The sequence below is a fragment of the Dromiciops gliroides genome, chromosome 1, assembly GCF_019393635.1.
Source record: "Dromiciops gliroides isolate mDroGli1 chromosome 1, mDroGli1.pri, whole genome shotgun sequence".
Classification (NCBI taxonomy): domain Eukaryota; kingdom Metazoa; phylum Chordata; class Mammalia; order Microbiotheria; family Microbiotheriidae; genus Dromiciops; species Dromiciops gliroides.
The window spans coordinates 617,941,656-618,013,744 of NC_057861.1; the positions used below are offsets into that span (position 1 = coordinate 617,941,656).

Sequence of the window (72,089 nt, forward strand, 5' to 3'; positions counted from 1 at the left end):
ACTGTTGGTGATACTTTACTTTGGTCCAGACATTCTGGAAGCAATTTAAAACTAATCCACTGAAATTACTCAACTGTGTATACCCTTTGATCCAACGATAGAACTGCTAGGCTTATACCCCAAAGAGATCAAAGAAAGAGGGAAAAGACCCATATGTTCAAAAATATTCATAACAGCTCTTTTTGTAATAGCAAAGACCTGGAAACTAAGGGAATGCTCCTGAACTAAGGGGCTAAATAAATGATAGTATATAGATATAATGGAATACTATTGTGCCATAAGAAACCATGAAAGAGACAATTTCAGAGAAACCTGAGAATATTTGAGTGAACTTAGCAGAAGCTATAGAATTTATGCAGTGACAATAGCATTTTAAAGACAACCAACTTTGAAAGACTTAAGAATTCTGATGAATTCAATGACCAACCATGATTTCCAAAAGACTCGTAATGAGATATACACCCACCTCCTGACAGAGTATAGATGAACTGATGGGGAAGAATGAGACTTATGTTTTTTTTGGACAGGGCCACTGAGGATATTTGTCTAACCTGATCATGAGCATTTGTTCCACTGGTTTTATTTTTGGTTTTTTGTTTTCCAGAAGGAGTGGGGAGGGAAAAGGGAAAGAACATAAATCACTTATTAATTGGGGAAAAAATCCAAATGTCTTAAAAGACCATTTGCAGAAATTTGAGAAAACAGCTCTCATTTGAGTGACCAGATTTCTGCTGATGAGTTTTTTTGCACTTAGCTAAGCTAAGTAATGAGCACAACACCCAACCACTACCAAAAGTCTTTCTACCTTGGTAAGTCTTGCCAGAGCTTGAGTTCCAACTGGCATTACTTGGAAGAACCCAGAGGCAGTGGAATGAAGTACATAGATCACTAAACATACATTAAATCCCTATACAAATTTGAGTTATGATGACAGTGATGATGACGTTGACGATGACGATGCATTGAAATAGGGTTTTAATGGAGAAATAATATTGTCATTCAGTCTTTTCTCAGGCGTGTCCAATTCTTCATGAGTTTGGAGGTTTTCTTGACAAAAATATTGGAGTGGTTTGCCATTTCCTTCTCCAGCTCATTTTACAGATGAGGAAAGTGAAGCAAACAGGTTTAAGTGACTTTTCTAGGGTTACACAGCTAATAAGTGTCTGAAGCCAGATTTGAACTCAAGAAGATGAGTCTTCCTGACTTCAGGCCCCTGCACTATTCACTCTGCTACCTAGCTGCCCCGATAAATAATAACAGCCAATAATCATGTAGAGCTTTTACTTTTTTTGGTCAATTTTGTCAATCTGATGGGTGTGAGGTGAACCCTCAGAACTGCTTTAATTTGCATTTCTCTAATTGTATATTGGAGCACATTTTCATCTCACTGCTAATAGTTTAGATTTCTTGGGCTCCAAGGTCATTCCCATATGTCATCATTATCTCACAACAACCTTAGGACATAGAGTTATGCAAATATTATTAACTCAGCTTTACAGGTTGGAGAAACTGAGACTCAGAGAGATCTGTTGACAACTCAATTGATATCACATCTGGCCAAACCAGGACTCACACTCAAGCTTTCTCTAAATCCATTGTTCCTTCCACTCTATCATGAAAGTGGGGAGAATAGGAAGAAGGAAGTTAATGGTGATACTGATGATTTCAAAGATCCATACCATTTTCTCTATCCTACCTTTAATTCTAAATATAGAATAAAAATGGTACCCATTACATATTGTGTCCTTGGGCCCCTACTACCACAGCACCAGGACTCTCCTTTCTGCTGAATCAAGATCACCATGGAATCATGGGATTCTCATTACCCTTCTTCCTTATGTTTCTATGGTCTGCTTTAGCTTCCATATAAGCAACTCAGTCCAGGCTGTAACAAACATTGCTCTACCTTACCACTGAGGCCTTGGATTTTAAGCTAAGCCATTGTAATGGAAAAACATACACACTTTCATTTGGCTATCCAATTGACTCTTAATCCTTTCATTATATTAGCAAGAATACCATTCTTTAAAAGTCCTTGATCCACCCTTGATAATTAGGTGCTCCCCTTTAGCAATAGGCATACAGCACAGTTCTTCTTGTCTCCCTGATCCAGCTAAATTTAACAACAGTTGATGCTTTCCTGGCCTATTAGAACCAAGGCAGCTTTCTTCCTTGTCAAACCATAGGCTGGATTGTGTTGCTGAACCTTTGTCCTCCTCCCATTTATTTGGATGTGCCTTCATGGGGACTATAGGAGGTAACTGTCAGGAAGTCTTGTGTTCCTCCATAATTCAGGAAACTAAGAACTGCAGGGGAGGTTCCGTAATAATATTCCAATTTGATTTTGCAAAAGCCATGATGAAGGACTTTGTTGGTGTCTTCATATATTTATGAGCCCTAGTTTTGACAGCAGGTGAATTAAGAGGAAATGAATCTTAGTCTCTCTCTCTCCCTCTCTTCTCCCTTTTTTTTTAAATCTCTGGGAGGTTGGAAATGTAGGCGCTGTGCCGTATGAGGCTGTAATTGCAAATCTCAGCTGGCTGGCGGGTTTGCAGCAAAAACCCAAACCAGCAAGTGGGCTTTCATCTGAGTGCTCATTCAAACCCATACAACACTTATCAAAATTAGAGCCCAAAGTTCAGTAGTATGGCACTTGTGTCTCAGCCAACAACAGCTGGTTTCTTTTTCTGATCTCCTTTGTAGAGGACTCTCTTATACACTTTCTGTGTTAGACTCATAATAAGATAGGAATTTCTACTAGCCCGAAAATATAATGGATGATGTTTAATTCATTGGGAAAGACTCAGTCTCCTGAGTCTCTGGACACTGTTTTGGCATAGTGGAAATCATGCTAGATTCGCTGCTCAAAGTCCTAGATTTTTACTAGCTATATAACTTAGGGTAGTTCCTTTAACTAATCAGTTCTCCCAATCAGGAATTCAAACCAAAATATTCTGACAACAAATCTCTCTACTTCAACACAGAGAATGCCAAGAATCCAGGCTGTTTGGATCCTCTACAGATTTATACTACTTGGTCCCACAGCTTGGTCCTTTTATTAATCTTTTGTTGACTCATTATCAAATTGCCTAGAGCAACTTACTTGTTTAGGCAATGCCCAGGATTAACTTGTGTATGTCCTCAGAACTCTCTTGGGATAGGGTAGATGAAAACAGCCTGGAAGAAGTTATTAATGGGTGTACAAGTAACAGAATAGGTGGATTAGGTCCAGACACAGAAGCTAAAATGCGCTACTTAGAAAAAATTCTTGATTGGGCAAGCAGTTGATGAATACCCAAAGATGCAAGCCAAGGTTAGGTCAAGATGGGATGGGACACAGATGGGAAAAGAGTCCAAGACTCCTGTACAAAATATGCAATCTAGGAGAAGAGTGAGGGGGAAGTGGTCTTAGGGACACCCAAAGCTAAGTAGAAGATGGAGCAAATGGAGGCATTCATGACCACCAGCAAGTCAGACTGGAACCAGACAAGTTATAGGGAAAGTGAAGAGGGATGAGATCAGGGTCAGAGGCAACAGCTGGGATCTCTCCCAGAAAAACAAAATGCTGTCAATTTAAAAAAAGAGGCAGCTCAGGGATGTCTGAAAAGGTTTATACTGGAGTGGCTTGTCCATCTCAGGGACTCAGAAGCTAAATAATAGCTTCTTCTTCAACCCAAGAATCCCTTTAGTTTAATTTGAGTGAGAGGAGGAGGGAGAAGATGCCAGATCTCAAGATAGTTACTACATCCCTTGAGACCTTAGGGCTCTTTCTCTTCAGTTGTCTCCCTGATTTTGAGTCAGGAACCAGTAAGAGAACCATGGCCAGGTCTGGGGTCTCAGTACTCTCTCTCTCAGTATTCCTTTCAGGAGCATAGTGAACAAAGTACTGGATCTGGAGTCAAGAACACTCGAGTTCAAATCCATCCTCAGACATTTACTAGCTGTGTGGTTCTAGACAACAACAACAACAACAGCAACAACATCTATAAAATGGGAATAATAATAGCACCTGCCTCCTAAGGTAAGGATCAAATGAGATAGAATATATAAAGTGATTTACAAACCTTAAAGTGACATATAGATATTAGCTACTAGGATAGGCAAAGAAGGGACCTTTGTTGGGTGAGATGCTTGTGATGGGAGGTCTCCACTCTCATATATTATCAGGTATTGTAACTATTTGTGTATACACTTTGATGATTTAAAAGCAGACATTGTCTTACCCAGTCTGTTTACTCACTAGCCATGTGGCCCTGGGAAAGTCATTTAACCTCTCTTGGCCTCAGTTTTCTCATCTATGAAATGGGAATAATAAAGGCACCAACCTTTCAAGGTTGTTGGGAGGATCAAATGAAATAATATTTATTAAGCTCTTCACAAACCTTAGAGTTCTATATAAAGGACATTATTTTGGTAATTATTATTATTTTTGTATCCCCAGGAATGTCCAATACAAGACAAGTGTGATAAAGCAGAGAAACTCATAAATGGAAGGAGAAGGCCTGGATTCTAATCCTTCCTATCTGTGTGATGATTGGTGACTCGTTTTACTCCTCAGTACCTTGGGTCCCTTCTCTGCAAAATGGGAATAATAATATTTATACTCCTGGCAAGTCAACTCAAGTTAATTTAACCTACCTCTTAGGGTTTTGTGAGGAAATCATATCTTAAAATGCTACATAAACATGAGCTACCATAGGTAGATTCATAGAACCAGAATGCCCCTTTGAACTTTACCTTTTATGATGCTGTATTATCCTATATCCTATAGTAGGAACTCAATAATTCTATGTTGAATGTGTAAGGGGCTAAAATTCTAACTAGTCTGTCTAAAATATCTACTGAGTGGTTGCCAATAAATTATAAGCTTTAGCAAGAGTTAGACTTTTAAGCATTTATTAAGGAGAATAAGAATTTGGTGAAGAGAGAGAAAGGGGCCTAGATGCCTACATCTATCTATCTATCTCAGGGAGCCTGCATTTTTGCTCCACTCTCCACAGGAGTCCTGATGAAAGAGAGAGAACTATCCCTTCTTTATCCCACAAACCTCTTGTGAAAACTGGAAATGTCCTGTCCCCACACACACAGCTCCAAGATAATTGGCTGATAGCTTTGATAGACAGTACCCATGAGCAAATGTCACTTCCTGATGCCAAAGAACTGACCACATCGGCTTGCCCTCAGACACCTTCTCCTCATGGCGGAGCTCTCCTACAGTAACACTCCAGCAGGGGGCGTCACTCCAATCGTTACAGTCCTCTTGTGCTTCAAGTGAAGAAACATGGTTTCCTCACATGAAGCAATACATTACAGATGCTTATGACTAACTAAGTAAAGGGAATGAAAAGAGAGAAAAAGAAATTGAGTGACGCATTGACAAAGGCTAAAGGGGGCACTCCCCTATTAGCAGGTGGACATCACAAGCAGAAAAACTAGAGGGGGCACTCCCCTTTAGTAAATGGACATTATAAACAGTGTATACAGTATGGAAAAGAAAAACAGGGAAATGTCCATTTAAGTCTTTGGAAGTCTTTTCTTGGATGATTCTTGAGATGTCCTCTGGGTGTAGTCGTGGAATGGAAATCTTTTCAGGGGTTGATGTGTGGATGCTGGTAATCAGCCAGCAAAATTTTCTGAAAAATTGAGCTTAACACAACTTTAAAATAGCTTTATCAATAATCAAATCAAACAATGAGAGTTCTTAAAAACATGTCTAAGGGAACTCAGAATCTTAGTTGTTACACATGAAACATATAATAAAACAAAAATTTAAACATTCTCTAAAACTTATTACTACACATAAATGTATGATCAATGACTGCAGGATAGGCTTTCTAAGAAGCTTGGGGGACATAATTTCCTTAAAATTAGCTTGCCATGAACTGTTTCAGACTGGTTGAAGGTCTTGTGAGACGTGATATTTTGTACAATTTACTTTGAGTTTTGCTATGGTGTTGTTTTCCTTCCTTTATCTAAACACTGCAGGGACCTCAACATTTCTATCTTCCCATATGGAAAAGTAGAGATCCTTTAACTCCCCCTACTTCCTTTGACAGCCTTGCCTTGAGAATGGTTTCCTGTTAGAGTTGTTACAACATTGATAGAGGGACTACCATGCTAGGCTTCCTGTGCCAATGCCAAAGGTTGGGATTGTTGACATCAACCCTTATTTCTGCTTCTAGATTCCTCACTTTAAATAGGTTCCCTTCTTAATTAACCTCCCAAATATGACTCATATGAAGGCCCAAGGTAGGCCAAACCGAAGGATTAATTCCTGACCCATCAAGGAGCCTATAAGAGGCATCTTTCTAGTTGAGGCAGGAGTTGCCTTGATTTAAAGATTTCTTTGTTGTTGGTGTCTCACCTCAGCTTGCTGGGTTCCTGACCTACCATTTTGTTTGATGGCAGAGTTCTCCTTAACTGTCTCATCTTGACCTTTGATATCTGGTTATTCTCTAGTTCTTGGCTGCATAAGTAGTCATTAAACCAAAGTTTCTCTTTGTATCCTTGACTGCTGATTGCCTTCCTAGTAGATCTTTGATGGTTAATTCTATCTTAGCTTTATCCAGACTGTTCCCTCGCTGGACTCCTCCTTATGTACTACACCTAACCTTGTCTTGTTTCTCTTGGCCCTGTCTTCTTACCTTATCTCCATACTCTATCACAACTCTCAGACTCAGAATAACAGGGGTTCCTTTTTCTCATGCCAGGCTTGCAGCTTGATTCAGTAGTGTGACAATAGAAGAGTGGGCCAATCCTTGGCATTACTAAGGCTTATCATCTCCCTTCCTGAGCTGCGAAGAGCTAATCACTGCATGAGCCAAGCAAACAAGGTAGTAATGGGGTTGCTTGCCATCAGTCAATCAGTCAATATGCATTTGTTATTGAGTTTACTTATCATTACTGTGCTGTGAGAGCAACCATGAAACTGGAAGCAGAAAGGAAGCTGTGAAAGGAGCGGAGATCCCAGAAGAATATGATCATAACACTGTTAATAACAGTAATCATAACTTTCATTTGTACACTGATCTACAGTTATAAAGTACTTTACACAGCATCTAAGGAAGGCCAGCGTTATTGTCTATGACGGCTACTGGGTGTTCCCCTCTGACTTTCTAGTGGCCATTTTAGACTGTTGTTTTCTTTAGACAGAAGTTTAGACTGTTGAATTAATAAGTATGTTAAAGGTCACCTGATCCAAATCCTTCATTTTAGAGATAAGGAATCTGAGGTTGGGAGAGAAGCTAAGTGACTTGTCCAGTCAAGCAGAGAGAAGGGTGGAAAAAGAAGGAAAGCTGACAGAAGGCAAGAATAATTGTTGTAACTTTCACTTATGTAATAATAAAAATATTAATTAATATAGTGGTATTACTATACATATAGAGGTAGCCCTATAATACATAATGCCTATTTTATGTGCATTATATTTTATTGTATATTATATATTCTACATATAATAATATTTATAATATGTATTATATATTGTTGTTATGAGTTGTTTCAGTTATATCCAACTCTCCATGACCCCATTTGGGACTTTCTTGGCAAAGATATTGGAGTGTTTTGCCATTTTCCTCTCCAGTTCATTTTACAGATGAGAAACTAGGGCAAACAGGGTTAAGTGACTTGCCCAGGGTCACATAGCTAGTAAGTATCTGAGGCTGAATTTGAATTCAGGTCCTCCTAACTCCAGGGTTGGCACTCTATTCACTGTACCACCTAGTTGCCCTGTATTATACATTAAACACATACATATATAATATTACATATTATGTTGTATATTATACATATATGTGTATTATATAATATAGACATATAGAGATATAGGTGGCACAATGGATAATGGACATTGAATCAGAAAGACCCAGGTTCATATTTGGCCTTAGACACTGAGTAGCTTTGTGACCCTGGGCAAGTCATTTAACCTCTGTCTACCTCAGTTTCCTTATCTGTAAAACAAGGATAATAATAACACCCACTTCCCAGGGTTATAGTGAGGCTCAAATGAGATAATATGTTTAAACACTTTGTTAACCTTAAAGTGTTATGAAAATGATAAAGTAGACTCTCTAATGTCATAAAAAGAATCTAGGTCTTCTTAGCTTAGAAACTTGCTGAAGAGTTCCCAGGATGGAAAGGCATATGATAAAATCAGTAACCTGATGATATATGGACCTCTGTCTACCTCGGTGATGCATACCAAGTGAGCTACACTCTACCACAGTCCTCCTCTGAAGCCAAGTGTGGTGTGAAGGTGGCCTTGGGTTTCCATAGACAATGCCTATAGAATTCCAGCTTTGGAACAGCTGGGAAGGTTTTGAATGTGGTCCCAATGATGGCCTATATGTCTGTTGTCCAAGAAACAGTCTCACTATGTTCAGGAAAGCTCATCTCCAGGTTATGGAGGGATTGTAATCTGTGTCAAGAGAGGAACTACCTAGAACCATAGACATCTAATGTTGGTGCCCAAGGAAAATAAGCACAATTGGGTGAAATAACCCCTCAAAGCAGTGTTATAATTTACAATGTAAGAAATAATTAAGATAAATTCAGTTCAACAGGAGGGGAGAATTAGTTGTTGTAGTGGCTCACAGATGGGTATTATGAAGAATGATTGTAAAGTGATAGTTTCCTATTTCAATGAATTATTCTTGCTACAAAGGTGATAAGTTCATCTAAGCCCTAAAATCCTACTTATTGAAGAAATTCATGGATGAAATTTTTGTACCCTTTAAATTTTGATGCCTTGGCACAAAACCCTGCTTACCTTACCCTAGTTACAGACTGAACATTTCAGAGCCATGACTTTTTAAAGTGTGTCTGTATACATTTGTGTCTGTATATAAAAACACAAAAAAACAGGCAGACAGGAGAACAAATAAAGCCCAAGGTCACACAGCTGAGATGGCAATACAGGCCTTCTGACTTCTGTTGATTTTTTTACACCACCATGCTTCAGAAAAAATGTCAGAAAAATTAATCAAAAGACACGAGTGACACAGAAACTAAACGTTTATTCTAGATCTGAGTAGTGTATATGGTTTAGCATAGAAGGAATTTCTTACAGATAAATCTCCAGGAGAACATCCACAGGGAGAAAAACTACCCAAGTCAATGTTTGCATAAATGCTCATGTAAACAAGCTATTTCTATAAAGTTTCACTGAGTTTTCCATTTGGGGAGGGGGGCGGGGCAATGAGAGTTAAGTGACTTGCCCAGGGTCACACAGCTAGTAAGTGTCAAGTGTCTGAGGCTGGATTTGAACTCAGGTCCTCCTGAATCCAGGGCCTGTGCTTTATCCACTGTGCTACCTAGCTGCCCCCGGAGTTTTCCATTTAAAAAATAATGAAAATAAGTTAAGGGCTTTATAGAATTCAGAGATAGTCAACCTCTGGGGGATCAGTTCCTCAATTATAACATGGGGGCAGAGATAGACTAGATTATACCTAAGGAATCTAGCAGATCTATCATTCTATGGTTCTAGTCTTCTATGGTTCCAGTAGATTCAGTTCCTCAAGATCAGTGATTTCATTGATGATGGTGGTGGTGGTGGTAATTATATCACCTATGCAGATCTTAACCCCTTGACATCTTGGTAGAGGGTTTTCTTGAATTGATATAGGAAAACATACCCAGTGGATGACATTCTAATGTTGGGTATCTCCAACTTTAACCAGCTTAATTCATAGAGAACAGATATACAGTCCCCATCATAGTCCTGGTCCAAAGCCTTCCTAACTTGGTGCAACACCCTAGTCACCTTGCCTTAGTTATGGACCGAACATTATAGAATCATAAACTATTAAACTATGTATGTATACGTTTGTGTCAGTGTATAAATACACGCATGAGAGACAGACAGAAGGAAAGACAGAGCCCAAGGCAGCATCTACTAGAATTTATGCTTCTCTGATATGATTTTCAAGAGCACAGGGTCCCCTCTCCATTATAAGGAGACACTGGAGGCCAACCAGTTGAGATTAGTGCTGTGATAGTAAGCTCCTACTCTAAGTTAGGTAGCAGGGCCAGATGTTTGGTTGGGGTACTCCATTACCAAGCTGGAATCCCTTCATAGGATTCATAGTGCAATGAGGATGGTGAAGAGACTGGAAAATGTGTCATACAAGGAAGAGTTCAAGGAACAGAGAGGGTTTACTCTGGAGAAGACTTAAAGACAATATGATTGCTGTCTTTACTGTCTGGAGGGTTGTCTTGTAGAAGAAGAATTATACTCGTTTTGTTTGGCACCAGAGGACAGAATTAAGATGAACAGGTAGACGTTACTGGGAAGCAGATTTTTGCTTTAATATAAGGAAAGACTTCCTAACAATGAGAGTGTTGTTGTATAAGGAAAGTAATAATATCTAGCTATTATTATACATTTATATCACACTTTGAAGTTTGCAAAGTATCTTACAAATAGTATCTCATTTCATCCTCATAACAACCCTGGAAGGTAGTTACTATTATTATCCCCATCCATTAGGTGAGGAAACTAAGACACAAGTTAAATAACTTTCCCAGGGTCACTCAGCTAGGAAGAACCCAGGTCTTCCTGACTCCGGGTCCAACACTCTCTATCCACAGGACATATATAATAATATCACTTTACAAAGTAATTTGTATATTTATTTAAATGGAAGTTACTAGTTCTATTTTTTACTGTCTTCCAGCTATGAACTCAGGGTCTCCTGACTCCAGGTCCAGCATTTTACCTGGTGTACCACCTAGCTCCCTCTAGTTTTCCTCTCAATGGAATTTTTAAAATCATTAGAGATTTTGGAGAGGATTCTATTACTTTATCTCTTCAATTTAACTCAACAAATAATTATTAAACCCCTAATATGTGTGTGGGGTAAGTGGTAGGGAGACAAAGACAAAAACAAAACACTTCCTGCCCTCAGAGAGTTAACATTCTACTGGGACAGGGCAGAGAAGCAGGAAACAACGTATACACAATAAGTGTAATACAAAGTAATTAGGGAAGGAAGTGACTTCTTTCTAACTAACTACGGATTAAAACTAACTACTAGGGGGTAGAGGAGATCAGGGAAGGCTTCTTAGAGGAGATAACCCCTGAAATGAGACCCCCAAAATGGCAAGGGTTCTGAAAGATGAAGATGAGAAGGAAGAACATCACAAGCATGGGGGACAGCACATGTGAATGTATGGAAGTGGGAAATGGAATAATTTCGAAGCCAGTTTGACTAATATGTAGAGTATTTGATGGGAGGCAATATGAAATTATCTTGGAAAAGTAGCAGTAGCCAGATTGTGGAAGGCCTCTGGTGCAAGACTGAAAGTGAGAGTATTTAGGGTACAAATAGAGGGGATTTTCTTGCCAAGGAAAAGGAATACCTGTCCCTTAGAGAGTGGAAAATACAAGGAAAATGAAGATATAGTCATCTTGAAGTATACAACAAGAAGGGTATGAGAGTCCCCAAAAGATATTTTACGTTTTCTGAGTAAAATAGGAAGCAGACACATTTGCTGAGAGTTGGGCTAGGGATGACACTGGAATGTATGAGTTAAAATTGGAAGGTTTAAAACACCCGCTATGGGGAATGAAAATGAAAAGATTAGCAGGCAGCAATGAAGATCCAATCAAGATCAGATATCAATTTATAGTTGACCCAGTCATGATGACTATGCTTTCCTTCGTCAGTACTTAGCAGTTCAGAAGTACAAGTGGAAAAGGTTAATGGTGGGCATTAGCCAGGGTTGGGTATTGGCAGAGCGTGGGTGGTTGAAAGATAAGAAGAAAAAGAAGGTAAAAGGTATAAGGGGCTAAAATTCTAGCTAGACCATCTAAAATCTAATGAGTGGTTGCCAATAAATTATAAGCTTTAGCAAGAATATTTAAGTGTTTAAGTATTTATTAAAGAGCATTGGGATCAGAGAGAAAGGTAAACATCTAACTATTTCTACTACATTTTTTTTTTGGTGAGGCAATTGGGGTTAAGTGACTTGCCCAGGGTCACACAGCTAGTAAGTGTCTGAGGTCGGATTTGAACTCAGGTTGTTCTAAATCCAGGGTCGGTGCTTTATCCACTGTGCCACCTAGCTGCCCCAACTATTTCTAAGAGACCCTATCATCTGACCCACCATGGCGAGGTCAGAAACCAAAAAGGGCCAGAACTCCTCTGCCAGCGTCTGCTTCCTACTTCATGTCCTCCTCCCAGAAATGGGAGGCTCCTCAAGTTGATTGGCAGGTAACCTTGATAGACAGTACCCACGAGCAAATGTCACTTCCTAACACCAAAGAAAAGCTGCATGGCCTTGCCCTCAGAGGCCTTCTCCAGACATTGTGATGTTTGTGGCAAAGTTATAAAAAATTCTCTCTAATTATAACTCTATTATTTTTCAATGTCTTCAATCAAAATCTCTAAGGTTTCAATTCTACAATTACTGAAAAACTCAAGTGTTTTTATAGTTTCATAAACCACAGAACAAGTATAAAACCTGCTACTCTACAGGCAATTGAAGAATAACAATTTATACCATGATATATCAAGTCAAAACTGAATCAAAATTATGTAACTGGTACTTTTTCATAACAAATCAAAAGTGCAGTACAGGGCTTAGCCTACAGTTCATCACATTGGTTTAAAAAACAAAAATCCATGCCTAAACTATTAAAAGGGCTGTTCTCTTCCTCCTCAATATGACTTATTTTTAAAGCAACCTAAGGATTTAAAACATCAGTCCCCTATGACAGAAATAGTCATACCGATCAAGAATTAAAATGACAAAGTTTAGAGTGATAAGAATGAATACAAACAACCATGGAAAGGACAGAACATTTGTGTTGGATATTTAACATGAAAAGATTCAAGCAAGTTCTGAAGTTTTTCAAATAAAAAGGTGTCCTATCCCATGGTTTAGGGATATATGTTGCATTTTCTCCACCACAAATGTAAGGGGGTAAAGAGGTTTTTAAAATATTGCCAATATTAAGTTCTTTGGTACCTACTATTAATTGGAAAACAGCAACATTTACAGATGTATAGTAGATCAATTCTCAAACACTAGTTATGATCCAGCTCAGGTTGTTGTGGTTCTTTTATCTGAGAAATAGCTTTTCAGAAGAAATACCTGCCCTATGCTAACAACAAGAAGAATGATGGCTTCTCCAACAGACCAATAGGCCACTCTGGTATTTAGATCCTCTGCCCAGCTGCGTCCTTGAGCTTCTCTTAGTCGGAAATGAGCCTGGTAGTTGGTGACAGACTTCAAAGCTTCATGAATTGAAACACAAGAAGCTTCCATCTGTGTAAGAGCACTGATTCTCACTGGGAAACAGTGATGGATCTTCTCCAACTTGAAAATCAAAGTACACAGTTTTGTGTGTGAAAGTAGAGAACTCATTGCTGAAACAAAATTTGTATGTTCCATTTCTGGATGCAGTGAAGGTAAAACTATCATACTGTTTCTTCATTTCTCTGTATAACACCATACCATCAGGATCTTCCAACCAGCAATCTACAACATAATGACCACCAGTAGTCACCTGGAACTTGAGGGTGTACTTGTTGCCCTGGGTGATGTCCTCGTAGAAGCACTGCTTACTTCTACATTTCTGTGAAATATGTACCCTTCCATGGCAAAAGAAGTGGAGTCTTGAACTATGATGATGATTGTCATTTTTATTCAGCTTAAGTTTGTCAGCTGGATTCTCTTCTTTAACTGTTTGAATTGCTGGATTTAATCCAGTTGATTCAATCAGTTTTATCTGCTAAATCCATTATCTTAACACATTCTTCCCTTTGTTTCTTCTAGGAGGTATAGTTGAAATGGTTAATTATAGGTTAAAAAGATGAGTGAGTCCAAAGCAAGGACAATGGACCATAGGGACAGGAAGGACTGGAATAACTGGAGGTCACAGTGAGGATGAAGACTCTTTAGAGAGAGTGAGGCAGAGGAAGAGATAGGAGGATAGGAGGCTATGATCAAAGAATTGAACTTCTTCAGAGTTCAGAATCATGGAGGTGATACATTATGGGTGATCGTGAGATCTGAAGTGTTATATAATCCCTGTGAATGACTGAGGTGAAGTGAAAATGTGTCTAATGAAAATGAGGAGGCTGATGAACTAGAAGGACACTGTTCCAAAGTATATCATAATGTACACTGAATACCTAAGTAAAAAGGCAGGTATTGGGGCAGCCAGGTGGCGCAGTGGATAGAGCACCGGCCCTGGAGTCAGGAGTACCTGAGTTCAAATCCAGCCTCAGACACTTAACACTTACTAGCTGTGTGATCCTGGGCAAGTCACTTAACCCCAATTGCCTCACTTAAAAAAACAAACAAACAGACAAACAAAACAAAACAAAAAAAGGCAGGTATTGGGTAGAAAAGACAATTATGAGCCAAGTGCTGAACTCCTTGGGAAAGGAGAGAGAATGACTTGCTAGATTATATTATATTAGAATGGCTGCTAAATTATACCAACAAGGATTTAGATCAATCAATCAACAAGCATTTATTAAGCACCTATGATATGCAATGCTCCAGGGAGGCATGGGGGTGAAATTCTCGACTCTCAAGGAGATTACAGTCTATCAGGGAAGACAATATGTACACATATAAGTCTATATAGAATAAATAGCAGTTAATACAACATAGAGAGAAAGGACACTGGTATTTGGGAGGAGTTATGAAAAGCTTCATTGGTGCATGAATTGTGTCTTGATAGACATGAGGTAAAGAGGGAATGCCTCCCAGGCATGGAAAATGGCCAATACAAAAACATAGAGAAAGGAGATGAAGAGCCATGTATGAAGAATAGTAAGAAGATCAGTTTGGCTAGACTATAAATTTCAGAGAGGTGAGTAAGTCTCTACTGAGTCTGGAAAGATGGGTTAGGACTAGGTTATGAAGGAAGAATTTCTAATTTATTCTAGAGGCAATAGGTAACTCATAGCTTGTTGTTGTTTGTCCTTCTTTCTGGAAGAGCACCATGACATTGGGGTGATGTCATGACTTGCAGTGAATAGGATTTAAGCGAGGGAGGGTTTTGCAAGGTCACCAACCTCACTCTCTCCTCCAGAGTCATCTGTGTCCAGTGGCTAGATAGATAGATAGATAGATAGATAGATAGATAGATAGATAGATAGATAGATAGATAGAGATATATGAGGATGACTGGGGATGACTCCAGATGTTTAAGTCAATTGGGGTTAAGTGACTTGCCCAGGGTCACATAGCCAGTAAGTGTCTGAGGTCAGATTTGAACTCAGGCACTCCCAACTTCAGGGCCAGTGCTCTATCCACTGTGCCACCTAGTTGCTCCAACTCATAGCTTATTGATTTGGAGAGTGACATAATTAGATAAGCAATTAAAGAAAATCACTTTGACAGCTGTGTGGAGGATGGACTGGGATGCATTTGTGAGAGGGAGATACATGAGGCATAGAGACCAATTTGGAAGATATCACAGTAGCCTAGGTAAAAGTTGATGAGTGTCTGGACCAAGATGGTGGCTACTTGAGTAGAGAGAAGAGGTGAGATGCAAGAGATGGTGTGGTGATATAAAGGACAAGATTTTTCAGCTGATTATACATATGTAAGGTGAGAGATGCTGAGAAGTCAAAGATAATACCAAGGTTATGAACCTGGGAGACTAGAAAATGATGGTCCCTTTGATTATGAGAGTTTGGAAGAGGGGTGGGTTGGGGAGAATATAAATTCTGATTTGACTACATTGAGTTTGAGATGTTTCCAGGACACCCAGTTTTAACATCCAACCATTAGGCAATTGTGATATGGAAATGAAGGTCAAGGGAGATACTAGTTGTGGAAATAGAGATCTGTGAGTGATTTACCTGCAGATGATAATTAAACATAATGGGAGATGTTGAAAAGACAGACAGACAGACACAGAAACAGAGAGACATACAGAGAGAGACAGACACAGAGACACACACACAGAGACAGAGAGGGAGAGAGGGACAGAGAAAGACAGAGAGACAAAGAATGCAGATAGAGAAGAGAAAAGGGACTAGTACAGAGCTTTGGGGAATACCAATAAATGTGGATCAGTTGATATTGACAGCTGAAATGAATCTCAAAGGAGAAGAGGTTGTTAAATGATGTTGGCAGCAGAAGGATGTAGATGTGGCAGTGAGAAGTAAAGAGTACACTAATTCTTCCAACTGGTCCAATGAGTCAGGGGGGAACAATCAACACTGGAGAGTGGCCAGAGATGCAGTCTTCTAAAGAAATGCAGGTTTCCATAAATGTAAGAAGATGGAAAGTATGAAAAGAAGACATGTAGGATGAAAGGAATTTGTTAGTGATGGAGCAGGGGTTCCGGAGAGCAGAAAAGGAAAGGGAATGGGAAGAGTAGAGTTAAACTAAATCAGGATGAGAGTATGGGGAGAGGAAGCAGACAAATATGGTTTCACTTGAAGGCAAAGATTGATAGAAGGAGCAATTTGATTCAATCCAACAACTATTAAATTAAATTTTAAAACCTGTTACGTGTAAGTCTTGGCAGGCCAAGTTCTTCCTTCATGCTTGAGTAATGTTAAAAAACCCTAGAATAAGATTTCCAGGGTGCTGGGTGGATCCCTTGTGGGGGATATATTGGGGAACATAAACAAGAGTTGCAAAGAATTAGAAGGGTTGTGATCTCCATTGATGGAGGAGGACTCACATCTGTGAGATTCCCAGATCATTAAATCATTGAAGTACATACAAGGCTTGTTAAATATTAGCTGATGGGGATACAAAGAAATACAGCTCTTGCTTTCAAAGAACTTCCAATCCAAGAGCAATTTGGAACTATGCCCAAAAGGCTTTAAAACTGTGCATACCCTTTGACCCAGCAGTACCACTATTAGGTCTATATCCCAAGGAGATCATAAAAAAGGGAAAAGGACTCACATGTACAAAAATATTTATAGCTGCTCTTTTTGTGGTGGCAAAGAATTGGAAATTGAGGGGATGTCCATCAATTGGGGTATGGCTAAACAAGTTGTGATATATGAATAATGGAATATATTATTGTGCTGTAAGGAATGATAAGCGAGTGGATTTCAGAAAAACCTGCAAAGATTTACATAAATTGATGCTGAATGAAATGAGCAGGACCAGGAGACATTGTACATAGTATCAACAGCATTGTGTGATCAACTGTGATAGACTTGGCTCTTCTCAGCAATACGATGATCTAAGATAATTCCAAAGGACTCATGATGAAAAATGCTCTCCACATCCTGAAAGAAAAAAAGAGAGCTGTGGAATCAGGATGCAGGTTGAACCATAATGTTTCTACACAGTTTTTCTCTTAAAGCAACCTAAGATTGCATTTGCTTTATTTGCGACTGCCATGTCACATCATGACTCCTCTTAAGGATGCTAGAACCCCAAAATCCATTGCAGACAAATTTCTATCAACTTACATTTCCAGCCCCTCACCACCCTACCCATGTGAAGTTGATTTTTAAAAAAATCTTAGTGTAGGATTTTACATTAAGCTCTATCAAATGTCATCTTACCCATTGAGATCTTTTGGGGATGCAGACTAGTATTCTGTGTATAAGCTATACTCCCAGCTTTGTGGCATCTGCATATTTGACAAGTATGCTATGTATACTTTCTTCCAAGTCATTGATAATAATGATAAACAATGAAGATCTAATGACAAATCCCTGGGACTCTCCAGTAGAAACATTCCTCTAAGGTAATATTAACCCATTAATGATTACTATTTAGGTCCTGTCATTCAACCACCTTTTCCAAATCCACTTACCTGTACTGTTATCTAGCCCGCATCTCTCTGCCTTGGCCACTTGAACAAAAATGGTAACATGGACATTTCAAAAAACAAGACAGAATCTTGACCATATCTCTCATGTAATCCTTAGTGACTTAATGGACACACCTTAGTATCTTAAAATATTAAAAGGTGTATCAAGCAAAAGATATTTTGTGGTTCCAGAGGGCAGAAGCAGAAATTCCAAGGACATAGAAGTGAGCTAAATATAAGAGAACATTTTCCAGCCCTTAGAGGAACAACAAAGGAAGGGGTTGTCTTATAGGAAAGGCCTGCTGCTGGGGGTTCTTATGAAAATGCTTGAGACCATCTGTTAGGGATATGGGGAAAGTGAGAAAAGATCCAAGGAGGTACAGGTACTAAAGATAAACCTACATCACAATTTTGTCTTGGGTCTGACCTTGGTGATGCTGGTGCAAAGAGCTTCACAAGAATGTATAACGGGAGAACTCTGCACAATCTCCATTTCTTCTCCCTGTTCACAAAATGCTTGCTTTGGTCAGGTGCATAATTCCAATGCTTCACAGAATCATAGAGTTAGAGTTGGAAGAGCACTGTGCCTGGCACATAGTAGGCACTTAAAAATGTTTATTGACTTACTGATGTAGAGACCTTCCAAACCAATATTATCAAACTCAAACAGAAAAGGGATCCCTGCCACAACATACTGACTTAGAAAAACACAAATGAGCATTATCTGTGTGTTATTATATTTTTATTTATTTTGTTAAACATTTCCCAGTTAGATTTTTTGTTTGATTTTTTTTTGTTGTTGTTTGTTTTTTGCGGGGCAATGGGGGTTAAGTGACTTGCCCAGGGTCACACAACTAGTAAGTGTTAAGTGTCTGAGGCCGGATTTGAACTCAGGTACTCCTGAATCCAGAGCTGGTGCTTTATCCACTGCGCCACCTAGCCACGCCCCCCCCAGTTAGATTTTAATCTGGCTTAGTTGGCACTCAAAAGTTGTGTGGGGCAGCCTATGGGCACAAGTTTCATACCTCTGGTTTAGCCTGACTCCTTAATTTTATAGATAAGGAAACTGAGGCTCAGAGAGTCACTTAAGTGACTTGTGCTGAATGGATGAGACAGATTTGGTAGAAAGTCCTCTGACTCCAGAACTAGCACACTTTCCATAACAACATACTGGCTTCTCTATATTCTGTTGCTTCTTTTGAGTTTTCACAAAACACTACCGGAGCAGGAATTTTTTAAAAAAGCAATACTTTACAAAGTAGATTTCAATTGTGAAGGGATGGACAAATAGAGCTTGGTGTAGATCCAGTGAAGAGAGTGTTAAGTGGAAATAACCTGGTAACTATCTTTCACTAAACATACTCTTTTTTTGCAGGGCAATGAGGGTTAAGTGACTTGCCCAAGGTTACACAGATAGTAAGTGTCAAGTGTCTCAGGTCAGATTTGAACTCAGGTCCTCCTGAATCCAGGGCTAGTGTTTTATCCACTGTGCTACCTAGCTGCCCCTAAACATACTCTTAAAAGATCATAATTACTCTGCTGTGTCTTATAGCCATTGCTGATGAAACTTGGTGTGGAAGCCTATGGAACAACAAATTCCAAAAGGATTTTATTTCAAAAGAAAAAGATGTTTTTACTTAAGTGGGGATGACCACACACACACACACACACACACACACACACACACACACACACATGTGTTTAGGAAAGTAATCTAAACTATCCAGGCCTTTCTCTTCACTTTAATTTTTTTTTCCATTTTCAGGTGGTTTATAGCTATCCCTGGGAAGTATGAAATTGAATGCAGGCTTTTCCCTCCTTATAAATGACAAGAATGGTGTTTCTTGTGGTGTAGTATATAAGGATTCTCCAGGTGGTCTGGGACTGGTCTCAGAGATAAAACATTAATATCTATAATGTGACAATCTCCACACTTTTATTTCTGGCTTGAATAGATAATGCCCTTATGATACTTAGTGAAAAATCGACATCACCATTTCCTTGCTTTTCATCCAAGCACCATCAGCCTTGACTTGGGGGCTGCAGTCAGTGGGAACAAGTAGGAAAAAATGGTCCACGTGATCTGGGGCATGGCTCTCCTATCCCTTCTGCCCCAGACAGATGTCTCATCATCTCTTTGCCCTACCCATTTCTTTCTATGTCTTCAATCTTACATCCCTACACACACACACACACACAATTTGCTTGCCTGCTTCCTCTTCATCAACCCATCCATCACTACCTTCAAGACCAGGTTCAAGACTGATTTTCTTCAAAAACCCTTCTTTAACTGAATTCATTCTTGTTTGGTATTCCACAGGACTAATGCATGGTCTATGCTTTATTGTTTGCCATTGGTTTATATTCCCTCGGGTTATAGCTTGAAGTTCTTGTCTCTGAGCTCCTGGATGATGGGGGCCCAATCTTCTGCTTTGTGGTTCTTCTTATGCTCCCTTCTTTATGCCCCAAAGTGCTCAGCACCGGGCTATGAATAAAGTGGGATGTTTAATAAATAACCTCTTCCTCAATGTAGTAAGATATACCTTGCTGACTGACCAATCCAATTGAAAGCATTCTTTCATTGGAACCAAGGTTCCTTTGCTGATGGTGATTGTTTTATTGGAAGAGAACATTGCTTTGAAAGCCTTCTGAAATCTGTTGTATTTTCTAAACTGACTCTTTCACGTCAAATAAACTACAAAAACCATAATTCTTTATATTGAAGAAAAACTAAAATGCTTACTGCCATGAATGAGCCTTTTATTGAATCACCTGCCAAAACACTGTAATTTTCAGAGAGGTGACTTACATGGTAAATGCTTGTAAAGTGCTCTGAGATCATTGGATGAAAGACTCTCTAGGTAGATAAAGTGTTATTATCATTGGAGTAAATATTATATATGGTCCTAGCACCTTCTTGACTCGTGAGACCGAGTTTCTATAAATCCATAGAGCCAGAATCACAGAATCTAAAGGATTAGAAGAAATCTTGGACCTTCCCAGTGCTTAGCACAGTTCCTGGAACATAGTAGGAGTTTTAATAAGTACTATTGACTGACTGACCTAGTCCAACTCATATCTGAACACAAATCTTCTTTAAAATGTGGCCAGAAATATTCACTGAGCCTTTAGTTTTTTTCAAATTTATTTTTTGTTACATTTTAAGTTCCAAACTCTTTCCTTCCCTCCCTCCCTGCACTAGAGGAGGCCACCATTTGACAGATATCAATAAATAGATATACATATTAAATATATACATACATATGTGTGTACATGCATTACATATATAATATATACACATACATATTTGTGTGTATATATGTGCATATGTATGTATGTGTACACACATATCTATTTGGGGGGGGTAGTAAAGCCATACTATGCATATTTCTGTTTATCAGTTCTTTCGCTCAAGGTAGATAGCATCTTCCTTCATATGTCCTTTGTAGTTGATTTGAATATTTGAAATGCTCAGAATAGCTTAGTCGTTCAAATTTATTCTTCTAACACTATTGCTATTACTGTATCCAACATGATCTTAGTTCTGCTTATTTCACTCTTCAATATTTCATGCAAGTCTTTCTGTGCTTTTCTAAAATCAGCCTGTTCATGATTTCTTTTTCTTTCTTTCTTTCTTTCTTTCTTTCTTTCTTTCTTTCTTTCTTTCTTTCTTTCTTTCTTTCTTTCTTTCTTTCGGAAAGGCATTTGGGGTGAAGTGACTTGCCCTGGGTCACACAGATAGTAAGTATCAGGAGTTTGAGGCTGGATTTGAACTCAGGTCCTCCTGACTCCAGGGCCAGAACTGTATTCATTCTGCTGCCTAGCTGCCACCAGCTCATGATTTTTTAGAGCATCATTGGACCTTCGTTAAAGGCCTCTAGCAAGGAGGGCATCATTAACACCCCAAAGTAGCCCATTCTACTTTTGGATAATCTAATTATTAGGAATATTTTTCCTGACATCAAGCCTAAATTTGTCCTTTTGCTACTTTCACTCATTGCTCCTAGTCCCGCACCTTTTGGGACTAAGCAGAATAAGTCTGTTCTCTCTTGTAGATGACAACCCTTCAAATCTTTCAAACCCAGTTATGATGCCCCCCCTCTAAATCTTCTTTTCCAAAGCCATAAAACTTAATAGTTAGATATTTTCAGCTAAAGATACACAGTTATATGATAGGCCAGAAGATATAGCCAGAAGCCCTAAGAAGGTATCTAGTCCTGCCTACTACCCTGAGCTTCCAAGGAAGTCTGTAGCTAAGACAGAAAACTATCTATTTTATGTTTCCCTTGAGAGCCTATTTTAATTTCTAACATGACTTCATTGTTCTAGTAATAATAGTATTTTAGAATTGGAAGGATTGAAAAGACCATCTCTAGTAAAAGTGCCCCACTGTACAGAGGAGAAAACTGAGGGTTAGAAAGGTGAGATCGGAGCAGCTAGGTGGCGCAGTGGATAGAGCACTGGCCCTGGATTCAGGAGGACCTGAGGTCAAATCTGGCCTCAGACACTTAACACTTACTAGCTATGTGACCCTGGGCAGGTCACTTAACCCCAATTGCCTCACCAAAAAAACAAAAACAAAAAACAAACAAACAAACAAATAAATAAATAAATAAAAAGAAAAGGTGAGGTCACTTTCCTGGGATAAGAAGCAAGATCAGAAACAAAGTCTCCTGACTCCTCATCCATTGTTCTTTCCATTGTGCCCCTGACTGTAACAAAGAAGGATGCACAAACCCCTTTGCCAACTTCCCTTTTTCCTTTCCCTTTTCCCTTATCTTTGCTTCCTATCATGTCCTTTGGTGCTTACATTACCCCCTCCTTTTTTAAAATTAAATTTTCTTTTCCCAGTTAATGAAAAGCCACCTTCTTTTCTTCTCACCTCCCTTACCTCACTCTTCCACATTTGAGGATAAAAGAAAAACAAGACTTCTATTATAAACATGCATATTCAAAAATAACTGCTATAAATAGTTTTGCATATATGGGTCCTTTTCCTCTTTCTCTGATCTCTTTGGGGGTATAAACCTAGTAGTGTCATTGCTGAGTCAAAGAGTATGCACAGTTTAATAACTTTTGGAGCCTGGTTTCAAATTGCTTTCCAGAATGACTAGATCAGTTCACTGTTCCAAAAGAGAATTGATGTACCTGTTTTCCTATAGTCCCACCAGCATTTATCATCTCTCTTTTTTGTCAGCTTTGCCAGTCTGAAAGGTGGGAGGTGAAAACTCAAAGTTGTGCATTGCTTTAATTATTTGTGATTTAGGGCTTTTCCCCCCATATGGCTATTGATAGTTTGGGTTTCTTCTTCTGAAAAATACCTGTTCACATCCTTTGAGTACTTATCAATGGAGTGATGGTTCTAATTCTTTTAAATTTAAATTAGTTCCCTGAGGGGGCAGCTAGGTGGTACAGTGGATAAAGCACTGGCCTTGGATTCAGGAGTACCTGAGTTCAAATCCAGCCTCAGACACTTGACACATGCTAGCTGTGTGACCCTGGGCAAGTCACTTAACCCTCACTGCCCCATCAAAAAATAGTTCCCTGTAACAGCTAGGTGATACAGTGAATATAGTGCTGGGCCTGAAGTCAGGAAGACTCATGTTCCTTAGTTCAAATCTGGCTTTAGACTTAACTAGCTGTGAGACCCTGAGTAAGTTACTTAACCCTGTTTGCCTCAGTTCCTTATCTGTAAATGAGCTGGAGAAGGAAATGGCAAACCACTCCAGTACTGTTACCAAAAAACAAACAAACAAAAAACCCCAAATGAGATCACAGAATCAAACATGAGTGAAATGACTCAACAACCATAAATTTTAGAAATGAAACCTTTATCAGAAAAACTTGCTACAAAGATTTTTTTCCCATTTACCCAATTCTCTTCTAATTTTAGCTACATCAGGAGGCAGCTAGGTGGTGTAGTGGATAGAGCACTGGCTCTGGAGTCAGGAGTACCTGAGTTCAAATCCGGCCTCAGACACTTGACACTTACTAGCTGTGTGACCCTGGGCAAGTCACTTAACCCCAATTGCCTCACTAAAAAAAAACAACAAAAAAAAATAGATAATTTCTTCCTTCCTCATGATATCACCCTTTATTTCTAACTCATGTATCCATCTGGAGTTTATTTTGGTATATGGTGTGAAATGTTAATTAATATCTAGTTTCTGCCAGATTGCTTTCCAGTTTTTCCAACAGTTTTTGTCAAGTAGCAAGACCTAACTCCAATAGCTGAGACTTTTGTGTTTATCATTCATTGCCTTTTTAGAAAACAAGAATTCCAATAAATCCTTCAACATTCTGAGAAGAGAATAACAGAATTTGGGCAAACTTATGACTTGCTAGGTATACATAAGAAATTTCTATGAATTAGGGAGATGGACATTTAGGTAATAGTACTATCCTCTGTAGCCTGTTTTATCTTAGAATCAATTTTTAGGGTACATGAGATATCTTTTTCTAATCCATATTTAAGGAAGAGTTTGTTTATTTCAAGAAATGCCTCCCAGGTGTTTTTTCCCTCCTAGTTTCCTGTGCATATTGAAGTATCTGGCTTATTAAGAAGCAGAGTAAACTCAGGTCTAATCGATCAATAAACATTGACAATGCTAGCACAAATTTCTTCTGCAAATGGATGCTTATTGTGTGTGAGGAGCTAGAAACTTTATGGAATATAGGGAAGAATAAATCATACATGATGTGGTAGAAGCAATGATCACCCCCATGCAAGCTAGGCTAGTTTTTCCTTAGGTAGCCTGAATATGTCACTGTCTCAGGGGGCTGTCATTGCCCTCTTCACCCTTGCTCCTCCCAACCAGAAAAAGAGAGGTTAAAAAAACAAAAACAAAATTCCCCAGACCGCATTGTCTCTATCTCCGGGTCCAGTGGAGCCAGAACTTTCTGTTAGTCTGCTCCTCTCCCTCCCTTCCTCTCTTTAGAGGGGACTTTGAAGGGAACCACTTAGCCTCAGGGGAAGCCAGGCAATCAGCCAGGGAGCCACATCAGGTGACTACAGCCAAGAGAAATGAAAGAAAGACTCAAGACTTAAGGGAGAAACAGAAAGAATACTGCATGTTTTGTTCTAATTCTTTCCTTGGGATTTTGCTATGAAAGATATAGGACAAAATAGCTCATAAAAAAGTTCTTCCCACCCCAGGGGTCTCTTTGACCACAAAATCAGTAGTGAGGTCCTAACTTATATATTCTGTGAAATATAAAACTCTTTCTGAGCCTTCCCCACCTTAGCAGACTGGATGGTATTTATAGTCATACTGAAACAAAAAGGAACAAACTCTTTATCAAAATAAATCAGGTTTAACAATCAAAACCTCACACACAAGGAAAGATCTGTGTAACAGGAAAAAAAAACTTTCTCTGTAGGGGGAGGAAAGGGAAAAGAGAAAGAGAGAAGATGGCTGTGTAACTAATGCGGGAGAGGATTCTACTATTGCTCACTAGTACTTCACTGAGTTCTACTCTCTAGTAGCTGATGCCCTACCAAGCTATATCACACAATGTCTCTCCCCAAATAGTCTTTCCTCTCTGTTCCATCTGCCTCTCAGGGTCCCAAACTTAGTGCCACCACAAGATCTCATTCCCTCTTGTGACAGAGGACAAATTCCCCCAGGGATTTATCTTAATCCTTGGAAGCTTCTAAGAGGGGTTACACTTAAAAAGTATTGAAACTATCTAAGATGCTTTATTGATTCAATGGGCTAAGGCTTGGATTACTGATGTAGCTTCTCAGAAACCTAAGTACAAAATAAAATTGTTGAGGAATGGGGAGCTTCTCCCTCAAACTTGAGCTATGTGCCAGTAACACAGAGGGAGGGGAACTGGGCTCAACTGAATCACTGCTGGATCCTTGCTGAACATCCTTTCCATGTTATGATTTAGTGAACCTCCTTTTCTTTACTGCTACATAGATTACTGTTCTACAAGTGTTTCATTTTGTTCCAATCCTGAAACTGACTGGCTTGAGTCAGGCCTGTCCTATAACACATGGTCTCTGGTTGTGTTCCAAAAGTTTGTTTGTAGCCCATAAAAAAGATAGTCATCAGTAACAGTCATAAATAGTTCCTAGGCTAGCCTACAAAAGTCTTTTTAGTGCTAAATGTAGCTAAAATAGTGTATATATGTATATATATATATATAAAAGAATAGGAAACAACACTGGTAAAGCACTGATCAAACAGCAAAGCAGTCAAATCAATTAAGAAATAAATACAAGTGCTAAGGAAAATCAGATTTAATTAGAGGAGCATGAGGAGATAAAAGGAAATCTTTCTGAAGATGTAATAATACATTAGAAGAGGACTGGCTCTGAAACCACAGGATCTGAATTCAGATCCTGTCTTTGATGCTTCTATCTATGTGTCCTTGGGGAAGTCACTTAAGCCCTCCCTCTCAATTTCCTCATCTGTAAAATGAGAGAATTGGACTAGATGGGCTCTATAATTGTTTCCAGCTCTAGATGCATGATCCTCTGATCCTCAGGAACAGTAATCTTTCATCTTTGTCTTGTAGCCTGCATGTCTAGGATAGTGTTAGGCCTCCAATAGGCTCTTTAAAAAAAATTCTCAATTACATATGAACAAAAATTTTCAATGTTTCCCTTTTAAAATTTTGAATTCTAAATTCCCTCTCTCCCCTTTCCCTCCCTGAAAAGGCATGCAATTTGATATAAATCATAACATGTACGGTCATGTAAAACATTTTCATAAAAGCTATATTGCAAAAGAAAATGTGGACCAAAAGACAAAGAAACAAACAAACCCAACAAAACAACCCAACCCAAGAATAATAAAGAAAATGGAAAAGAAGAGTTAATGAATATATGTTGCATGTTTGTAGGGAAAAAAAAACAAAACGGTTTCCCAAAGGTAGATTTAGCTTAGATTTGAGTGGGGAAGAGCTGTTCATTTATATATTTCCCAAAGACAACTATCAGGGGAGTATCACTGGCTTTAAACAGCTTGGTTGCTGCCTATACTATCAAGAAGATGTGTTGGGTATTTACAAGTCAAGGGATACCTGTATAGTTTTTAATGAATGCATATTACTATGATCAGCAGCAACAACAAACATGTGCCAGATAATAATGATAGCTAGAATTTATGTAGTTCTTTAAAGTTTGCAAAGTGCTTTATATTAGTTATCTCATTTGATCCTCATATGTGTGAGGTAGGTGCCATTATTATCCTCATTTTACAGATAAGGAAACTTAGGCTCAGAGAGGTTAAGTGATTTGCTCAGGGTCACACAGGGCCTGGAGCAAAATTTGAATTCAGAGCTTCCTTTCTCCAAATCCAATGCTCTATCCAATGTGCCACCAAGCTGACTAATAGATACAGTTGGGGTAACAAGAATTGTAAAATATGAATCCTGATAGAAAATCATAAACTAGAATGTTATAGATTAGTAGTAGAACTGACAATTCTACCTCCTCCCCTCTCAGTAGCTACACACTCTCTCTTGGTTCTGAGGGTATCTTTTCCCCAAAACATGAATGAACAAAGGTCATGGTTGCTACATCTTAGCCTTTGAAAATGAACTTCTAAATACATAGACATAGATATAGACACAGAGATAGACACAGACATAGACATATACACATGCACATGCATATGCATATACATATACATAATGTATGTATGTATGGGCACAATGGATAGAGTGCTGGGTCTGGAATAAGGAAGACTCATCTTCCTGACTTCAAATCTGGACTCAGACACTGTATCCCTGAGCAAGTCGTTTAACCCTGTTTACTTCAGTTTCCTTACGTGTAAAATGAGCTGGATAAGGAAATGCAAGCATTCCAGTATCTCTGCCAAGAAAATCCCCAAATGGGGTCATGAAGAGTCAGACACAACTGAAAACAACTGAACAACATAGAAAGATAGATAGACAGACAGACAGATGATAGATAGATGGATATAGTTTCTTTCTTATTTATAATAATAAGACAGTGTACATAGTTTTCAATGTGCTTTTATAAAAATTATCTGATTTGATGCTCACAGGAGAATAATAGAACTAGAGTTGAAAGGGACTTTAGAAATCAACCCTGCAGGGGGCAGGTAGGTGGCACAGTGGATAAGCCTCTGACCTTGGATTCAGGAGGACCTGAGTTCAAATCTGACCTCAGACACTTGACATTTGCTAGTTGTGTGACCCTGGGCAAATCACTTAACCCCCCATTGCCCTGCCAAAAAAAATTTTAAAGAAAAAAAAAGAAATCAAACCTGCAGGGCAGGTGATATTTGCATCATTTCTCAGATGAGGAAAGTAAAGCTCAAAGAAGATCATGGGATTATAGACTTAGAGCTGGAAGGGGCCTTAGAGTTCATCTAGTCCAAACCTATTATTTTATGACTGATGAAACTGAGGTCCAGAAGGCTCCATCGGTAGGGAGTAAAGTTCAGATTTGAACCCATGTTCTCAGACTTTCCCCCATTGTACCACATGGTCACATATCTAAAGTTATGTGTTTAGTAACTGGTAGAAAAAGGACTCAAACCAAAATTTTCTGTTTCCTGGTCCACAATTCTCTTCAGTAGAGTACATTGTCTTCATCATTTAATTGTTTTTATTTCCAGTCATGAATTCCCTTCTGGGACACCCTCCTAAGTCAGACTTCTTATGAGTTTAGAAGACCACTGGGGCACACAGAGCAGGTGAAGGAGTGTGACTGTCCAATCTTGGGAAGATGAGAACCATAGGATGCTTTTTTACATCTAAGGGCTAAAAGCTTCCATTGGATTATGCATAGGACTTGCAGTCACGAAATGTTCATAAGAAAATCATGATTCCTATTGGGATGATAGTGCTACAAGAAAAGAAACCCAGAGTAGGGTTGAGATTAAAAGAAGCTTCCTGTTTCTGGAGAGGGTGACACCATCCTCTGAAGTCCATCACCTAGACTCCTCGACTCTTCCCTCTCCCTTGCTGGTCATATCCAATTTGTTGCCAAAGTCTTGACAATTCTACCTTGGCAGTATTTCTTTTTTTTATTTTTATTTATTTTATTTTTAATATATGAATAAAAACAATGCATTTCCATAACACAGCATAATAAAAAGACAATTACACATGAAATCTGTGCATTATTTTTTGCATTTCTCTCCTCTTTAATCATAAATCCATCCCCCTACTTCAGCCGTTCTTCGCTTCTCACTTGGACTATTATAATACAGTCTCCTGGTTTTCACTCTCTGATCCATCCCACACATATCTGCTAAATAAAATATGGCACAGGTCTATCTGGGTCACTCCCTGACTCAAATATTCTTTAGTGGATCTCCATTGCCTCAAAGATAAAATAAAAAATTCTTCAGTCTGGCAATAATGCCCTCCACAATATGGTGCCTACCACTGTTTGTATCCTGGTTTTATACTACTCCTTTCCACAAAATCTACATCCCAGTCAAAATGGATCACTTAGCTGTTCTCTGAACTCAACATTCCATCTCTTATCTCTGCAATCACACAGGCAGCTAGCTCCCCATGTTTGGAATGTGTTCCTTCCTTATCCTTGTCTCTCAGAATCATTGTTTCCCCTTAAAATAAGCTCAGGTGCCAAGATGGTGAACCATCTCTGATCCCACAGTTGTTAGTTTTTGTTTCTTTTCTCAACTTCCCTTACATTGTTCTTAATTGTGTACAAGCTAGATCTCTCCCTCTCCCCCAGCAGAATGTAAACTCCTTCATGGGTAGGGACTCTTTTGTTGGGTCTTTGTATTCCCATGGATTATCACTGGGCTTTGACTAGTAGGTATTTTTAAAATACCTGCTGTTATTGAAACAGACTAAACAATAACTTATTATGACTTTAACATCAATGTGGGCCCACACCTAGGCTCCATTGTGTACCCCTCAAAGAATGATAGGAACACCAATAGTGAGCAAAAAACAGCTGAACACATATACACTGACACACATAAATAGAAACCAAGTAATGTCAAGAAAGTGCTGACCACCAATTAGAAAATACTGCCCCAGGAATGAATAAGCTAACATACCAGAACTGAAGCACAATGCAAGTGATCCCAAGAGACATTCTCAAAGGATCCATGGTGCATTTAAGAATTAAGTAAGAATTCTCACTATCAAAAAGTCAAAAGACCATATAAAAGAATGTGGATGAAGACAGTAAAAAATCATGAGCACTTCAGCTAGAATTGGAAGATGTTAAAACAGACTGGCAGGAAATTAAGAAGAAAGTGGTCAATGTAAGGAATATTGAAAACATGGACGGAAATCAACTGACTAAAATAGCAACAGACTTAACTACATGGGAAATGGAATTATAGTCAAAGCAGATCAACTGAAGGAAATACAGGCATGGAAAATCACTTAATTATCCTAAGATTTGGAAAACATACAGAATCAATTGACAGGCTTGGAGGATAGATAGGTCAGGATGTAGCTGAGATCCCTAAAAATGGGGGAGGGAAACCCAGAAGAATCTAAACTGGATGATACATTAACCAAAAGTATACATATGTATGTATCTAATACAATATATAAATATGTATGGATATGTATATGTGTATACATATGTTTGTGTAAATGGAAAAAAAAACCAAGAGAATCTCAAGAAGATTTTGAAAGTGACCACAGAACGCAAAAGTTTATTTGCAGTCTGTGCAAAGAAACAATCTATTGGGCACTTTGCTACCCAATAAATTGATTCTATTCTATAAATATTGTGTTTTACATAAGATTTTAGTCCTTATTTGTCTATATTTGTTGATGGTTTTTCCATTTATAATAAAAACTTGAAAATAAAAGAATAGTAATGTACCTTATACTAATTCCTTTCATTTCTATAGTGCTTTTCAGTTACAAAGTTCTCTCCAACATATTGCTTCACTTTATTTCAACAACAACTCTGTGAAAGTAATAAAGAATAATGACTTATCCATTTGGAATTATACTAAGAAACTGACAATTTTGGCTGGAACTTTGGTCCTCTGAGTCCTAGGCCAGTACCTCATTGGCCAAGTGCACATTGCCTCCACTACACGGGGATATTTTGCAGGTTTTGTCAAAATGTACCAAGTGCACACCAGTCCAGATAAATATTTCCCATTTGCCATGTTGGAGGATTCTCCATAGGGAAATGAATGGAATTAGCATTCCTTTATCTTTTGGGCATCATAAACTGTTACTCATGCCTAATGATTAGATGAATGGCTAATGTCCCAGTGAATGGTATTGGAGTTGATATTAATATATCAACATAATACCTGAGATATTAGTAGAGGTCATCAATCAAATTGATTCACTGGAAACAAGAGAACCAAGTTGGGGCAATAATGAGAGCCAGCTGATAGATTCAACCTCTAGGGTTACCTCAACTTTTGGCAAAAGTTTTTTGACATTTTTTCAGATTTATCCCTCACAAAAAACACACTGTTGAGGAGCACTATCTGGAGAACCATGGCATCATCTGTAGTAAGAAAATTAAGCCATACATAACTAAAACTGGGTTACTTTTTTACATGCAGTAAGCTTGGTTTGAGTTTGGTGGAGGGAAAGCACAAAATATCTTATGAGTTTAGGTTTCGAGACTTTGTTACTGGATAGCCTAGTGTAATAGAAAAGGAAATAACCCATGTAAATTCACTAAAAGAAATACAGCCATGGAAAATCGCTTAATTATCCCAAGAAATGGAAATATACAGAATAAACTGACAGACCTGGAGGATAGATTGTAGGAAATCCATAAAAATTTAGGAAAAAAGCCCTAAAAGAATATAAACTGAGTAACATTGAGTCAGAAGATTAGATTCAAGCCTTGACTCTGATTACTACTCTGTGTGATTTAGATAAGACATTTAACCTGTACAAACCTCTATTTTTCATCTATAAATAAAGGGAAATCATAACACATTTCAGGATTGTTGTGAGAAAAGCACTTTGTAAGTCTCAGACTACTATAAAAATGAGAACGATTCTTTCCTCCTACGTACTTGCCTCTAGATGGGAATGCTGCCTCCTGAAAGCAAAAAGTACCCTGACGTTATGAAGGCTATAGTCAACCTCAGCGGTATTTCCCTTTAGAACAACTGTCTCCCAACTTTGTTGTTGTTGTTCTTTGTTCAGTCTTTTCAGTTGTGTCCTACTCTTCGTCGACTGCATCCACTTCCATTTGAACTGTCTTAGGAATATTCTGAAGATCACCCAGAAAGATAAGGTACCTGACACTGACTCCTTCTCCCCAACCCCCCTTCCAAGCTAAACTTGCCAAGCTATTCAAACTCTACTGTAGAGAGTGAAACTCTGATGGGCTGGTCATGTTGTTGCGAATGCCAAATGTACATTTGCCTAAAAGATTATTTTACAGAGAACTCACACAAGGCAGGCACTCACATGGTGATCAGAAGAAATGATACAAGGACACTCTCAAGGTTTCTCTGAAGAACTTTGGAATAGATTGTGTGCCATGGGAGACACTGTTTTGTCAGGACCACCTCGCATGTCATGCCCACATCAAAGCAAGCGCCCGTGCTCTATTAGTGAAGCAGAATTTCAGTAGCTCAAAAGAACATGAGATGATCAAATTTAGAGACATTTCCACTCCAATTGTTCATGTAGATGGGGGGTAGCCTAGGTGGCCACAGTGGATAAAATACCAGCCCTGGATTCAGGAGGACCTGAGTTCAAATCCAGCCTCAGACACTTGACACTTACTATCTCTGTGACCCTGGGCAAGTCACTTAACCCTCATTGCCTCACAAAAAAAACAAAACAAATGTTCATGTGGACTATTTGTGCCCCAACCTGTGGTAGAATCTTCTGAGTTCATATTGGTCTGAAAAAATCAGTCAGAAACACTGCGCCTTGACTCCAACAATAGCGATGTCCATTTTGGGGCCTCTTCAAGAATGAAGGACAAAAACCCAACCCAACCTCTTCATGATCCCCATTTGGGGTTTTCTTGCGAAGATACTGGAGTGATTTGTTGTCATTTCCTTTTCCAGCTCATCTTATAGACTGAGAGAAACTGAGGAAAATAGGCTTAATAATTTGTCCAGGGTCCCCTAGCTCCATCCACTGCACCACCTAGCTGACTAATAAAGGAAGAAACGTGAGCCCTGGAGGGGACATAGTCCGTAGCACCCATAGCTACCCAAGAGGCATAGGCCCAACTTATTCAGTCATTTTTCCATTACTGTCTGATTCTTCATGATCCCGTTTGGGTCTTCTTGGCAAAAATTCTGGAATGTTTTCCATTTCCTTCTCTAGCTCTGTTCACAAATGAGGAAACTGAAGCAAACAGGGTTAAGTGACTTGTCCAGGTCACATAGCTGTCAGTGTTTGAAGCCAGATTTAAACTCAGGAAAATGAGTCTCCTGACTTCAGACCCAGCACTCTATCCACTGTTCCACCTAGCTGCCCTAGGCCCATTTTACCCATCTCCCAGGTAGGCCTCTACAAAATTCATCTTCCTTTCCCACCAGGATTGGAAAGAAGGAATTTTGAGTAGACAGGCTGATTTATAGTCCCTAGGCTTCATAGAGCTGGAAGGGAGAGGCACTGTGGTTTAATGGACAGAGAAACTATCCTTGGAAGCCATGATATGGTTAACTTTAAACGGTGGAAAAACCTGTTTGCTGGTAAAGAGAGGGTCTGAACGTGGCACTAAAGAGGAAGGAGTATGCCATTGCTTCCTCCTAGGCTTGTGTGGCAGTGGAGTCTGAGAGAACAAGCACCCCATTTTGACTAAAGTGCCAAGAGATGCAATTGGTGTCTTCAGTAAGAAAACTAGGCTTTAATAAGCACTGGAAGATGGGGAAGAAACTGAGAAGAAGAGATCTAGAAGGAAGTTAATAACCATATCAATAGAGAAGAGTTACAAAGGGGCATAATGGAAAGGGAGGGCAAGGAAGATAGGGTTTTAGAGTTGACTGTGAGGAGAGCTAGGACTCCCCACCCAGTTCTCCTTAGGGTTTTCGCTTGGTCTTGAGGCACTAGAGATTGAGATTTTAACCATCCCATTCAATCCGGGGGCTTGCTTGTGGTCTTGGCAGCACGTGCATTACTGGGCCCAGGCTCCCAGTTTATCTTGGGCCCGGAGCCAGCAGAAGAACCTGCCTAGCAACACAGAAAGCTGTTCATGCTCTGTACTTCTCCTCTGCAGTGCTAGTGGGAGAGCCACAAACACTTTCGTCACTGATCCTGGGGCTGATCCCAGGTGTCCTATCTGCTGAAGATCCAGGTGGCATGTTGGGGGCATTCACCCTCATGGGAAGAAGACAGATGTGAAAGTCCCCCATGGGACTTTGTGGGGAAGGGAGGAAGAAGAGGACATGGGAAAGCATGAGGGGGAAGCACTCTACCCTATGTGGGTATCTGGACAAAGCCCCAGAGGGCCCCCAGGTTAGTTCCAGCTCTGCACATGTATATTTCTATTTCTCAAATCCATAGCAGATACTGTTGTGATTAATAAGATGCAAACTCATTAGAGGTTACTACTGAATTCATGGAAGCTTTTTATCCTCATGTATTATCTCAGTCAATGGACAGTACTGGGTTGTATTATCATTCTTTGGCACCCATACTCTAAAAGCTTGGAAGCAATGTATTTCCCCACATGCTTCTCCATCAAGGAGAGGTTGAGAATGAGAACAAGAGTTGAAAAATCTCTCTCTGAAGGCCTCCTAGGTTATTATCCCTCCAGCCTGGGTCTCCTCCTGATGTGGGTTACCCTTAGTGAAGTCTCTGGTGCTCATGCAGATAAGAACAATCTGTATTGTCTTGTGCTACTAACAGAGGAACAGAGAGGCATCTGCTATGGTGACTGCAAGATTCTGCTGGTGAACTCTAGTAACCCCATCTCTGTTTTGTGATTACTGCCCTGGGTGCCCTGGCTCCAAGTCCAGCTCTGTAAGGAGAGGAGGAGCGGGAGGGACATGCTTTCCAGGCAGGTTCATTCCTGCTGGATCAGGGGGGGCCCTGGGATAACTAGGAGCCTTGGCCCTAGTGGATTCAATGATACCCAGACCATAGGCAAAGCCCCAGATAGAATGGGATGATAATGTCCTGAGGTCTAGTGTCTCAAGATCAAGAGGAATTCTAAGGAGAGCTGGGTAGCAGCTGAAGAAAATCATCTATCTCAGCTTAAAGCAAGGGAAGAAACCTTCGCCAACAAAGAGGATGTCCTGGGCCAGGATAGGCCCTTTTTGCAGCTGACCAATTATCCCTTTAAGGAACCTGTCACAGGGCATGCCTGCTGCCTGATTCCCAATTAGCATGAGTTGCTAAGCAGACAGATTGGACTCAGCTCCTATTCTGGGAGAACCTAAGTGTCGGCTCCTAATAGCCTTTCACCTTCAAGGGGCCTTCATGGTTCCACTGAAAGGCCGGAGCCCAGTGAAAGGAAGTTAGTTGGGGGAGGAGGGGACATTGAGGGGAGGTAATCTGTGTCCCCAGCAAACCCAGGACCCAGACCACAGGTCTAATTTCTTTAGAAGTGTTGCTCCTGAGGGGCAGCTAGGTGGCACAGTGGATATAAGCACTGGCCGTGGATGATTACAGGAGGACCTGAGTTCAACCATCCAGATCCGACACTTAACATAATACCTGCGTGACCCTAGATAAGTCACTTAACCCTCATTGCCCTGAAAATACAAAAAACAAACCAAAAAAAGAAGCGTTGCTCCTGTCAGAAGAGGTAGGTGGGGGCCCAATATTGTGAAAAAAATTGGAATAAAACTTCCAAACTTTCCCCACTTAGATACAACCAGGGCTATCACTGGCGCCCCATTTTGGGGAGACCTCACACTCACCTGGAAGGGCCTCCTTGTGGTGTGGGAAGGATTAGGAATCTGCTCTTCTACTTCATTGTCTAAATGATCCTGGGCAAATTACTTAATCTGTCTTGGCTTGTTTCCTCATTTTAAAATATGAGAGGGCGTACTAGATAACATCGAAAGTCCTTTCCAGCTCTGAATCCAGATCTTCTCCCCAAGTATTTTTTTAACTCATTTGTATTCCCTATCTCTCTTTCTTTCACATAGCCTTGATGGGAAACTGACCTTGTAGCCCAGAGGCATCTCTTGGAGGTGAAAGGTAGCCAGACAATAAGATGGCTCAAAACATTTGAGGAGGCTGGTCTCTTCAGTTCCCCCAAACCCCAGAATACAGATATTACAGCTGGAAGACTAATTTGCAATTCTTTATTTTTGCAGGAGAAAATAGGCCCAGAAAGGGAAGCAACTTAGCCCAAAGTTACCCAATAGGAGCAGATCCAGGACAAAAACGGCAGAGCTCCTGCCTCCTAGGTCAGGGGTTTCTTTCCACCACAACACACAGGCTGAAGCTCTGCTAGTACAATGGGTTAATTAAGAAGTGTTTTTCCTAATGACATTGGCCCTGGAGCAAGCCAGGTCACCACCTCCCCCAACCCCTCAAGCCAGGCAGTGTCTCAAGTTTGACTATGATACTTCCCCAAAAGGAGATTAAAAGAAGGCAAGAAGTAAGAACAAAAATTTTCTTACTGAATCTCTTGATGCCTGGATGGCCCCCTGTTGTAAGGGGAGTCTACTGCCTCTTCTAAACTTAACTTTTTGATTGAAGACAGAATTTCACCAGACTTAAAAATGCTAGAACCTCAGCTGGACTGAGGAATGTCCTATGAGATCAAGTTTAACAGTCTGATCCCTGTGGAAGCCAAACATGGCCTTTGTTCTTTCCCATACCCAGCAAGAGCAGCTCACTGTCTCCCAGATGCTTTGTCCAGGATTAAAAGGAGGTCTGGGGTAAGAGTAAAGATGATCCAATCACCACATGCCTTTTCCTAAGCACTTATTTGTTCCATGTGTACATGGTACAATTTGCTGGGTGCTGGTTACCTTTCTTCACGGGTTTCTGGTTTGTTTTGTTTTTCGTTTCCCCAGCTTTCTAATCCCCTCCCTCTAGAAGATTGACTGGAGGACCCCATTAATTCAATGAGTTTATTACTGTCGGGCACTCTGTAAGGACAACGGTAGATACAGAGACCTAAAGTGAGGGACAGTATTTGCCCTGAAGGAGCTCGCTATTTGATCTGATGGTGACCTGGTCAATATATTAATCTGTGTATATGAAGGGCTTACATTTGTAGAGGGAAGAATTCCATAGAATCACTGGACAATTTCCTCACCGTAAAAGGCTCTATTCCAACCCCCCCAAAACCTGATGACTTTCTAACCTAGACCTTGGAAGGGAGCCTTAGACATTAACTCCTTCTCATCATCTCATTTTAACAAGTGGGAGAAACTGAGGCCCAGAGAAGCAAAACCCATTTGCCATAAGGTCACACAGGAAGGTAAGTAGTAGGCTAGGCCCTTTGACATGCAAATCTAATATTCTTTCCATGATACCACATTGCTTCTCCATGCAAGTTGGGTTTGTCCTAGATTCTACCTATTTCCTGACTATTCCTTAACTATCAAGGCAACTAGGTGCCACAGTAGATGAGTTACCCTAGAGGGAAACCTCTCCTTAACTATCAAGGCACAGTAGATGGAGCATTGGCCCTGGAGGCAGGAAGTCCTGAATTCAGATCCAGCTTCTGACACTTGCTAGCTGTTTCCTCATCTGTAAAATGAAGGTAACATACCTCTCAGGAGAAAATAAGATAATATTTGCAAAACACTCTGCAAACCTTAAAGCATTACATAAATTTTAACGATTATTATTATTGCCAAACCCCAAATCCTTCTCCTCCAATGGTCTGGGCAGCAGTGATCTGTGCTACATAATTTGTCATTTAGTTATATACTATTGGGGCAGCTAGGTGGCACAGTGGATAAAGCACTGGCCCTGGATTCAGGAGGACCTGAGTTCAAATCCGGCCTCAGACCCTTGACACTTACTAGCTGTGTGACCCTGGGCAAGTCACTTAACCCCCATTGCCCCACAAAACAAAACTAAACTAAACTAAACTAAACTAAAATAAAAATAGTTATATAGTATTTGGGGTTGTTTCACATAGGTGGTCTGATTAGACGTCTATTTCAATCCAATCCAACCCACTATTTGAAGGACACTGTGCTAAGACCTGGGGAAATAACGACAAAATGAAAAACAATTCCAACTGTAAAGTAGTTTACATTCTCTGGAAGTGAAACGTATACAACATGAGAACAAATAAGAAAATGCCTGATAACTGGGGGAGGAAGGAAGCATTATGGGCTCTGGGGAATGGGAAAGGTTTCCTGTAGGAGTTGGCACATAACCGGAATCTTGAAAGGAGTTAAGGATTCCAAAAGGTCGGGGTGAGGAGAGAGTGCATTCCAGGCAAGGGGAACAGTCTGTGCAAACTCACCAAGGTAGGAGATGCAGCGCCAAGTTCTAAGAATGATACACAGGCCCTTTGGGCTGGAATGTAAAGCACATGAAGGGAAGTGATATCCAAGAAACCCAGAAAGTAGTTAGGAGCCAGATTTTGGAGGGCTTTAAATACTGACTGAGGAGTTTATATGTTATCCAAGTAGCAATGGGGAACCATTCAGGTTTCTTGAGCAGGGATAGTCAGCTTTGTGCTAGGACTGGACCTTAGATCACAGACCATCAGGGCTAGAAAGGATTTAGGAGCATGTGGACAGGAATAGAGTGCTCACCTGGGATAGTCCCAGGTGAGTAAACTCCCTCAATTAATAATTACCTTCTCCATGTAGGTAGACTAAAGCGGCTCTACTTTGTGTAGCCCTGGTCCTGTTTGTATTGCAGCCTCTGCCCCGTTCTTAACCTCTCTCTCTTTCTGCTGAAACAGCAAGTAAATGGGAACAATCCCACCTCTTAGCACAGGGTTATAAGACATAGCTAACCCCCAAAAGAAAAGCCTTTTCTGTTAGAGATCTCCAATCTCCCAGCAATAAGCCCTGTCTAGCCTAGAGGTGCCAGTTTCCAATCTATCTCCCACCTAATTAAGCTCTATATGAGGCTTTTGTTCCTTTGGGGGGGGGCTCCCTTTCTGGAGAACTCAATAAACCCTCCTTGCTTCCAAAACTTTCTGGCTCTGGTATAGGTTTGTTCTAACACCAACGACTTTATCCACATCCACAATTTGTATTTTTAGAGAGTTGCCTAAGGCACTGAAGAGGTAAGTGACTTTCCCAAAGTCACATAGCCAGTGTTGGGAGAGCCTGAACCCAGGTCTTCTAGGCCTTGAATTCTGTGTTCTATCCACTGCACTACATTTCCTCTCTGTTGGTGCTAAATTGTTAGAAATAGAAGGGACATTTAAGGCCAAACCCTCACATTTTACAGAAAAGGAAACTGAGGCCTAAAAAGAAGTGACTTTCCCAAGGTCACATGTTTTAATCTGGTGTCATAAACCAGAAAGGAAGACACTTGAGCAAAGACTTTATATTCTTCTAGCAGCCAGTTGTCATTGTTTGTCCTTTGTTATCGAAAGAGGACTATGACGTTGGGATGATGTCATGACTTGCATTTAAGTTGGGGAGGGCTGTGCAGACTCATCAACCTCACTCTTTCCTCCAGAGCCATCTGGGTCCAGTGGCAAGATATACATCAGGACGACTGGAGATGGCCCTGGATGTTTAAGGCAATTGGGGTTAAGTGATTTGCCCAGAGTCATGCAGCTAGTAAATGTCTGAGGTGAAATTTGAACTCAGGTCCTCCCAACTTCAGGGCTGTTGCTCTATCCACTGTACCACCTAGCTGCTCTAGCAGTCAGTACAGCCCTGAACACCTAGTAGCAAGGAAACAAGCATGTATAAATTATTAATTAATCATTATATTGTCTCCTATATGGCGTGTACTTTGTAAATATTATTTGATCCTTACAACAACTCTATAGGATAGATGCTATTATAATTACTATTTTACATGAGGAAATCGAGGCAAACAAATCCAGTCCCTATTTGCCTAGGGTCATGCTCCTAAGTGTCTGAGACCAGATTTGAACTCAGGGCTTCCTGACTCTAGGCACTGCACTCAGGTCCTGCAAAAATCTACTTTGCCTGGTAAGTAGGCATTTAACACATAAGAGATACTAAAAAGTGAGTGGTCTAAGACAGCTTAATATGGTTTCATGGCATAAAACCTGAACATTCTATCAAGGCTCTAAAGCATCATTATCATTATATGATCTTCATACATTAAAAACAACAATGATCACAACAAATCTCAATTTTTAAAGCCTTGGGGTTGATCAGATCCTGGAACCATAACAGGAAAGGTTCAGAGATGGTTTGTGGCTATCACAGCAAATGCAAATTTATTACCTAAAGCCTGGGCTATATACAAGACTGGTCCATTCCTCCCCACCTGTGTAAAGAAGGAATGTGACCAGGTTACAGACAGGAGAGAAAGGCAGGTCTCATCCCACAGGGTCTTCCAGAAATGTTGTGCTGCTTTTCCTGGGGCTACTCTTGGCTAGTTTGGAGTGACTCATATTCTCTGCCAAGCATGGAGTCTCTGCTAATCTTGGCTCCATTGGGAACAAAGTGGATGATCTTCCCTCTGCTGGCCAGGACTGGCTTTAGCTGGAATTCTCAACTGAAGGCCTATCTTTTTTTTCCTGTGTAAGCAGTGGGCTCTGCCATTGTTCTTTTAATCTAAACATCTTGGCGTCCTTTTGCCATCATTCTTTTAGAAAAAAAAATCAGAAGTCTTAAGTCATCAAGCTCCTCATGAACTCTCCAGTCATGAGACTAGGGACGAAAAACCCTTTGAGCTATTTTTCTTTCCCATAAGGAGAGTTCTGTCTGTTTATCAAAGCCTTTCCCAGAAAATACTTTCCTCTACAGAAAGAGATTCCTCGAGGCAGCTAGGTGGCGCAGTGGATAGAGCACCGGCCCTGGAGTCAGGAGTACCTGAGTTCAAATTCAGCCTCAGACACTTAACACTTACTAGCTGTGTGACCCTAGGCAAGTCATTTAACCCCAATTGCCTCACTTAAAAAAAAAAAGAGAGATTCCTCATCCCAGGAACTAAGCTCCTTGGAATACCAAGCAAAACTAGCTTCAGCTAACTTCAGACTAATGTGTTTGATGTTAAATACACACACACACACACACACACACACACACACACACACACACACTTTTTTCCATCTGTATTTTCTGTTTAACAAGGGTAAAAAACTCTCAGGAGTTCTTGTCTAACTTAGGGTCTGAAAGTCCCTGTAACTCCTTGCGTAATTTCCAATGAACAAACTACCCTTAGCCCCCATTTTTGAAGCTGCCTTCCCAATAAACTGTCAGGCTTTTAAAATTGGGGGTCCCCATTTTCTACACCCCTACAAATGAGCAGAAGGGAGAAATATCATTTTAAAAGCTAATCCCATGATTCTTTTAAGGAAATGAGGAAATAAATGGTTGACACAAAGAGGATTCTCAAGTTGACAAAGCTCTTTACATAATTATCGATCCTTACAACAACCAAATGAGGAAGGACAAATATTATTATCTCCATTTAAGAGATGAAAAGAACTGAGTTGCTGGTGTTGAAGGTGTTTGCCTGAGGTCATAAAACTAGTAAAGTGATGAGGCTAATACTTGCACTCGGGTCTGTGCCTCAGAGACATGGAAGTCTCACCTCTTATCAAGAGGAATGAACCACTAGATGATTTGTTCAATATTAATCTAAAAGTAAGACAGTATCTTTGCTTCCATTTCAGTTATGGAAGAGGGGACCAACTCAGTTATGCAGAGGAAGGAAAGAAGGAAAACAAGCATTTAGTAAGTGCCTACTATGTGCCAGGGCCACTGTTACTAAATACTCTACAATTATTTCATTTGATCTTCACAACAGGCCTGGGAAGTAGGTGCTTTGATTGGTTGGTTAAGGTATCCCCATTTTACAGTTGAGGAAAACTAAGGCAAACAAGGTTAAATGATTTTCCCAGGGTCGCACAGCCAGTCAAGGTATCTGAGGGGACAGATTTCGGAATATCAGGTCCTTCCTGTCTCCGGATCCTTGTTTCTATCCACTTGACGCTACCTAGCTGCCTTGTTAAAAGGTTACATGTCGCTGAATCAAAAGCTTTCCCAAACAATCCGGGTCTATATTTTGCTTAGTACAAGCACTTTTTCATCATAGACTTTAACCCAAATGCTTCGGTTGATTGACCTAAAAATGATTGTCATTGTTGAGTCAATTTTCGTCCATGTTCAATGACTTGGTGGACCGTCATTTGGGGTTTTCTTGGCTAAAGATGTAAGAGTAGTTTGCCATTTCCTTTTCCAGTCATATTAAAGATGAGGAACTGAGGCAACAGGATGAAGTGACTTCCCAAGGGTCACACAGTTCATGTCTGAATTCCAATTAAATTCAATAAGAGGAGTCTTTGTGACTCCAGGCCCAGCATTCATATTCCACCGAACCACCTAGCTATTCTGTTAAATATGATAGCAAAGAAAAAAACAAAGAAGTAAAGTGTGGCCTGAAAGTGTAGTGAGGACTTAGATACCTTTCCTCCATGTAGCTCTTTCCTTCAAAATATTCCTGAAAGATCAACTAAAAAAATTACTTGAAACAATGAACAACTTTAGCAAAGTTGCAGGATATAAAAATAAATCCATATACATCATCAGCATTTCTATACATGGGCCAACCAAAGTTGAGCAGCAAGAGATAGAGAAATTTCATTTAAAGTCACAGTAGACAGTATATAAAAATACTTGCCAAGACAAACCAGAACTCCATGAACACAATTGCTAAACACTTTTCACACAAATCAAATCAAGCTAAATAATGGGAAAAATATTCAATTGCTTGTGGATAGGCCTGGAGCTAAGTATAAATACAAATGACAATTCTACCTAAATTAATTAACTTATTAGTGCCATACCAATCAGACTACCTAAAATTATTTTATAGAGCTAGAAAAAATAATGACAAAATTCATCTGGAAAAACAAAAGGTCAAGAATATCAAGGGAACTAATGAAAAAATGCACAGAAAGTGGGCAAGCTGTACCAAATCCGAAGCTTTACTATAAAGTGGCAGTCATCAAAACTATTTGGAACTGGCTAAGAAAAAGAGTGGTGGATCGATGGAATAGGTTAGACAGAGTAGTAAATGACTATAGTAATGTGCTGCTTGATAAACCCAAAGACTCCAGCTTCTGGGATAGGAACTCAGTACTTGACAAAAACTGCTGGGAAAACTGGAAGATAGTATGGAAGAAATTAGGCATAGACCAATATCTTACACCTTATACTAAAATAAAGGTCAAAATGGGTACATGATTTAGATATAAAAGGTGATACCATCGGTAAATTAGAGGAAAGGAATAGTTTACCTCTCAGATCTTTGGAAAGGATGAACAGTTTACGACCAAACAAGAGATAGAGAATATCATGAAATACGAAAAGGGATGCTTTGATTATATTAAATTTAAAAGTTTTTGTACAAAACAGAAGCAATACATCCAAAATTAGAAGGAGGCAGGAAGCTGGGGAAAAATTTTTATAGCCAGTACTTCTGACAAAGGCCTCATTTCTAAATATATCAAGAACTAAATCAAATGTATAGAATCCAAGTCATTCCCCAATTGAGAAATGGTCAAAGGATATGAAACCAGCTGTTTTCTGATGAAGAAATGAAAGCTACCTATTACCATATGAAAAAAGCTTTAAAATAATTATTGATTAGAGAAATGCAAATTAAAACAACTCTGAGGTACCACCTGACACCTATCAGATTGGCTAATTAGACAAAAAAGGAAAATATAAATATTGGAGAAGCTGTGGAAAAAATTGGAACACTAATCCATTGTTGGGGGAGCTGTGAATTGATCCAACCATTCTGGAGAGCAATTTAGAACTATGCCCAAAAGGCTATAAAAGCTGTGCATACACTTTGACCCAGCAATATCACTATTAGGCTCTTTTTCCCAAAGAGATCACAAAAAAGGGAAAAGGCCTACATGTACAAAAAATATTTATAGCTGCCCTTTTTGTGTGGCAAGGATTTGAATTGAGAGTATGCCCATCAATTGGGGAGTAGCTGAACAAGTTGTGGTATATGAATGTAACAGAATATTATTGTGCTGTAAGAAATGATGAGGCAGGCAGATTTTCAAAAAAACATGGAAGGACTTACATGAACTGATGCTGAATGAGATGAGCAGAACCAGGAAAACATTGTACACAGGTATCAACAAATTGTGTGTTGATCAACTGTGATTCTCAGCAGTACAATGGTCCAAGATAGTTCCAAAGGACTTATGATGGAAAATGCTCTCCAATCCAGAAAAAAACCACTATGGAATCTAGATAGCAGATTGAACCATACTATTTCTATTTTTTTTGTTTTTCTTTTTTGAGGTTTTTCCTTTTTTGCTCTGATTCTTCTATACAGCATGATTAATGCAGAAATATGTTTATGTGATAGTACATATTTAACCTATATCAGATTGCTTTCTGTCTTGGAAGGGGGGAGGAGGGAAGGGAGAAAAATTTTGAAAACTAGAAATCTATTAAAACAATTGTTTAAAACTATCTCTACATGTAACTGAAAAATAATAAAATACTTTTTATGGAAAAAAATATTCCTGAAAGTATCTCTACATGCCTCTCTCTATTACCCCTCTACCCTTTCCCTAAATTTTTGGCTTCTATGTGATTTCTTCCTGATAAAGCTTGCAGGAATTCTTCTGGTCTTCAGAAACTACTTGTCCAAACCACTTGAACAAAGTAGCCATGTACATAGGATGGGTAATGGAGAAGGTGAGGGAGTGTAGCAGAAGCCCACTAGGATTGGGAGTTGGGAGGACCAAGATTCTAGCCTGAGGTCTGGGGTATCTAATTAATGTGACCTCAGATTTAACTCTCTTAGCCTCTCTGAGGTTTAGTTTTTCTCCTCCATAAAATTAGAGGATTGAATCAGGTCAATTAGTCAATAACCCTTTATTAAGGCCTGCTATGTGCCAGGCACTGTGCTAAGTGCTAGGTGATTTTAAAGATGTCTTTTAGATCTAAATTCTTAGAAGTCTGCCTTATAAAGGCTGCTGGGCATGGTTCTTACATCCCATGAAGCCCTGGATTGGGAATTAAACTGCCCTTGGTACTTGGGTGGAATGGGCTTGTATTATTCATATCTATTATAAGGTCCTTCAGGGCAGAGAACTTGGCTTTATGTTTTTCTTGTAGCCTCCATAGTTGTTAGTCCAGGCCAAGTTTTGATGGGCCAACCTTCTAGCCTAAAAGGTGTTCAGGCACAATCACGAGCCACTACTTGTTCCAACACAGTTTCCTCTATAGGATTGAAACCCACATACCTGGTAAAAGTCACCTGAAATTTATAGTGAAGGTGATTCAATTCAGCTCAACCCATTAGTACTCATATTGGGCCCAAGCATTTAATTTGGGTGAGTTCTAAGTGCTTTGGTTACATAGATCAAAATCCCTGTCCTTAAGGAGCTTACATTCTACTGGAAAATAGTAATAAATACTTAAGTAAAGGATTTTATATCACTTATTAAGGTAATGATTCTTTTAAAACATTTTGGGGGGGTAGGGCAATGAGGGTTAAGTGACTTGCCCAGGGTCTCACAGCTAGTAAGTATCAAGTGTCTGACGTCGGATTTGAAGTTAGGTCCTCCTGATTCCAAGACAGGTGCTTTGCCCACTGCGCCACCTAGCTGCCCTAAAAAATATTTTTAATTTATGGAATAAAACAAGAATTTTCACAACTACAATAAAAAAGACAATTGTATGTGAAGCTGTAAATCTACTATGTACAACTTGCTATTCCTTTCAAATATACAACAAAATTATTACTTAGGTTTCTTTTTTCTTCCCTCTCCTCTCCCACCCAAATGGCTACCACTAGACACAAATAGGTATGTATGTATGTATGTGTATGTATATATACACATATGTATGTATATATGTATATATACACATATATATGTATATATACATACATATATACTCACACATATATGTGTGTGTATATATGTATATGTATACATAAAATTATTCTTTACATACTTCCATTTATCAGTTCTTTCTCTGGATGCAAATAGCATCTTTCTTCATAGGTCCTTTATAGCTAATTTGGGTATTTGTAATAGTCAAAATAATTTATTCACTCCAAGTCATCCTTAAAACAATGTTGCTGTTATTGTGGTAACAATGTCTCTTGGTTCTGCTTCCATTTCATTCTTCATTATTGTGTTGCAAGTCTTTTCCATGTTTTTCTAAAATAATTGAGTCTATCATTTCTTATAGCACAGTAGTATTCCATCACAATCATATACCACACAACTTGTTTCAGTGATTCTTATATAAAAAACCCTCAACTTTCATTGCTCCAAATCTTATTTATACTAGAATCATTATGTAGCATTCACTGCTCTGGGATGAGAAGTTAGATTTTTCCCCCCAAGTCTAACATGCAAATGGAATGTTTTTTACAAGAGGGGAAGCTTGGTACAATTTTTAAAAAGAGCATAGTGAACCAGGAGAATTTATACTATAAGTCAAATCAATAAGCATTTATTAAGCAATTATTTATCATTTAATTATTATATTGTTTATTACACACCCGGCACTGGGAATACACATACAAGCAAAATGGAAGACAATTCCTGTCCTCAAAGAGCTTACATTTTAAGAAAAAGATGCATTTTAATAGAGAAAGATAACACATAAAAGGGATCTAAAAACACAAAGGACATAAAGAATAATAATAATAGTTAACATTTATATGGCACCTACTATGTGCCAGGCATTATGCTAAGTACTTTATAATTATTATCTCATTTGATCCTCACAACAACCCTGGAAGATAGCTGCTATTACTCATTCCTCAGATGAGGAAATTGAGACAAACAGAGGTTGTGACTTACCTAGGATGACACAACTAATAAGTGTCTGTGGTTGGATCTGAACTCAGATCTTCCTCACTCCAGGCCCAGTGCTCTTTCCACCTCATTGCCCCACCTTCCTTAGAAGTTCAAAGAGTCAGGAACAGAGGTAGAAGAAGAGTGAAGAACCGAACTTAGGACTGATGTGGAACTTCCTCAAAATGAAGGTTCCAGGAGAGGAGGCAGGACATCTATATAAAAGAAACATAATGTTATTTTAGTGTAAGCTAAATGGTCAATGAAGAGTACCACTGATAGGTGCTCTAGAAGTTTAAAAGAAGGAGGGGGCAATCTCTCTCTCTCTGTATCCTGCAGGAACCCAAGTTTACAGCCTTATCTCACACTATTCCCCTTCACAAATTGGACTACAAGTCATCCTTTGCTCATACTATTCCCTCCACCTAGAATACTCCTCCCCTGGAGGTCCTACTCATCCTTCAAAATCTAGTTCATCTCCCTGAAGTCTGTATCGCACCTGTCTTCAGTGATATTTATTACTTGCTCAGGCCTCACATTGTTGTTTGTCCTTCAGTATTGACATCATGGGGTGACATCTTGACTAGTATGTGAATTGGAATTAAGTGAGCAGTCGCACTAAGTCTTCAGCCCTACTCTGTCCTGCAGAGTCATCAAAATCTACTGGCAAGACAAAAGTCAAGACAACGGGAGATGATTCAGAATGCAGTGAATGACTTTGGCATCTTTAATGTCCAACCAAATTCTAAAAGCTCTCCATAGTGCTTGCTTCAGCTGCCTTGATGGTTATCGGACAAATTGTTCTCATCCATCCATTCCACCAGAGGAAGTCTTCACATGCTTGGGGTAGACACCCCCTTAACTTCATCAATGGGTTTGAGGCTCATCAGTTACCCTCCAACTGTTTAGCTTACTGGAGTGGGGCCATGCACATGGCACAGCTTCTTGGAGCCACGGGTGAGAATTGAGTGCCAGGTAGACACCAAAGGTGGATGAGCAGCCCTGGTTGGCTGCTTGGCAAGCTCTCATACCAGAGGTGCTAGTCTTCCTTGAACACCCCATATAATCCAGACCTTGCATACATAGTACCTGAAGTCTGCCTAGAAGTTATTAGAGAAGCCCCATGAGAACCAAATAAAAGGTATTGCAAGCAATTATTCTACCATCCTGGTGGTATAAAGAGTTGCAAATGGGATGTTTAAGGAGAAGGCAAATGGTCCTGAATGCCTGTGCATATTCAGGTTGGCCATATTTCAGTGCTTCCTGATAGTTTGGGGGGTTTTGGTTTTTGAGCAAGATCAGAACCTGGAAGAGGTTGAATTGCATGATCTGGGTCTCTGCAAAGCGTCTCTGACATCAACAAACCTTTATTTTTCTCTGCCAGAGCTCTGAAGATGAGGGAAGCAGCCAGGGAGCAGTATGTGTATCTGTGTTTTCCTTTATTCCATATTCTCTTGTCTAATGGCAACCCTCAGAACCTCCCCCAGGAGCAGGAGGTCAGTTTTCTGGTACAAGGGAAGTCTGGGATGATAAGATCACTCTGACACAACTTCTGATAAGACAATTGCCTGAGACTCTGTACCTCTAGGGACGTGCCGTTAGAACCTCTGATAGAACCATAAGATTTTCTTCATCTTCCATTTTTCTTATAGCTATTTGTGGATGTGTCAGATTCCCCGCCTTACTCACTCAATTGTCAGCTCCATGGGGCAGGTTGACTCTTGTGTCTCCTGGAGAACCTAGAACAGCAGCTGTCCAAAAGTAGGTGCTTAAATATTTTTTGTTTTTGTTTTTGTTTTTTTGCGGGGCAATGGGGGTTAAGTGACTTGCCCAGGGTCACACAGCTAGTAAGTGTCGAGTGTCTGAGGCCGTATTTGAACTCAGGTCCTCCTGAATCCAGGGCCGGTGCTTAATCCACTGCACCACCTAGCTGCCCTGGTGCTTAATATTTATAGAATTAAACTGAACAGTACAGAGACTTTCTGGAGGAGATGGGCCTTGATCTGGGCCTTGGAAGGGGGAGAGGGGGTTTAAGCAATCAGAGAGGAGGAGAGAGTGCATTCTGGCTATAAATGGTGGCAAGGGTGTTGGGGGATAATAATCACAAAGTGTTGGAGGAATGAGAAGATCAACTTGGCTAAAACCAAACACAGAAAAAAAGCTGTCAGCCTTCCCAGTCCCCGTGGAAGGGAAATTAGTTCTCAGTAAATCATATTCTGTATGGATCATGAAGTGAAATTTATGAGTTTGCCCTGCATGTGTCCATGAGAAATATAAAGTGATTATTCATTTTGATAGTATAATATAGTTATTGCCAAATATTCCCCTTTCTACTTCCATTGACAAGCTTCTTGTACCCCCTGAGGTATGTATATCACAGGTTAGGAACCTATGATTTAAAGAAGAATGGAGAGGGATGGAGATTGGGAGAACTAAGGGAGGGTTAAGCAGAATAAAGAAGGCCGTAGTTGCCAAGCTAAAGCTAGTTTTTTTGTAGATGAGAGGATAACTGAAGAGGAGGAAAGTGATGATTTCTAAATGTATATTGGACATGGTGAAGAGATCTGTAATCCCTGCTCTCAGGAGGCTGAGGCTGGGAACCACTTGAGGTTAAAGCTGATCAAGCTGTCCATAAGAAACCTGATGATATGATATGATATCACCAATATGATAAGGGGAGGGGGGCCCCAGAAGGGAACAAACTGACTGAGGTCAGAAAAAACAGAGTAGCGCAAGGTTTCCATGCTGATAAGGGGTGGGATTGGACCCCTATATGGGCTGCTCACTTATAGCCTGGTTGAGAAGGGAATACCCAGTCTCAAAAAGACCCAACAAAACAAACAAAAAAAAAAACACAAACAAAACCAAAACAAAACAAAACAAAACCCAAAATCTATCAATGTAAGAGTAATAACTTTGGGGGGCAGCTAGGTGGTACAGTGGATTAAAGCACCAGCCCTGGATTCAGGAAGACCAGAGTTCAAATCCAAGCCTCAGACACTTGACACTTACATAGCTGTGTGACCCTGGCAAGTCACTTAACCCTCGTTGCCCTGCAAAACAAACCAAAACCAAAAAAAAAAAAATAGTGATAACTTCAAAAGCACACAAGCTATCTTGACTCCCCAGACTTCTTTGGTGGGATATTGTTCACACAAGCTGTCAGACTATTACAGAAAGGTGCTGGATGAAGCCACACACCTGATTCATGGAGAGATAGCATGTTTTGTTGAGAAAGACCATCCTACTGAGACTAAGGCTTTATGTCAGGCAAAGTCTTGTGATTCTATATCAGGTAAAGGCGAGAGGCAACATAATGCAAATGAAAAGTACATTATTTGGAGTCAGGGCCCCTGGTTTCAAATCCTGGCTCTGCCACCTTGGTGTGACTGAACAGGTACTTCCTTCACCTCCAGAGACCTTGTTTTCTTATCTGTAAAATGAGTGGGTTGGACTTAATGGCCGCGTAATGTCCCTGACAGCCCTGATACTGAACATACACTAATGTATTGTGTTGGGTTGGTATCTCTCCTCTAGTTTGATCCCTTTACTGAATAAAAATAAGGTGGAGTTGGAGGGCATTGTTGCTCACACAGAGCTTTAAGAAAAGATTGGCCTGAAAGCCAGTTCTCATCCTAGGGCACTCATTGACCAAGTCCAAATTCTGTCTCACCTTTAAAGTATACACACAGAACCCTGGGGGTGGGTGAGGAATCCTCAAAGGAACTTTGTTTCCTGAGACACAGGGGAGACAAGACACATCAGTCACTGAACAAGCATTTTTAAGTGCTTATTCTTCTCCAGAGACTATGCTAAGTGCTGGGGTTACAAAGAAAGGAAAAATATAGTCCCCGTTCTCAATGTGCTTATATTTAATGGGGAGACAGCATTCGAACAATTCTGTTCATACAAGACATATATGGCGTAATCAAAGGTAAGGTCAGAGGAAGGGCTTTAGCAGTGAAGAGGGGGGAGTATGAGGAGGGGAGCAGGGTGGGGGTGGGGAAAAGGCCTCCTTCAGAAGGTGGGATTTGAGCTGAGTCCCTGGACCAGTACAGAAACCTTGATCAAAAGAGAACATACAATTCATAATGCCAGGGAAGCCAGGAGATGGGCCAACACACACTACCAGGGTAGGTTTCCTCATCAGAGATTATGAGATTATAGCTATGTTCAAGCTACCAGTCTGAAAGAAACTCTTCACCACCCTACGGACAGTTTTAAATAATATAAATGACAGGACACCCTTAAAGATTTGAGAGGCAACACGGTCTGTTGATTCCTGATACATGGGGCAGCCTGTCTGATGAAGGTGCCGTAGATGCCAGTGTGGGGCTGAGAACACATTTAAGGTTGAAGGTAATTCAGATTCAGCCAGAGGTCCCCCACTGCCTGGACACACATAACTATGAAGGAAGTACTCCTGTTGTGGCATGTCAGCAACTTCAAAGGGAGAAAGACAATTAGAACAGATGAATCAGCTGAGATATCAAAGCATAAGTAGAACACACCTGACTGGTGACTTATCCTGGCATAGAGGGACCTTGGGTTTCTCCAGGACTATGTCAGGACAGTGCAAGTCCTACAAAAGCTGGGAGGGACCTGCATGTCTACCTGGCAAATAGAGAGAGTGTAATCCCACAAGGTTGGCACCAAGGGGATGACTCTTTTAAGTTGTTTCATGAGGACCATCTACAAAGGTGTGGAACGGTTATAGTCTGTGTCAGTATAAGGAGTATTCAGGACTAAGGACATGGCAGATCTTTCAAAGTATTTTAGTGAGCCGGACAGAGAGGGGAGTCCTACATTACCCCCTTGTTCACCTTGCAAGGCCATGAACCTCCGAGTTAACAAATTTTCTATCTGGAATCTTGTCATGTGTTTAAATAGGCATCCCAGAAAAGTGAGACGTTGGGAATCCAGAGCTCTTCGACTAGCTGTATGACCATGAGCAGGTCACTCAAGTACTCTGTGCTTTAGTTCCCCCCATTCTGAAAAGTGAAAGGGTTGGACTCAGTAGCCTCCAAGATCCCTTCCAGCTGTATAGATGATCCTTGAACTTCTTGTCAAGGTAGGGGTATGCTTGGATATACTATAAGTGAGTCAGATGAATGAACATCTGAATCAACAAGAGAATAAATTCAGGGAAAGTGATTTGCTGGTTAGCCTATTAGAACTGGCAGGGACTAATTCCCTCATTTTATGGATGGGGAAAATGGAAAGTCAACTGCTTTGTCCTGGGCTGCATACCCACTTAGTGTGGGGCAGCTGGGTGGCACAGTGGAAGAGCACTAGCCCGGGATTCAGGAGGACCTGAGTTCAAATCTGGCCACAGACCCTTGATACTTACTAGCTGTGTGACCCTGGGCAAGTCACTTAACCCCCATTGCCTCACCAAAGGGAAAAAAAAAGAATACATAAGGTGTCCAGAATCTTATTCCAAGGCTCTTTCTCTATTTTTTGCTGTTGTTCAGTCATTTCAGTCATGTCTGACTCTTCGTGACCCCATTTGGGTTTTTTCTTGGCAAAGATACTGAAGTGGTTTGCTATTTTCCACCTCCAGCTCATTTTACAGATGAAGAAACTGAGGCAAACAGGATTAAGTGACTTGCCCAGGGTCACACAGCTAGTCGGTGTCTGAGGCCAAATTTGAAATCAGGAAGATGAGTCTTCCTAACTCCAGGCCTAGCCCTCTATACATTGCACCACCTAGCTGGATAGATGGATGGATGGATGGATGGATGGATGGATGGATGGATGGATAGATAGATAGATAGATAGATAGATAGATAGATAGATAGATAGATAGATAGATAGATAGAGATAGATAGATAATCTCCCCCTTTCTCTATAGTTCCTCTAAATACTACTTTGTAGAAATATTAATCTTGAGCTTTAACTGAAATGTCTAAGTGCTTTAAAAATATTATTTTATTTACATATCACTTTTCAGGAATTTGCCTGTTATTTTAAGCAAGGTACAATTTGAATCCAGATGATAGGGTAGGAAATTCTGGAAACCTTAAGTGTGTATAGGCAGCAAGGTGGCATTGTGGATAGAGTGTTGGACTTAGAATCACAAAGACCTGAGTTCAAATCCTGCCTCAGATACTTCCAGCTCTGTGGCCCTGGGCAAGTCACTTCACCTCTGCCTACCTCAGTTTCCTCATCTGTAAAGTAGGGATGAAAACTGAACCTAACTTCCACGGTTGTCACAGGGATCAAATGAGAGGACATATGTAAAATGTTTTGCAAACCTTAAAAATACTATGTAAATGCTAGCTAACAGTGTCAGGGAAACTCCAAGAAAGCAGTCACCAAACCAGGTTCTTGGGGAGAGCATTAACAGGGGAAAAAATAGATGAAAGAAAAGTAGGGATCCCAGGGTCAGGAAAATATTATGTATAGTGATAGTTATAGCTTGGGTATATTATGGTTTACAAGGCACTTTTCTCCAAAGACCCCTCTGAGGCAGATAATTCAAGTATTCCATTTCACCAAGGAAACTGAGGCCTATTAAGATCAAATGACTTGGCTAGGTGGTACAGTGGAATAAAGCACTAGCCCTGGATTCAGGAGGACCTGAGTTTAATCCAACCTCAAACACTTGACACTTCTACTAGCTGTATGACCCTGGGCAAGTCACTTAACCCTTATTGCCTCCCCCCCCCAAAAAAAAAAGATCAAGTGACTTGTCCACTGCCACACAGCCATTAAGTGTCATGGACTTGAACTCTGTGTCTTTGGACTCCAATTCCAGTGTTCTTAACACTATACCACACCACACCACATCACACCTTAGTTGTGAAGGTACAACAAAAACAGCTGCTGTCTACAATACTAGGCATGTCAACAGCATACCCACTTAGTGGTCTGCTAAGGCCCTAAAAAGGCAATTTCCATCTCCCGATACTTTACAAAGACTGAGTCCCAAAGCATTTAACTGATCAGTGGGACTATCAAATGGGAACTGCCTATTTCCTCTGGACTCTCTTGCTCTTTAACACTTGCTATCTTTAGGGTTTTTTGCTCTTTAGCGTCTACTTCAGTTTTTAAGTCTGCCCCACTTCCCTTTTCACCATGCTATTTCAATTCAGAGAAATGGAATTATTTTTTCCTCTATAGGAATGTATCTTTGGTTTTAGGCAGGAAAACAATGGGAAAAATGGATTTGGTTTACAGATATGTGAAAGGCAGACTATTGTAGTGGAAAGGGCACCACTAATTGGAAGCCTGGGTTCAAATCCTGACCCAGATACTTCCTAGCTGAATAATCAAAGGTAAGGCACTTTACCTCCCTTGCCTCTGTCTCCTCATATGTAAAATGAAGAGGTTGGATTAGTCTCTAAGGCCCATTCTAGTCCTAACTCTATGATCCTGTCATCCACTTTGCAAGAGCAAATTAGTTCCATGAAGAAAGGAAAACCTGTAAAAGGGACTGGGTGAGGGATGAAAGAAAGGCACGTTTTAGATCATTATTAGAGCCTGAGGGCAGAGTGGCATTTTTTTTTGTTTTCTGAGACCTTCTTTCCACACTAATCATTCCATAAGCATCTCCAAACCCAGAACAGTAACATTTAATGGCAGCCACTGGATGACGTGTCATATTTTATTGAAATATGACTCCTCTCAAAGCCAGTGGTCTTGATGGTAACATGAAATCGCTTGTGGGGAAAGTAAGTACAGTGGTGTTTCTCTCTCTGCTTTTAACAGCACAGGCTGCCCACCCTAGGGGCTATGGGAGAGATTGCAGGTCTTAGCTCTCTCTGTGTCTAGAGGATCTACTTCCTTGTGTAGTGTACCAAGCTGTGGTGTATGGGAAGAGAAAGCTGATGTCCAGAGGAAAGAAAGAAGATGCTGTCTGTGAACAGTGAAACTTAGAGGCCCTTCAAATATTGACTGGGTGACCAAAAGGGAAACCACCTTCCCCCAAGGTCTTTTGAATTTGTCATTCATTCATTCAGTGGCAAAGTGGTGCAGTGGATAGAGTGCTGGGCCTAGAGTCAGGAAGACCTGAGTTCAAATACAGCCTCAGATATTTCCTAGGTGTGTGACCCTGGTCAAGTCACTTCACCTCTATCTGACTTAGTTTCCTCATCTGTAAAATGGAGATAATAATAGCACCTACGCCCCAGGGTTGTTGTGAGGATCAAATGATATATTTGTAAAGTATGTAACTTAATGTAAAAAAATTAAAAATAAAGTACTTAGCTTAAATATTTGGTACATAGTGAGTATTCTATAAACGTTATTATTAGCAATTATTATTATTCCACTTCTTGCTGATCTATTGTTTTTATATCACTTTTGTTTCCAAATATATTCTGCCTCCTCCACTCCCCAGAGAGTCATCCCTTGTAACAAAGAATAAAAAATGAAAGAACAAGATGGAAAAGCAAGTCAGTAAAAGTAATCACCATATCACCCTAGTCCGACTATATATAATATGCTTCACACTTATAGTCCCTCACCCCTGCAAAGAAATCAGGGAGGATTTTTCATCTCTCCTTCAGGGCCAAGTTTTTATTTTGTTGTTGTTGTTGTTTTTGTTTGTTTGTTTGTGGGGCAATGAGGGTTAAGTGACTTGTCCAAGGTCACACAGCTAGGAAGTGTCAAGTGTCTGAGGCCAGATTTGAACTCAGGTCTTCCTGAATCCAGAGCCGGTGCTTTATCCACTGTACTACCTAGCTGCTCCCAGGCCAAGTTTGATCATTATTATTATTAGCTTTCAGGGTTGGTTTTTTTTGTTTTGTTTTTGTTGCTGTATGTATTTTGTTGTTTTATGTCAGAGTAATTATATATATATATATATATATATATATATATATATATTGTTTTCTGTCTTGCTTACTTCACTTTTCATTAGTCCCTTAAGGTCTGGAGTCCTCTTAAAATGGGCAGATTCTCCTCTTTCTGAGGTGAGGTTAAATGTGATCCTGTCCAAAGGCAGGAAAATAGATTGAATGACCTATCAAGGTACCTTCCATCCAGGGGCAGCTATGTGGCAAAGTGTATAAAACACTTTCCACACTAATCATTCCATAAGCATCTCTAAATCCAGAACAGTAACATTTAATGGCAGTCACTGGATGACAAGTCACTTAACCCTCATTGCCCTGCCAAAAAAAAAAAAAAAGATACCTTCCATTCTAGGATTATCATAACAGTACCCTGCAATGGCAGCTCTCTACTTCTAGTCTGCACAGTTGTCTCTAAGAGTAGGGAAATGAAATACCACTGGAATCTTGGTGCTAACTAACATCACTTGTCCACTAACTTGGTCCATCATTTGGTTCACTAACATCAATGAGATAGTGGAAAAGGCTCTGTCACTCAGCCAGTATGAGTCATAGATGGAATTTGAACTAGGTCATTCCTAATTCCATACCTAGCACTCTTTTTATTGTATGATGTGAGTTCCAATGCCAGCTTGGCTTGCTTCCTAGATATATTACCTTGAGTAAGTCTCTCTCCTCTCTGGATCCTAGTTCCCTCATGGACAAAAAAGGGATTGAACAAGATGAGTTCCAAGGTCCCTTCTAACATCCATGTCCATGAGTTTGGGGAATCAATTTGGAAGCTTGTCACCATTTCATCAGCAATTCCAAAAAAAAAACTTCATAAAGGAAAAAACAAAACATGTTCATGGCTGAAACTCTTCAGAGTCCTTTCTTCTGCATGTCTTTCCCTTATCCCCTTTTGTTTATGTCTGTAGGAAAACATTTGGGGAGGTTTAGTTTGATCTCTAGGTACATGGAAGCTTGAGTCCCAAATCAAGGTCCCTCTGGGTGGCAGAAGGCTGGAGTGAAGAGAGTCCAGCTCCTTGGAATTCTACTGGGTCAGGAGAAGGTCACTGAACCAGAAGGTCTAGGGTATTTACTGCTAGGGAAGACAACACTGGATGTACCAGTTTTAGGAACAGTAAGGCTTGTTTGCCATTCATCCAGAGGTTAGTTCAGGCCACTGATTGCTAGCAACCCACACTTCCTTGTGGTTTCAATTCTGGGATTTCTCCAGTTTTCCTCAGCTTTCAATATTCCTGACCCAGAGAAACCATATTCATATCAGAAACCCATAGGAAAAATAATTCTTTCAGTTGTGTCCAACTCTTTGAGACCCCATTTGGGGTTTTCTTGGCAAAGATATGGAAGCAAACAGGGCTGAGTGACTTACCCATAGTCACACAGCGAGTAAGGGTCTGAGGCCAGATTTGAACTCAGTTCTTCCAGGCCCAGCAGCAATATCCAATGCACTACCTGGTTGCCCTCATAGAGAAAAGAAAGGCCATAACTCAAAAGGAGTCGTACTGATTGCTAGAGCAAAAAAAAAAAAAACCCCTTATAATCTCAATCTCTCTCTGTCTCTCTCTCTCTCACACACACATACACATACACACACACACACACACACACACACACACACACACACACGTGCGCGCGCCTTTGTGATCAAGAAGAATTACATGTTATTGGATTACAAAAAGAATTACACTATCCAAATGTCATCCCCACCCACACACTAACGTCTAAAAGCAGATTATTCCAAGGTCTTCTCAAACTATATTTCATACTGACTCCCATCTATAAGTGAGAAAGGAAGTATGGTCAGATGGATAGAGCAGAGAACTGGGGACCAAAGAAATCTTCCTGCCCATCTGATTGATTCTGCGACCCACCTTCTGTGTCACTTTTTAACACACTCATGTTCTTCCCTGTTTCTATATACCCCCTCCTGTAAAATTAGGACTCAATCCACACTGACCTCATATGATGTAGGGGTATTGGAAGAAGATATAAGCTCTAGCCTGAGGAAAGTTCCCTTTGAAGAGTGGTGTGTAAACAAGAGCAGGATGTCCCTCTTGGAAATATTCCAGACAACAGGAAATCTTTGCTGCACCACAACGCAACAGACATATGGCAAATATTGCAAGACTGAAAACTTCATGCCTGTGTGGTGCTTTGATCCCTGTAAGGGAGGAGTGCCTATTCTAATTGTGAACAATTCCTGCAGATGAAAATGCTGACCTTGATTTTGGAGAGGGCTAGTACCTTCCAAGAAGGGGGTTTTGTAATGGATCTAAACTTATTCATTTGCATTTGATTCCCTTTTGTTTGGTGTTGAATGATGCCTCATTCTTCTACCACCACCCCTCACAAATTACTGGACAGAAGTAACATGGACACTGGCTGAAGTGATCAAAAGTCAGGGAATGTGAGAATGATCAGTGGAGTGGAAAACTGTATTACCTTCCCTACCACCACCACAGGACACCATTTCTTCCTGTCCATTTCTTCTTCCCATTCTTGTGAGGGTCTCCATTTTAATAGTTCCTAATGGGGGCAGCTAGGTGGTGCAGTGGATAGAGCACCGGCCCTGGATTTAGGAGTACCTGAGTTCAAATCCGGCCTCGGACACTTGACACTTACTAGCTGTGTGACCCTGGGCAAGTCACTTAACCCCCATTGCCCCACAAAACAAAACAAAACAAAAACCAACAACAACAATAGTTCCTAATAATATGATAATACTAGTTAATATTGATATAGTATAATATATAATATATTATCAGATATAGTATATATGTGTATAGATATGTATGTATATGTACATATATATCTATTTATCTCTCTATATGTATATATCTATATCTATACAGATAGATATAGTTATATAGAAAATTGCATTTGTTTCTCATAACAACCCTGGGAGACAAATGCTATTTTATCTCCATCTTACAGATAAAGAGGCTGAATTTGAAAGTTATTAAGTGAATTATCCAGAGTCAGACAGCTACTAAGTGTCTAAGAGGAGACCGTGAATTCAGGTCTTCCTGGATCCCAGTCCAACAGACTTTATTTTATGTTTAGCAGTAGCCTATATATTCAAACCAATATGGTAACTTTTAGAGAATTTTTGAGGCACCTGGGAGGCACAATGGATAGGGTGCCAGATCTAGAATCTGAAATTCAAATCTAACCTCAGACACTCATTAGCTGTGTGACCCTAGACAAGTTATTTCATCTCCATTTGCCTCAGTTTCCTCAGATGTAAAGTGGGGATAATAATAGCACTTACCTCCTTGTATTGTTGTCAGGGTAAAATGAGATAATAATTGTGAAGTGTTCTGTGAACCTTAAGGTGCTATATAAATGCTATGTACTATTACTACTACTAAAGAGGCAATGTTGCATAATGGATAGAGAGAGCTGGTCTTGGAGCCAGAAAGCTCTGGGTTCAAATTCCACTTCTGACATATACTGCCCATGTGACTCTGGGACTAGTCACACAACCTCTTAGGGAACTCTATAAGACTGTAAATTTTTTTGGTAGAGGAGGATTCTAATCTGTCTTGGTGGAAGGAATTCCCTCATTCAGGAGGTCCCTATATCAATGAAAGTGTAGGAACTGTGACTATGGTATGTTTTTAAAATGCACTTGGGGGCAGCTAGGTGGCACAGTGGATGGAGCACTGGCCCTGGATTCAGGAGTACCTGGGTTTAAATCCAGCCCCAGAAACTTGATACTTACTAGCTGTGTGACCCTGGGCAAGTCACTTAACCCCCATTGCCCCACCAAAAAAACAAAAGTAAAAATGCACTTAGGGGAAGTTAGGTGGCGCAGTGGATAGAGCGCCTGCCCTGGATTCAGGAGGACCTGAGTTCAAATCCAGCCCCAGACACTTGACACTTACTAGCTGTATGACCCTGGACAAGTCACTTAACCCCAATTGCCTCACCCCCCCCAAATGCACTTAAACAGAATTTTACAAGATTTTCAATAGCTCTACAAAGAGTCTTCACCACAAAGATCAGAGTACCTACCTGGTCCAGGAAGAGCCAAGGTATGAGAGTTAAAAAAAAAAAAAAGAAATGCACCTCAGCAGGCCTGGATTACATTGACAATGGTTTCCCTTGAGCTTCTGGCCTCCATTTTTCACCATCTTCTAATTCAATCTCAGCTACAGCTTTGATTCCAGTGAATGGCATCAGGTATGGCATTAGGGAGGGTGAAGATATGAATCTACATACATACACATAGGTTTGTCTGCGTCTGTATGGGAATGTATATATTATAAGAGAGAAGAAGGAGAAGAAAGAGGAGGAGGAGGAGGAGAAGGAAGAGGAGGAGAAGGAAGAGGAGGAGACTGTATTGGTAAATGTTTAAACTGCTCTCCAGAAAAAAAAAATAAATAAAACAAAACAGTACCCTTGTGAAAATAGATACCTTGATTTGCTTGAGTTCCCCAGTTATCCAGGTAACCAGAACAATTGTACTGAGGACGGGCTGCATTGGCTAACATGCAACAATCCTTTGCATGACTGAGAGTAAACCTAGCTATAAGTACAGGAAATCGGTAACTCTGAAACTCTGAGTTATCTGACTTCAGGATATGTGACTATGGATATATATCCTGTTTATGGTCTTTTTGGAGACAATCTTATTTTCAGCGACTCCCTTAACTTTGGAATAATCTTTTTTTTTTTTGAGAGATCTTCTTGTTAAGATATCTCCTAATAAGGCCTTGAACTGAACTGCTTATTGCCAAGGATGCCTTCTGATTTGTGTATCAAAGGCTACATCCTTGATACCTGGAATTACCCCCTTCCCCTTCCTCTCCCCTTGGGAATGGGACCCACTGACTCATTCTTTTTTAAGCCCACCTTTTCCTTCAAATTCCTTATCTGACTTTGTTTAAACTGTATATAAACCCCTGTAATCCATTACCTGGCACCCTATTCAACAATAGGCTGGACAGTACCCGTGCAGCATGCTATATTTTCTTCCCTGCTTAACAAAACCTTTCTTTAATTTCACAGGCATTGACTTTTTCTAGTTTCCTTCCCTTTTAGGAAGAAGGGGATTTAAATCTCAAGAACTAAATTCCATTAAGAAAGCGTTTGCCTCATTTGACACCCTCAACACACTTTTAAGTTTAATCCTCATTATTAACATTTTCTCCATTACTTTCTTAAGTCTAGACGACCAACAATATAATAAATCAAAACTGATTTCTAAGATTTGCCAATTCCAGAGGTGCAAACACACATTGAAAATTTAACAATCTAAAATAAATAGATAGATAAACAAATAAATAAATGAATAAATGATTTTTTTAAAAGAAAGAAAGAAAGAAAATTTAACAATCAGTTCGGTTCAAACTAGTAGGAGCACACCCCTGGATATAGATATAATCTCCTCATTTATTTTTTTCTTAGTTTCTCCAGAGTAATGAAAGGGGTAGCTTCTTCTACTAATTTGATGGAGAAGCTTCTTCTGTGGTGGGGGTGGGGGGGTGGATTCTGTTCCTTTACTTTTGAGTGGCTACAAAGTCCTCAGGCTATGTCTCCACCTTTCTCAGCAGCCTTCTGCTACACCTCATGGCTAGGACCACCTTGACTATCATGGGACGTTAGATAGGCTACCAGAAAGTGGCAAGACAGTAGCAATTTTTGGACCTAGGACAAATGGCAGGAAACTAGTGAAGGGGGGTAAGTTGGAGCAAATAGAGTTGTAGATGCTAAGGCAAGGAAGTGTGCCCTGAAATACTATGAATAAAACGAACAGGGAGACTGCTGCTAGGGGATAGACTAGGAACAATTCCCCTGCAACACTGTTGGAAGAGAATAGTGCTTACTATGTCTAGCTATATTTGTTCACTACATGCTAGCCACCCTTGTTTGTTTGTTGCTGAAAATTTACAAGTGATATCAGTACTCACTAAATTTTAGTGCACTGGAAATAAACCCTGACCACTCCACCCTAGTTGTGTCTTTGGATATCAGATCTGAGTAGAGAGTCTTTTTTTAAATAGAATTATTTTAAAATTTATTAGAATTACATCTAGTTGTCATACTTTATAGACTTTTTACTTTTGGAAAATTAATATAAAAGAAATGGCTGGGAAAGAAAATGAAAATCAATTCAGAAGATTACAAGGGATCTTAGAGACCATCAAATCTAATCTCATTTTCCAGGGAACTGAGGCTCAGGGAGATTTGGTGACTAGTCTAAATTCACATGGGTAGTAAACATGAGAGGGAAGATTTAAACCCAGGTCTTTCAGCTCCAAAGCCCAGCATGCTTTTCACTCTTAGTATAGAGTCTCAGGCCTTATTGCTTCCCACTACATAGGTCTTTGTGGCTGGATGGACCCCACTATATTGGCTAGTTTGCAGCAGAAACAGAAATAAGCAGCTTCCAAGGGCAGAAATGAAGCTTACAATGCCTCTCTGACACTGTTAGAGACTTGAGCTGAGTTTGGGAGGGGTGGTGAGGCTGGGGGTCACTTGTACTTGCCACATGATACTATTTCAGGCTGATTCATCATTATTCAGCACACTGTCTTCCTCCCTCTTTGGTGTTCTCTGGACCCTGCTTAATATCAGTCAGTTCAAAGTTGTTCATTTGATCCCCATGATTAGGGCACTGCACATGGGCCAGATGGACCTTTTCCCATTTGAGAAGCACCTGCTAATCCCCAGAATTCATCCTCTCCACTGCCTATCCCGAGAGGGGCAAGGAGCATGAAAAACTCCCAATCTCCCATGATGCACACAGACCATGCCGCCACCACCCCTTGTCCACAGGCACATAAGCATTTAAACCTTGCAAATATCTCTTCTAGTATATTTAGCAGTCAGAACCCCAATCTTATGCTCACTTTTCTCTGTCTCTTAGCTATCCCCATTTTTCTTTTGTTTTCTCTCTTTTAAGGCCATGCCCCCCATCTCATAGCAACCCTCCCTCCCCACTGACCAGACCCCACTTCTTTCAATACCTGCTATGTCCCTAAACAGTCTAAGGCTCCAACTGCATCTCTTAGCTCCCACAAGACCTAGAATGCTCTACTTTTTATTCTCTCTCCTCCTCTTCCTTTCTTTCCTTTCCTTAGTCTCCCATAGGGCCCAAACAGGGACTGGGTGAGGTTGGGGAGAGAATAAAGAAAGGCAGTATGGTATAGCAGATAGAAAGCTGGCCTTAGAGTCAAGAAAAGCTGGGTTACACAAAGTTTTTAAAAATCAGTGTGAAAAAGCTTGTTTTGTTTTTACATGTAATGGGGAAAATTCTAAATAAAGAAATAAATTTAAAATTTTTAAAAATAAAGAAAAAGAAAAAGAAAGACTGGGTTCAAGTTGAGTATCTGGAAGGTACTGCCTATGTATTCCTGGCCAAGTCAATTACCCTCTTAGTGCCCCTGGTGCCCAATAACTCTCTAAGACAATAAATTGCAGAGAAGGTGTCCAAGGGCATTAGTACAGGGAGTATCTCAAAGGGAGCTCCTTATGTAGATGAAATTATATATGCCTGGTTTAAAAAAAAAAAGTCAACAAGCATTTGCTTTGTGCCAATCATTGCACTAAAAGGTCAGAATACAAATATAAGCCATAAATAAACAAACAAACAAACAAACAAATAAATAAATGAAAGCATAAATAAATAAATGAGACATTCCCTGTCATCAAGTTTACACTCTAATGTAGTAAGGGAGTGGAGCTAGGAAGAAGGTACCCTCCATGGGGTATGGTGGAAAAAAGGAGTCCAGGGATTCAGAAGCTGAGCCTGCAAAAGAATGAAGAAATGAACATGGATGGCTTGAATGCTTTTCTTTAAAGAGAGAGAGAGCAAGAGAAGGTTCAGAAAGGAATTGACCAATCCAAGGGAATGATCTTCCAGAGTGAGAAAGGGAGAAGTAGAAATATTTCAGGATTTCTCTCCCTCACCTACAGGTCATAGAGCTAGAGGAGACTTCAGAGCTCCTCTGGTACATTCCTTTCAACTTGTACTTGAGGAAGCTGAGGGCCGGGGAGTTTGAGTGACTTGTCAAAAAAGATGAATATCAGAGACAGGCTATGAACTGAGGTCCTCTGATTCTAGAGTCAGTGCTCTTTCCCCAGTGCCTGGCACATAGTTGGTGCTTAATAAATGTTAATTGATTGATTGATTGTATCACATTGCCTTCCCCTACCAGAAAGCTTCAGTGCTCCAAGAAAATTTGAGGAGAGATGGATTACCTTTAGCCAGGGGTAGGAAAACCAACCTACTTGCATCTCGCTGGGCTCTTCCATCATCCTTATTATAGATCACCCCAATCCTGGATTTTGGATCCTCCCTATAAACATTTAAGCTTTCACCTGCCAAATCCCAATCCCTTCTTTCTAACTAACCCAATTTATGGCTTTCCCAGTGAAAACATTTTTTTCTTAGCATTGAAGGCCCACAGAAATCTGACATCAGGTTAACTTTCCAGTCTAACCTTATATTATTACTTGCCTCACTAATACTCTCTCTATGCCTTGGCCAAACTATACTATTCTCTGTCTCTAGAGTATGATCAATGTTTTCCCATTTCTATGCAGAACCATAACTAGAAAGTTTGTACCTAAGGCAAGGAACATGAAGTTTACCTGACTTGGAGCTTCCAAATCTTCCTATTTTAATTAATTATCCTTACTAATTTCTATCCTTATTTATTGCTAATATTAATGCAGACTGCACTGAGATTTTCCCCATTCCTATCCCCTTCTCCCGTTCTGATAAATAGCAGCTAGAGGGTTATACCTTGGGAATTGCTTAAGACTGAGCCCCCTATGTTCAACAGAGAGCAACATCCAGAAGTACCCACAGAGAGAGCCAGAAACTGCATAAGGAAGATCCAGAAATACTAACAGAGAGAGCCAGAAACTGCAGAAGGAGCCACACCACAAAAATCATGAGGAAACATGAAGCAAGAAAGGACTGGTATAACCTCACTCTGCCCTATCTGAGGTGGGGGAACAGGGTCTAGCAGCCCTGGCTATCAATATGGGAAAGCCTATGGACCCCATCTCAGAATGTTTTTGAATGCACAAATGAAAATGCATAGTATTGGCAGAGCCAAGATGGCGGAGAAGAGGCTATGACTCCCACAAGCTCCAGATAAACCTGTCCACTCATGCCCAAATAATGTGGTAAAAAAAACAAAAACAAAACAAAAACAAAAAACAGATCAGCCTAATGCACATAAGAACAGAGTGAGACTATTTTTCAGCAAAAGAGGGCAATTCCAATCACCTACTGATCAGGCTGAACAGCTCAGCACACAGTCCGGACCCATCCAGGAAAAGACAGTGCTTCCAGAGTGCCTCAGAGTCTTCAGCACCAGCAGCTTCTGAGCCTCCAATCACAGACTGGCGAGGGGGTTCGGTGGTAGGCCGGGGTGAAGTGGAGGCAGTCTCTGCTGGAGTTGGGGCAAAGCACCCTGGGTCTGAACCAGTGGGCTGAATCGAGTGGTGGTGGCCCCCATACCAAGCTACGGACCATAGAGAATCAGAGTTCAATCAGACTTCTGTTTCCAGGTCAAGAGAAAGAGGCCGTGGTTACTCACAGGCCAGGCAGGTTGAGAAGAAGCCCATTCACCCCCTGGGCCATGCTGTAGCTCAAACAGTGTGTCCTGGAAGCAGTGCTACACTTTAAGAAGGAGTTAAAAGCCAAGAAATAGTAAGCCAGGATGAGTAGGCAGAGAAAGCAGAAGACCATCGAAAACTTCTTTGGGGGAAAGGTAGACTACAATACACCCTCAGAAGAAGAAGAAGATAACAGGGTCAAAGCTCCGACATTCAAAGCTTCCAAGAAATATATGAATTGGTCTCAGGCCATGGAAGCACTCAAAAGGGACTTCGAAGAGAAAGTAGGAGAGATAGAAGGAAGATTTAGAGAGATGGAGGAAAGAATGGAAAGAGAAATGAGAGCAATGCAGGCAAGTCATGAGAAAAAAGTCAACAGTTTGAAAAGTCAAATGGGAAAAGAAATAGAAAAGCTCTCTCAAGAAAATAATTGCCTAAGAATTAGGATTGAACAAATGTAAGCTAGTGACCTTATGAGAAATCAAGACACAGTAAAGCAAATCCAACTGAATAAAAAAATAGAGGGCAATATGAAATATCTCTTGGAAAAACAGCTGACCTGGAAAACAGAGCCAGGAGAGATAATTTGAAAATCATTGGACTACGTGAAAACCATGACCAAAATAAGAACTTAGAAACTCTCCTCCAAGAGATTGTCAGGGAAAATTGCCCTGATATTCTGGAAGCAGAAGGCAAAATAGAAAATGAAATAATCAACTGATCAGCTCCTGAAAGAGATCCCAAAAGGAAAACCTCCAGGAATATTATAGCCAAATTCCAGAACTCCCAGGTCAAGGAGAAAATACTACAAACAGCTAGAAAAATGGAATTCAAATACTGTGGAGCTCCAATAAGGATAGCACAAGATCTAGCAGCTTCTACATTAAAGGACTGGAGGGCATGAAATATGATATTCCAGAGGGCAAAGGAACTGGGACTACAGCCAAGAATCATGTACCCAGCAAAACTGATTATACTCTTTCAGAGGAAAAAGTGGAACTTCAATGAAAAAGATGACTTTCAGGAATTTGTGATGAAAAGACCTGAACTGAATAGAAAATTTGACTTTCAAATACAAGACCCTGGAGTAGCATAAAAAGGTAAACAGGAAAAGGACTTCATGAGGGCTATTAAAAGATCAAACCATTTACATTCCTACATGGGAAGATAATACTTCAAATTCATAAGAACTATCTCAGTAAGGAATTCACAGAAGACACAGGTCTGAACTGAAAATGAAGGGATGATATCTGTAAAGCATTTATGTTTTGTTCTTTGTGGGGCAGACAAGGTGGGGTGTCTTATGTCTGGGGCCGGATTTGGGCTTGGGGCCTCCTGGGTCCAGGGCTGGTGCTTTGTCCACTGTGCCACCTAACTAACCCATGATGATATCTTTAAAATAGGGTTGAGGTGTAGGAGGAAAAGACTGGGTGAGGGGGAAGGAGAGAGATGATCTGGGGAGAGGTAGTTCACATGAAGGAAACAAGAAAAAAGCTTATGGAGGAGAGTAGAAGAGGGGGAAGGAGTTGGGGAGTGAGTGAACCTTACTATCATCAGAATTGGCTCAAAGAGGGACTAACATACATACTCAAGTAGGTATAGTAATATATTTTTGCCCTGGGGGAAGGGAGGGAGATAAGGGCGGGAGGAAGGAGGGAAGGGCAGATTGGGGGAGAGAGCAGTAAAAAGCAAAATACTTTCAAGGAAGGTGAAGATATTCTGCATTACTGCCCAAGTATGACATATTGAATTGCTTAATTTCATAGGGAGGGTTGAGGAGAGAGGGAGGAAGAAAAATTTAGAAAACAGAATTAGCTCAAAGACCTTAATCTCATCAGAGTAGGCTCAATGAGGGAATAACATTCACACCCAATTGGGAGGAATTATCTATTTAACCCTACAGGAAAGTAGGAGGGGAAGAGGATAAGGAGGGAAGGGTGAAAAAAGGGAGTGCAGAGCAGGGGAGGGGACAGTCACAAGTAAAACATTTTTGAGGAAGAATAGGTTAAAAGAAGATAGAAAATAGAGTAAATATCATGGGAAGGGAATAGGATGAAGGGAAATAGTTATGATGATTGATTATAATGGCAAAAAGTACCTACTTCGATGGGCTATTATGAAGAAAATTCTCTGTCAAGTTTGAGGTACTATATACAGGTTATGATGAACAGGGTACTACCAGAAAAACCTGGAAAGACCTACATGAACTGAAGCAGAGTGAAATGTACTGTATACAAAATAATAGCAATAGTGTAAGATGATCTGCTGGGAAGCATGTGGTTATTTTCAGCAAGGAAATGATTCAAGGACTTATGAAAATCGCAACCCATCTACAGAGAAAGAACTGATAGTATCTGAAAACAGATGGAAACACATTAAAAATTTTTTTTTCCTCTTTGACAATTCCTTAATCTGAAGTTTTGTTTTATTGATTGTTTTCTCTTACAACCTAGCTAATGTGGGAATGTTTTCCATGACTACTCATGTATAACTTATTTTGCATTGCTTGAGTTCTTATGGGTGGGGGGTGGGAAGGGAGGGAGGAGGAGAAGTTGGAACACAAGGTTTTAAAAAATTGATGTCAAAATTTGTTTTTAACATATATTTTGGAAAATAAAATTCTATTTAAAAAAAGAAAATGCATAGTATTACCAAGGAAACCAATTATATTGAAACATGGTTACCAAAATATTTTTTAAATAAAGTTTATATACTCCATGTTAAGGAGTTCTCCTGTTCTAGAGGAAATAGAATACCAAGCAAGGAAGCAAGTCAGACACTCAAATATTGAAGCCCTCAGGAATGGCTGATTATCTCCTGATTCAGAGGCTCAATAATAGAATTCTTTTCAACCAGATGAACTAGGATGGCCTAAAAGAAGTCAGTAAAGAATTACTGAAGAAGATAGTAATAGAGATTGGATGTTGAATCCAAGAAAGCAAAGGTCTCTACATTATTTTAGTAAGTCAGAGGAACATAGCAGGGGCTGCCATTGGTGATGAGCTTCAGAGATCCTATTCATGCCAGATATTAGAGAATACAAAAAAATTAAGCTAGCTTCACACTATATTTAATGCTTCTGTGCCCTTGTTAGAGAAAGCTAGGGTTTTTAAAAAGAGCCTCACAATATAGTGTGTAAGAAAACATGAGAGTGGATTCAGGTGAGATGGTGGATTGAGGTGAGTTCAGGTGAGATGCTGGGAAGCTTAGACTGGGTTAATGAAGGTGTGGGTTTTTCTTTCTCTCCCACAGGCATTGTAGACAAGCACTTTTGAGAAAGAAAAGTAGAAGCCCACATGGTATTTCTGTGTTCCCTTGGGTGTCTTCTTATGGCCCATAGCCAGTCCTGTGCATAGCATATCTAAGAAGAAACATGGACAGTCGTGCCATGTGTTGAATATTTGGACTAAGAGATATCCAATAGGGGCAGCTAGGTGGCGCAGTGGATAGAACACTGGCCCTGGAATCAGGAGTACCTGAGTTCAAATCCAGCCTCAGACACTTAACACTTACTAGCCGTGTGACCCTGGGCAAGTCACTTAACCCCAATTGCCTCACTAAAAAAGAGAGAGAGAGAGAGAGAGAGAGAGAGAGAGAGAGAGAGAGAGAGAGAGAGAGAGATCCAATAATCTCAATCTCTTCTTTCTAAGAAAAGTTGTTCAGTACTTGAGATACTATGGCATAGTAGATGAGGTCTACAGTCAGAAAACATAGATTTTGTGGCCTTTTAAAATTGGCTTTGTAGTCAACAACAACAACAGAAATTCCCTCATTAAAGTTATCTTCCAGATAACAATGTCAGGGCTCCTACATCCAAAGCTTACAAGAAAAATATGAATTAATCTCAGGCCATAGAGGCACTCAAAAAGGACTTTGAACATAAAGTAAGAGAGGTAGAAGAAAAAATGGAAGGAGAAATGAGAGTGATGTAGGAAAGTAATGAAAAAAAAAGGCAACAGCTTGAAAACCCAAATTAGCCAAATGGAAAAAGGAGGTACAAAAGCTTTCTGAAGAAAATCATTACTTAAAAATTAGGATTTAGACCAACATATTACCTCATATTCCCAATAAATTCAAAACTAATATGTGACCTAAATAGTAAAGATTTCATATTGGTACATTTATTCTTTTTTTTTTTTTTGCAGGGAAATGAGGATTAAGTGACTTACCCAGGGTCACACAGCTAGTAAGTGCCAAGTGTCTGAGGCAGGATTTGAACTCAGGTCCTCCTGAATTCAGGGTTGGTACTTTATCCACTGTGCCACCTAGTTGCCCCCTGATAGATACTCTTTTTTAAGTGAGGCAATTGGGGTTAAGTGACTTGCCCAGGGTCACACAGCTAGTAAGTGTTAAGTGTCTGAGGCTGGATTTGAACTCAGGTCCTCCTGACTCCAGGGCCGGTGCTCTATCCACTGTGCCACTTAGCTGCCCTAGATACTCTTAATAATGCAGATTGAAAGCCTTCTGGGCTTTCAGTAGCCCATCTCTAGGACCTGCTAATAGCTGAAATAATTCATTACCTAAAAGGGTTTTTCCAGAAGCAATGTATGGCTGTGAGAGTTGGGCTATAAGGAAAGCTGAGAGCTGCAGAATTGATGCATTCCAATTGTTTTGCTGGAGAAGACTTTTGAGAGTCCCTTGGACAGCAAGGAGATCAAATCGGTCAATACTTAAATTAATGCAGTCTATTCACTGGAAGGTCAGATACTGAAGCTGAAGCTTAACTACTTTGACCACATAATGAGAAGATGAGACTCACTGGCAAAGAACCTGATGTTAGGAAAGATAGGAAGCAAAAGGAAAAGGGGACGGCAGAGGATGATATGGATAAATCATGTCATGGAAACAATGAACATAAACCTGAACAGATTTCAAGAGAAAATGGAGGACAGAAGGGCCTATCATGCTATGTATGGTCCATGGAGTCATGAAGTGCTGGACACAACTGAACAACAACAAAAGTGACCATGCCCTGGTAATGAGTCTTTCTTCATTTAGCTAGGCTGAGCCTTCAGTAACACACAGAGTATTTTTTAAAGTTATTTTTCAGGGCAGCTAAGTGGCGCCGTGGATAAAACACTGGCCCTGGATTCAGGAGGACCTGAGTTCAAATCCAGCCTCAGACACTTGACACTTAATAGCTGTGTGACCCTGGGTAAGTCACTTAACTCCCATAGCCTCTCTCTCTCTCTCTCTCTCACACACACACACACACACACACACACAGTTATTTTTCGAGTTGTATTGCTGTGCTTCACTGATAGGTTATGTTGATTCATGTGGGTTTTTTTGTGGGGAACACTGAATAATAATAATAACAACAACAATAATAATAACGTTTATATATAATTTTAAGGGATTTACATACATTATATAATTTGAGCTTTGTGACATATGAGATAGGTACTAAAGATATTATTATCCTCAGGCAGCTCTTGGTGCAGTGGATAGCATGCTGTACCTGGAGTCAGAAAGACCTGAGTTCAAATCAGACCTCAGGTATTTACTAGCTGTGTGACCCTGGGCAAGTCACTGAACTCAACTATAAAATGGAGATAATAAAAATACCTATTAGTGGAATTATTGTAAGGATCAGATGAGATATTATTTGTGAAAGTACAATGCCTGCCCCATAGTAGGCACTATATAAATGCTTATATCTCTCCCCACTTAATAGACAAGAAAACGGAGTCCCAGGTTAAATGATTTGCAGCTAGTAAATATCAGAAGTAAATATCAGGTAGTGAATATTAGGTATTTCCTTACTCCAACGCAGCATAACTATCCATTCACTACCTCAGGCTGCCCCTAAGTGGTAGATGAGACTCATTAGCAATCAGTAGGACATTAAATGTTAGAATCACAAGATCTCAGTATTAGAAAGCACCTTCAGGGTCATCTAGCGCACTTCTGTGATGCAAGACTCCCATGATGGCTTGTTGCAAAATGGATACCACTCAAGTGTTTAGAAATCTTGCTTTTTCTTAAGTATGTTAACTTACCTACTCCACCTCCCCACACAACAATAGTATATTACTAACAAGTTCTCACTTTAATCACAGAACCTGGGTTCAAATCCCAGTCTGACACTTAATAACTCTATGACCTTGGGTTAATCTTCACTTCTCTGGGCCTCAGTTTGCTTGTTTGTAAAATGAGGGCATTGGACTAGATAGATAGCGTTTGAAGTCCCATCTAGTTCTAAATCTGTGATCCTAAACTTCAGCCTAGCCCATGATCAAATTTGCCAGATTTACTATGATTAAAGATTTTTTATTATTATTCTTGAAAAATCCACATTTTATGTATAGCCCTCTGGATGCTGCTTCCTCTCTTGACTTCCAGGATAATGCTCTCTATTAGCTCTCCTTCCTTCCTTCCTTTAAAAAAAAAATAGGGTTTCTGCCACTTAATAGTATTTTATTTTTCCCATTACATGTAAAGATAGTTTTCAACATTCATTTTTGTAAGATTTTGAATTCCAAATTTTTCTCCCTCCCTCCCTTCCTTCCCCCCCATCCCCAACACAGAAACCAATCTGATATAACTTATACATGTTAAACGCATTTCCACATTAGTCATATTGTGAAAGAAGAATCAGAACAAAAGGCAAAAACCATGAGAAAAAAACCAAACGAAAACGAATGTGAAAATAGTATGCTTTAGAGGGCAGCTAGGTGGCACAGTGGATAAAACACTGGCCCTGGATGCAGGAGGACCTGAGTTCAAATCCGGCCTCAGAAACTTGACACTTACTAGCTGTGTGACCCTGGGCAAGTCACTTAACCCCCATTGCCTCGCAAAAAAAAAAAATAGTATGCTTTAATCTGCATTCTTTCTCTGGATGTAGATAATGGCTCTTCTTTCTGGCCACTCCTATCATGTGTCGTACTTACTTGATGTCCCCCTATTAAACGGTAAGCTCCTTGAGGACAGGAACAATATTCTTGTTCATATTGCTATTCCTAGCCCTTAACATATTGCCTCCTTGCACATTGCGTGTGCTTAATAAATAGTTATTGGATTAAAATGTGTCCAGCCCCACTTTCCAACTCTTTTTGTTGGTGATGTGGGGTGGGGCTGATCGTGTTTCACCTCTTCCTCTTCTCAGCTAGGGATTCCAACAGCTGTTGCTATTTGG

The 72,089-nt window shown here is 40.0% G+C and overlaps 1 protein-coding gene across 1 annotated transcript; it reads right to left on the reverse strand.

Annotated features, from left to right (window-relative positions):
• Positions 1-13,044: 13,044 nt before the first annotated feature.
• Positions 13,045-33,995, reverse strand: LOC122752790 (transmembrane emp24 domain-containing protein 7-like). Its single transcript, XM_043999704.1, is given in 5 exon segments — positions 13,045-13,285; positions 13,287-13,579; positions 19,268-19,333; positions 30,746-30,863; positions 33,802-33,995. Coding segments are annotated over 5 exon segments (912 nt in total).
• Positions 33,996-72,089: the final 38,094 nt, after the last annotated feature.